Source organism: Plectropomus leopardus, chromosome 12, assembly GCF_008729295.1.
Source record: "Plectropomus leopardus isolate mb chromosome 12, YSFRI_Pleo_2.0, whole genome shotgun sequence".
Classification (NCBI taxonomy): Eukaryota; Metazoa; Chordata; class Actinopteri; order Perciformes; family Serranidae; genus Plectropomus; species Plectropomus leopardus.
The window spans coordinates 32,039,754-32,100,293 of NC_056474.1; the positions used below are offsets into that span (position 1 = coordinate 32,039,754).

The following is a 60,540-nucleotide window of genomic DNA, read 5'->3' on the forward strand; positions in this document are numbered from 1 at the left end:
CTTTCATAAATACATATTTGTTCATTAATTGTCAGATAAAGATAAAATACATCACCAGAAGAAATGTTCTTGCTGCCACAAACATTTATTATGATTGGGCTACTTTCCTATCTGCCTGGGTCCTTGTTTGATGTATGGCTTCTGCACTCGATAACATTATACTTGGAGCACAAGTTTCTTGTGTTTTAGTTGAACTCTGTTAATGACTCTATCCCCTTAGGGTATTAGAGTTGATTTCTAAAAGTTAAAAAATGCCAAGGAACAGCAACATTTGAAAGACATCAGGTAATGTGTGGCGATTAGCAAAGTATGGTGATAAAAATATATTGCAATATAATGTGAATTATTGCCTTTTTTCAAGCGCATATTATGTCCCCAAAAGAAAAACTTTCACAGTCATTTTTAATGCAACAAAATGTTTCAAGTGGACTAAAAAAACAACTGATATTTTTCCAGAGGGCTACCAAAAGTTTATTTGAATTTGTAATATCTTTAATTTATGTTATTCAAAAAAAATGTCATGTAAATGTAATGATACCATATTTCCACGCAAAAAAATTGCGATACTGTGCTGTATTGATTTCCCCCAAACCTAGAATTTGATAGAAAACTGTTTGAGTAAAAATTGAAATTTTCAAAGTTTCCTAACAATTTTACAGAATTAAACACCAAACAGATAAATCCCTGCAATTCATTATGTCTTAGTCCTCAGGAGTAAATATGGATCTTATTTGGTTTACACTGACCGAGGCAGAGCTGGGGAAATTATTTTTCCAAATAACAGAGCCACAGGGAGGGCAATTAGGACTAGCATCTGTCTGGAATAATTAATATATCTTTTCAGTTTTACTGAACATTCAAATAGTTTATCAATTGCTGTTATTGAGTTAAACCTCTATAGGGCATTTCAGTTTATTTCTGAAAGTAAAGAAATGCCCCACAACAGCAACATTTGAAAGACATTAAAGAGGTCACTTGCACTGCAGTAAGATGTGAATTTAATATAAAAAAATTGGATTTTCTAAGATTCTAAGATTCTTAACAAAGATACAGAATTATATGCCCCAAAGTAAAGTCCCTGCAAATTAATTACTTCTTCTTCCTCTGGAGTAAATATGAATCTTCTGGTGTATCAACTGACCAAGGAAAAGCTGGGGAGATTAATTTAATAAAAATAGAAGTGAATTTGATAACAATTAATTTAAATAACAGAGCCAGTGCAAGGCCAATTGGGACTAGCATCTGTGTGGAATAATTCATATATCTCAATTCAGTTTTATTAAAAATTCAAATAATAGTTTTTGCCTCTTTAGTTAAAGCAACCAGAGACCTTTAGGTGATGCATAGCTTAAATTTATGGCTTTGACTTTATATGATGACTGTACAATGATAAAGTCCAGTTAAAGGGCTGAGCTAAACCATGTTTTTTTTTTTTTTTACTGGTGCCAAGATAACGAATTCATTATTTTTTAAGCACAAAGACACCCGAGAAATGATCACAGATTTTAGAAGGATGTCCTCTTTGTCTCCTGTAATTATGAATGACACAATTACTGAAAGTGTACATGAACATAAGTGGGCACTGCTATTGATAGCAAGCGGACATGCTAACAGAAATGCTAGGTTTGCAAAGGCTAAACGTCTCTACTTTTCAAAGAAACACAGAAGTTTTTATGTGGACTGATCAATATTCATTATGTTTTACAAGACCTTCATTGACAGTATTATGGTGTTTTTGTATACAATGTATACAGTACATCATTTGTCCCGCGCAGCATTTAGCTGCCTAACAAGTTCTAATCACAGGTCTAGAATTGTACTTTTATATTAACTTAAATTGACTTAAATGAACTTAATATGCTCTTCAAATGTCTAGTGATTATGCTTTTTGATGTTTTTTGCATGTTTTCAATCAGTCAGTCAGACTTTATTTGTATAGCACTTTACATACAAGCAGATTGTAACACAAAGAGCTTCACACAGTGTTACAAAGGGTACTGTCTACAGCCTAATGGGTTACATGTGCTACATTCCTACATAATACAGGGTTCCTGCAGCTAAAGGCAGGATCCCTGGATTTAAGACTGTTTCAAGACTCTTTTAAAATGCCACTTGGATTCAAGTACAAGACAAATTTTCTAATAACCAAAATTGACTATATCATTTTGCCCAATTATCTATGTCAAATGTTGAAAATACAACCTTTTTTTGTTACCCTTAAGTGGGAAATACCTGGTGTTTTTGGACGGTTTTCTGGGCGATTTTGTGGCTCTCAATCTTCATGTGAGATTCTATTGCTTGGATTCCCATCATGAGGAGTTTTAAAAAAGGAATTTGTTAAATTATGTCACAACAAAAAAAAGTTACTAATTACTTCAAGATTTTACAATACAATGTCAGAAAAAAATAATAATTTATCAAATTGCACTTCCCATGTGTGAGCATTTTTTAGAAATTGGAAAGATTAATTTAAGTCAATTTAATAGGCCGACCAATTGAGGCCTTATTTTTAGATGAATGAATTAAATGCTTTTTAAGACTTTTTAATGATCCATGGGGACCCATTAGAAGAGACAGATTAATGAGATAAGAAACCTTAATATCAAAAATTCTGATCTCCTCTCAGATAGCTGTATGATATTGTATGGCCATGCTGTCAACATGTGACAGACAGGAGGTGAAAGTGGGGGTGGTCCACATTACACATACTGGGTGGCTGAAGGCAAACTGGTGTCTCTTTCTACATGAGCTTTAAATTTTTCAGAAAATCAAAACCAACAACGAAGAAATTAACATTGTGGCGTCTTGAACACATTGCATACATCCTCTATGAGCACAACGCAATCATCCTTTGATGTCAATAAACAAAACCCAGTGTGCTGTAGCTACTGACTCAAACTGGATACATGTTCTCCGGGGTTCTTGGCTTTTTAACAAGGTTCGTTTTGCAGCTAGAACAAGATAGACATTAACTATACATTAACATTTGATTCAGTCCACCTTTTACAAATGATATTCGGAGCCCGTGCACAGATTTCATGTAAAAAATCTGTGAGGCTCGGCTAATGCTAACTAGCTGCCACAGAAGCTAGCTATTCTTCGTAACGCTAACATAAGAGGCGAAATAAACTCAACATACAGCAAGTCTGAAGCTGACAGGAGACAAAGACTATACAGGTGTGCCAAACAGCTAATTTATGTCCATTTAATTTTTTACAGCTAACGACACAAAAGGCTAATATCTAAAATATTGCGAGGGAGTCGTGAATGTAATTCGTCCCTGTGACAGAGGGAAAAACAACAACAGAGAGCGAGCCGACGCACCAACCTCCTGAGGGGACCTATGTGCTTTTTCTACCTTATTTTCCACATTTAAACAGCTGCAAACTCATATGTGAACGGCCATTGATACACAAACGCAGACATGAATACGATATGTTGCTAGCTTGCACAAAATACGATTGTTTCAGTAATGTACTTACATTTTCAGCTGTGGGTACGAGCCGATCCAGCCAGCGCGTTTAGGCGAAGGCAATATGGCGGATGTAGAAGAAAGAAGCGATGTAGTCTGGGAAATTGAGGCGCTATGACAGAGGGGCCAGAGGTCCTGAGGCAAACTTCACCCAACAAAGAGGAGTGGATGTGCAGCATGCACTGTTGGGGAGTAACCAGTTACATGTGACCATACCTCCATCATAAATAATTACATTTCTGTACGATCACAGCAAATGTTAGTGTAGAGCTGATGCATCAAACAAACAACACGGAGGGAGCTATCAACAAAACAAACAGCTAATTTATCAAGAAAATGCAAACAGGTACATGTAGCCTTCATATAACTTGTTGGGGTAATCAAATTACAAAATAAATGTAATTGTAGTAAGTTACAGTTACTCAGAAAAATATGCCATTAAATTACAGTTAATAGTCAAAATGTGTGAGATTACTATGATAGAGGATAAGAAAAAAGATTTAGGGAATAAAGTCATAATATTTTGAGAATAAAGTCTTAATTTTAAGAATTAAGTTGTAATTTTGAGAATAAAGTTGTGATATTTTGAGAGAAAAAAGAAAAAGTAATATTATGAGAATAAAGTTGTAGTTTTACAAGAAAAAAATCATAATCTTACCAGAAAAAAATTCATAATTTCATGAGAATAAAGTCATAATATACAACTTTATTTCTCATAAAAGTACAACTAGAAGTCTCGAAAGAAATGTTTTTACTCATTGTGGCCCTAAAACTCTTGTCGTTGTTTACAAAGGGGTTACATAATGAAAAAATATATACATTTTCAGTAAAAAGTTTATACCAAATATCAAATTTAGATTTTCAAAACTTAGGCCTGCCCTATGATGACTGAAGGTAGAATGTTAATGACAAAATCCTGAAAAACAGCCTATGTCATGCATAGACGAGCACAGAATTTAATGTTTCTGTTTTTTGTTTGTTATGACAGGATCTGGTTAATGAAAACTGATTCTTTTTGGTGACATTTTAAATGAGACATACAGTGAAGTGAGTTGGATGAAACATCACTATTTCCAACACATTCTCATCCCAGATCATTACATGTTGCTGTTTTGTAGTGGACTTCTGCATCTAAACATCACCTTCAGGTATCCACCTGCATCTTCTTTTTACGTTCTTGGATGTCGCTAATGTGATGTTGAAACAAGCACAAGCACACTGCAACCAATGCCAGGACACAACAAATGTGCATGCTGGCACGGATGGTTAGGATTAGGGGAAGGAGGCACATGGTAAAGTGTATAAAAAACATCACATACAGACATAAAAGACAGGAAATAAAATCCAGACTCCTGCATGAAAGTCAGGGGCTTGTTGGAACCATCCACCTCCCCTCTTGCCCACCCATAGGTACCCTTGTGCCCCCTATATTACATCATTATCAGCAGCATTTCAACCTGAACCCATCTTGCCATGTTTCATGCGGGTGCGACAGGTTCTGTCCGGCCACATCCTCAAGTGACACCACTCATGCACAAATCATGTGGATGTAGCAGGTGCCATCTGTCTGGCCGCTTCCTCACTTGATGCCATCCAACGTTTCATGCACATGCGAAAGGTGCTTTTGGTGGCAAACTTACACCAAAAGCACTGTTAAAGTGGCGCTATTTTAGCACTTTCTGGAATTTTAAGAGTTTCCTTGGATTTAGGACACTCCTACAATTTTGGGAACTTTCTAAGATTTTAGCAGGTTTCACGGATTTTTAGGACTTTAGGATTTTAGGATATTCATAGGTTTTTAGGATGACTCTAGGATTTTAGCATGCTTCAAGCATTCTAGAAAGTTGCTACGATTTTTAGGACATTTCTAGAATGGCTTAACTAGGACTGCTGTTGGAGGGTGTGGGGGATCCTCCACTGGCACTTTTTTCGATTTCACAATATGAATCACTTCATTTTTTATTGTGAATTGGAAAAGGCGGCAGGTTTGGCCTGTTGGCCTTAAGTTGAGTATGGCCCAGCGTATTCAAAACAAAAATAATTTTATTTCACTTGCCCTCCCCAAAGCAAAATCGAAAAACATAGGCTAATTTTCTCTCCAGTGCTTAAAAGAATAGTTGAGGTGCCTTCCCCGTTTTGCCCCACCCTCTACCCTCTCATAAATAAGGAACAGTCCCTAAGACAACTTGAAAATCTGTGCAAAACAACTTCAACACACATGGATTTCCAAACACCACCCCCAAAACAAGCAGCCGAAACACACATCATGTGTATGTCAAACTGAGCCAAGAGTGGGAGTGCAGTGTGTGTGCGCGTGCGTATGTGTGTGAGCGCGAGCGAGAGCAGGAGGCGTAGCTACATCAAAAGGGGGTCGAAGTGGGAGGAGGAAGGAGGGCAGAAGGAGAGGAGTAAGGAGGGGAGCGGAGGTAAGGGGAGGGGAAGTGTAGTCGGTCCATGACATGAATGAACCATGTTCGGTAACGGAGGCTTAGCTCTCCTGGTTTGCTCCTTTCTCCTCCTACACCTCCCGGTTCTCCCGCTAACGAACAACTGGCCCGTTAAGGTAAATAGCACTTTAGCTGTTTGTTCACCTCTCAGAGCTGTGTCCATTTGTGAAAAGCTTGAACGCTGTGAAGGGGGACTGGGGAGTTTGCTCCAGTGGAGAGGAGTTCCACACAAGTCTGTCACTGTGATTCTGGGTTGCTTATCGTCAACGGCACTGTCTACTTTTCACCGTAAATTAATTCTTGGAGCCATTTTCAGTTCGGCTAACACATAATTCACTCAACGTGTCTGAATGAAATTTCAGTCTCTAGAGTAGTTCGGGCTTAAGCATAGTGCAATAGTGTTTGTGAAGGTAAGCTAACTGTTTCCAAATGCGGGAATGTCACTGTTCCCTTCGGCGAACCTCCGAGAAAAGTTTTCTTGGGATGCTCGCGTGCATATGTTGCTTCATGGAAGCAACGGTACCGACTTGTAAAACGGCCATCTCGCCTGTGTTTACATTCGACTATAAACAAGGCAGCAGTGAAATGGCATAAATTGTATAAATTGTAAATGGAGTTCGGTGTGCCCCAGATGAGTGTGACTATACAGTCTATGAGTGTGACCTGTTCTTCTGTGTGGATTGTCTAACATATTTTCTGAGGGGGGCTCCATGTTTGAACTGTCATATTGCTTCCCCCTATTCAACTTGCCTGTTTGTTTATGGTGGAGCTAAAAACAGCAGTTTTGTTGAACTTTACCACTTCATCTATTTGAGTGGAAGCAATGCATGCGGCTATGCATGTTTTACAAGTTAGGCAGAGGATTTGCCAGTGTTTTAAGAAAGTAGGATAAAGTCAGGTAAAATGGGACTCTTTCTGGTAGATTTCCAATAAGACTACCTTAAACTCTGAATACTACCTTAAATGTTACTTTTCCAGGGTTCATACAAGGTACTTAAGGTGGTTCTGAATTCAACAGTCAAGAATTTAAGTCCTCGAATACCTTGAAAATTAGACATTTTTAACTTGGCCGTTGAAAAGGTACTTGAATTTGTTTTGTTTGTTTGTTTATTAAGATCCCAATGAACTTCTGTATTAAACAGTGGCTACTCTTCCTGGAATCTTGTGTATTTTCACAGTATTTCATAAACTAGATTGTGCTTCAGTAACATTTATACTGAATGTACGGCTGAACACATTACAGCACTAATATGATACACAAGAATCAACACAAACTCAAAGACCATCAATAGATGAGACAATAAAGTACCTGGGAAATTGGATAGATAGCTCAAAATCTATTTCATATCTCCAAGATCATCAAATGTACATATATATAGTGTTTTACACTATTCCTTTTATGAATAAATACATTATTTTGTATTACTGTCAGAAATTTAAAAAATGGTAATGAAGTCCATGCTACCATTTTTCAATGATGCATTGTCCTCTGTATTAAACTAGTTATATGGAGAGGCAACAGAAAACGACTCTGCTGAATGTGTCTACTAATGATGTCTGTCTGAAAAAAAATGGAAGTTGACTATGAAGTATTTCTTGAGTTTTAGTTGTGATGATATTTCTTTTAATACTCATAAAAGAATAAAGCCTACTTTTCACACTTGACCAGACAAAGATATTCGTTAAACCCAGTGTAGAGGATAACTAAATGATAACTTTTTTTTAATAAAACGTATTAGATAATTGTGTAAACTAGAAAGCAAAGAACGGCGGTGACTGCAATTATTTGCCAATGCCCTTTTAGCAAAAAAACCCCCAAAAAACAATGGTAGACACGAGTAAATAGTCAGCACCAGGATGTTTCATGAGCTGGCAGAGTTTTAAGCTGTAATTCGGCAGTTGATAAGCAGCAGTCAATTAATAATATATAGATTTTAGGTCTTGGCATATTTGGTCATTTACAAATTTGCACTTTTTTGCAGCAGCAGCAGATGGTTGTAGAGAAAACAATTTCATCCTTTGAAATAATAATAAAAAAAAGAGTGCTTGAAAAAGTACTTGAATATCCTTGAATTTGACTCGCCCTTGTCTGTATAAACCCTGCTTTTAGAGCTCGTCATAGAGCTCTGGTATATTTCTATGAAGACAATATATTGCCAGGTAAAATAATATAGAAACTCAAAACTGCAAACATATTGACAACCCTGACCTCACTCTGATAACATGGTCAGGTAAAATGGGACAGCTAAAAAGGTAAAATGGGACAATCATGTTTGTTAGTTTTTTAAATGGTCAAATCCATTTGTCAGTCAAGTCATTAATTCATTAAGTCATTCATGTAACATGTGGCTATTCATAAAAAAAGATTATCCTACTTTTCTACCATTCTTTCCCTGTTCTCTCGCTACCTGTTTCCTTGGTGCCATATTGTATGTGCATGTGCCTGATGTGTGTAGCAGTAATGGCTAATTCCAGACTATAAGGGCAGGCATGAGCTCACTGTATCTTCTCACATTTTTTTAAATACTAAAAAGCTGGTTATATGACAAGATGGTACAGAGTCACACAAGTCGTGATTTTATGGCATCTGGTAACCTAAGAACATGCTCGTTTCACTTCAGAAAAATGTCCCATTTTAGCTCCATTTTTTTGATCTATTTCATCTGAATGCATCAAGCAGGCCACTCACTCAAAAGCCTTTCCCGTAAAAGGTCTGTTGCAAAATATTTTGATTATAAATATATTTATTAATATTTTATTATTATTTAGCTGCAGCACTCTACTCTTACTACCAAAATGAGAAAGTCAGTATGTCACATCCATGCAAGTTCTCATTTTTGATTCTTTCCCCTGCCCATACTAATAGTCTTAAACCAATCAAGATAATTATTTTATTAAACAACATTTGTAGTAACAACTCAGTAATGTACGGTGATTGGCTACTAATATTTTAAGAGCCCAAGGTGTAAAACCTTATTTGTTATATTACCTGACTCACATTACCTGACTCTCATCCCATACTTCATTACAGTGCTTAAATATTTAAAAAATGAGTTTTTAGATTTCTTTTAACTTTCACTTTTACTCCACTACATTTCCTAAAAAATGTATACTCCACTATTTCCCCTAAGCATCTTAATTGCTTTCTACACAATAGGGAAGGAAGGAGTGAGGGATGGATGCACTTCTAAAATGTTGGAATGGGCGGGAAGGAAAAGATGGATTTTGTTCTTTGTTCTTTCTTTCCTGATGTGAAAAAAACCCCACTTGCTTTTCTTCAAGTGTAAAGTAGGCTTCATTTTTAGGTGGTGTAGGTCTACTTCTTACAGAGAAAAAAACTTAATAGTTCTCAAAATTCTGACCACTGGTTTAATTCACCTTAAAATTTAATTTCTTCCTAAACCACATTTAAGTAAAATGACAGTAAAGTTACCTTGTACCTTGTACATTTACTTCCAATACTTAATCCTTTGAAACCTGTATCGACATAAGTTTTCTTGTGCAGCATTCAGACACCTTTCACAAGCATTTGAAACAGAGAATATTGGTACGAATTCTTCCAAAAACATGGAGACAAAGGTTATGTGCATCAACAGCAATAGTGAAAACAGACGCATGTCATATTACAATAACTATAGGTGTGAAATTATCAAATGCACTCTATGATCATATTGTGGGTCTGTGATGATATTGATAAGAGTCTCATGCATATATTGATACGGAGGTGTCCAGAGGCATGATCACAGCATCGGCGCAACCAGGACCAAGAGCACAATCAGAGCGAGCGAGGGGTACAGAATCTGTGCAGCAACATCACGAGCACAACCAAAGGCAGGGTCACAGTGCCAGCACAGATATCACCACGATCAGGCACAGCCAGGGTTGCAGCCAGGATTCGGGAAAGCTAGGAAACAAGGAAGCAGGAATGCTCCGGAGAGGCAATGGGATTAGTGTTGTGCAGTTCAACAGACCCAAGGTGGTGAACAGTAAAAAGGATAAGCACTCGATGAGGATCCTAGAGTCACTGATTAACAGTTATGACTTAAATATGAATGCCAGAGAGCAGTAATAGAAAAGAAAGAAAGAGAGCGGAAGCAGAGCCAGAGTGGCAGGTCTGAACGGACTCAAAACCACCCCCACCGGATCGGGCCGTAAGCTCTGCCACCTCTCCCCCCTCTCCCCCCTCCCCATCACACGGACGGGGATTTCAACTGAGCACAAGAAACACACTAAAAAAACTAGGGTCACTAATCAGTTATTATGGCTTAAACATAAAGCAGAGAGCAGTGTTAGTCCCCACTGCTCTCTGACCCCCATAGAAAGTCCCCCGGCAGGTTAAATCTATGTCAGCCTAACTATAGGCTGGTCCAGGCAACCTGTGGAAACGGTGTCTGCCTCCCTAACTGAAACTGGAAGATGGTTCCATAAGAGTGGAGCATGGTAGCTGAAGGCTCTGGTTCCTATCCTGCATTTGGAAACTATGGTACCCACAAGTAATCCTGCATTTTCAGAGCGCAGTGTTGGTAAGGAACTATGAGCTGTGACAGATAGGATGGAGCCTGACCATTTAGAGCTTTGTAAGTAAGGAGGAGGATTTTAAATTCAATCCTGGATTCTTCAGGGAGCCAGTGCAGAGAAGCTAAAACAGGAGAAATATGGTCCCTTTTCTTGGTTCCTGTTAGAACATGTGCAGCAGCGTTCTGCACCAGTTGGAGCAACCTAAGTGATTTGTTGGGGCAACCGAATAATAGGGAATTACTCAAGTGTGGCTTTCAGGTACTTCATCCACTACTGGTAAATGTTCATATAACACCCTAAAGGGGTCTTTATGTGTGTTACTCATATTCAGAAAAAGGAAAACAATCTTGAAGAATCTAACAATCTGTATTCTTGTCTTGTAAGTTAAACATTTCAGTAATATTGTCACTAAATTACATCTAATATTAATATACTGAGATGCTGCTCATTGCAATGTAAGGGGAAGAGCAGCTAACATTGTTTTCAGTCATAGTTTTGGTTCTCATACAGTGCTTCACTATTTTGTGGATTTAACCCCCCCCCGCAATATTTTCAACTACACCTCTCTTTGTTGCCTTTTTGTTTTTTGTGGCCAAGTATAAAAGTGGTTCAGTCATTCAGTCTGTCAAATGAACATTGACCATCTCAATTACCCAGCAATTGCAGGAAAAACAACAATTCCACCTAAAGAAAACTCCAACTCCAAAGTCAGTGTATAACATATAGCAGATGGCAATTGGCATGTCCCCATTTTTGAGAAGTAGGCTGAAGTCGGACATGGAAACTAAGCAAGGGGGGAGGGTATTGTAGCATAGTATCACAATATTTTGGCAATATCTTATCAATACACAGATGCAAAGTATTGATTTTTCATTATTACATCAATTATTTATGTCACAAATACAAATTGAAGTTTTGGCTGCCAACTACAATATCAAAATCAATTACTTTTTCAGTCCATTAGATACAATTTACTGCAATTAAAGTGGCTGAAGTGAGATAAACTGACTGAAAACTTTATATATTACAACAAACTCTTACGTTAGGGGAATGATTTGCAGAAGAAAAAGGCTAGTAAATTGCAATATATCACAATACATGTTACTGCGATACTCAGCATATCGCAACACATTTAAAATCGCAATACTCCGCATATTGCAACATATTTAAAATCGCAGTACTCAGCATATCACAACATAATTAAAATCACAATACTCAGCATATCGCAACATATTTAAAACTGCAATACTTAGCCTATCGTAACACATTTAAAATTGCAATAATGTTGTATCGTTAATAATACCGTATTGGAAATCACTGACATGGAGGTAAAGCAGTAAAAATACTCTTAATGTAGCATCCACTTAAACTGATACTGATTTTTTTAGGTGAGGTTTTACTGTCTAAAGATAAGAAACCCATACAAGCACACGTCAAAAGATCTTATTCATTTAGTGTTGGAAAGTAAGCATCACTTACTCACCATTTGGCCACATTCATTACTGTGGCCTAAATGACCAGCAAGCTGACTGACAAACTAAATGACTGATCTTCTGTCTGACCGAAAGGCTTACAGTGTGACTGTTTAACTGAGTAACTATCCTATCACTATCTAACCTATCAGTGTGTCTTGGGGTCTCGATGATGACTCAATGATTAAAACTCTAAACAGATGCATTACCAAAGGATGTGCAAACAGTTGTTGGCAGCACTCGCAGTTCTTTTTCTAAACCATGACCACACATGAATGAACTGAACATTAATGCCCAAGAGATAGCTGATAAAATGCCCCATATTTGTCTGGTTATCATTCCGTCCATTCATTTTTGCCACTGAAAGAAAAAATGCATCCTGTAAAGTGAGCTTAAAAGAGGCCTGGCTTTTGGATGTGAAACGAAGCTGTGTGGATAAGTTGACTACACATAAAATCACATAAAGCTGATGGCAGCAGTAGAAAAGAAAAGTTGTGTAGTGCACACAACAACTGGCATGACATCTTAAATGCTTTTTTTTGGCAGAGCATTGAAAGACGTTGTCTTCCAACAGTGCCAAACCAGTCTTTGCACATTATTACACACAAACGGAACGCACCATAGCCACAGTGAGGTCATTTTTTCTATTTAAAGCTTTAAATTTATTGTGTTAACATGTCTTAGTTTGAAACAACAGTCATTAATTTCCTATCAAGATGATGAAGAGATGAACAGCTTAATTTGACTGCATGTACACTTCATGCAGGTATTGGCTGTGTGCACCGAACAGAGTTTTCGAGATGTAGGCCTCATAAGGGCTAGATAATAATGTTTTCTCACAAAGAAAGTATGCTCATATTCAAACGTGTTCATATTTGTGAAAAATATATATATATTTTATTCAAGACCTTTTAAATTCAACATTCACTAGGTCACAGAACAAAATAAAGCTCACCCAAACATCTTGTTGGTTACTCCTACTAGTAATGTAGTCGGTAAGTCCACTGTTCCAACAATCACCAGCCCCTGTATGGTCCAAATACAGTAAATCCTTAAAGTCCATGTAAAGTGAATTCAGAGATTTTTCTCAAAACACATTATAAATGTTGGAAACTGATTGTTGAAAACATCTTACAAAGACACTTTACTATATAGTACTGAATTGTGGAGTAGTTTTTTGGGTTGGCCTAAAACCATAGCTCAACAATGCATTGGAGCTATACTTATCATAACCCCGCCTCTGACAATGTAGCAGTATAAAAATGGGAAGCATCATTAGCATAGTCGCACAATTGGGCGTGGCCTCCGCTCCTCCAGCGGACACGCCCACAGCATTTCAGATCAGCGAATACTGTGCATTTTTCATGATTTTGAAACCTTCTTTTACATACTTGGTGATTTTTTTGGCCATTCAAATTTGGTCAGGTGTTTAATAACATATTTCTGTGATGTGACAAACTCAGAACACATTTTAACAATCACTTTACACAGACTTTAATTCACCAAGTTATATGTAAAAAACATGTCATTATTCCCCACGCTCTCTCTGCCTGCTGGCCGCCTGCTGTTTACAGTCCCGTAACTGCTCCCTCCACCACTGGGTGTTGCGGTGTCTTTCAGCTCAGCTGCCTGTTCCACCAGTAGAGACCAGAGATTGAGCTCTGGTGGTTCATGCTGTGCACTACATACAGTGAGTTTAATAGAAAGAGCAGCACCTGTATTTATGACACTATTGAAAAACACACCTTAGGCATTTCTGAATATGGTTTACCATAACACAGTTATATTGCCCAATCCTAAACCCGCTCTTTTTTTAATTCAAGGGATGACATTCTTAGCCTTTGTATTCACAACTTTACATCTGGACAGTCAAGGTGGACTCCGTGTTGGAGCCTGATTGATTTTACAGGACAATAATGATACTGATATTTGAAATGAGAAATCTGATAACAAAATTTAAGCTAACATTGATTTTCAAAAACTTGAAATCTAAACCTTAAATTTAGCTATTAAAGAATAGTGATAGGCAGAGCCTAGTTACATTTTATAATTGAAAAATGGTATAGTCACTGCTACCTTGTGGCACACTATGTCACAGTGACACTATTTCTAAGTTACCCAAAACATATATGATATTTGGCATTTCTGTATATATAGGGATATAGATGTATCTATGATGGGCTAATATTTGCTTATATTATCAACCATGCTGATATTTACGTATCTTCAACTTGATCCTGCTGCTGGTTTTAAAGGGTTGGTTTAGATTTTTTTAAGTGGGGTTGTACTCAGCTGTAGCAAGTGTATTACATTAGTTTAGATTCTCCTAAGTAACAAAGTAACACAATCTAACAGATTGAAGCAGCAGTAGACCAGCAGCCCCAGTGTGTGAGGTAAAATTACTGTTTTCTCAGTGGAGTCTGGTGGCTATTATGAGACCATAGATGGGGAACTGCGGCCATTAATTACTTCCCTATAAAACTGGGCTGACTGATTGAAGGTTAAAGTGGTGAAAATGCTGTCAATACAGCATATGCTTAAAATGTCATTGATTCTTTTTAGGTGGAACTCCTTTTAGGTGTCCAAAATGCATTTTGTTGCTGACCCCACCACGCAGCAGTGCATTGCATAGTTTCTGTGTTGGCCTGCTTCTACAAACTTGGGGTGTGCCAGCTGACATCTACTGTGTGTAATACACTGAATATGGATAAGTAGCCCATACAACCTCATTTCAGAAAATCCAAACAATCCCTTTAAACTAAAATTCTGTGTTTGAACTTTCCAACAGTCATTCATCAACAATATTATAAATGGTAGTGTTTAGGTTGAGTTCTATCATAGCTGTAAACATACAGGACAGGCTGTCCAACAGTGTAGGTCACCACGGTTACTTATTCCAACATTTGAGGGCTGTAATGAAATGACAATGAAAGAAATATGGTAACATTACAGGTTATCTTGCAAGAGTTTTCATACTACATCACCACATCCTTATTATCCCAAAGTTTTACTCAGGAAGAGGTGCAATCATGCTGTTTGTGGATAGACCTGATGTTTCCAATCCAGCAAACACTTTGCACATGTAATCTTCAGTAGGGTTGAGTCGTTGTGGAAACTTTCAAACTGGTTTATACTGGTTTACACTGGTTTGCCAAATTTTAGCAGGTGTCTCACTTGACTCAACAGCCGCTCCTGAGTGGAACATAATGAATGAATGGATGAATGGTAAAATGAATGACTGAATGAATCTTTATTTTGAACATATGGAAAAAAAAACCTAAAACAAAACCCAAATAAAAGCTAACAAGCCTTATGGCCAAGTGCAATGTACAAAAACAAAAAGGTGAAAAAGAAGGCCTATACAAAACCTATACATCAGTCTCAATAACTCAATAAACAAATACTCAAGCCACTTAAACTTTAATATCACATGTTGGAAAAGGAGGAGGAAGAAGTACATCCTTCTTTATTCTTTTATTTATTCTTTATTCTTACCCATATATATATATATATATATATATATATATATATAATATATATATATATATATATATATATATATACACACACATTGACACGGTGTTCCAGCATAAAGCAGTTGTATAACTATCACGTAGCATTGTGTAACATTGGAACTCTCTGTCAACAATGAGTCTGTCAAATATGCACCTCTGTTACTTCATGTAAACAAACCATGTAGCTATCAGCTGTGCGCTGGAGATCCGATTGGAGTCATTAAGAGTTGGGGGATTGGCATACATGCTGTCTTACTAAGTTTGTAACGTTACTTTTTAAATCAGAAAACACATGTTTTATATTGTGATATGTACTGGAAGTGACATACAGTAACATTAGCTTAGCTTGTTTTTAGCAATGGTCTTTTACCTGAGCAGAAATTCTCATCTTCCTTGTGATCTCCCTCTAGCCAGCTGACACTGTGTTTAGGTTTTTGTCGTGAAATTAGGTTTTGTATAAATAATTCCTCATTTATACTTCATGAATCAGACATCCTCATCCACTGCGGCGCTTTCAAATCGACTAATAGATATTTATAGTAACACAGTACAGTGTTCAACAAAAGTTAAGCTCAGAACAGTTCCTGCAGTCAGTAAGGACATCTGTTTCATTGGCTTTGAATCCAAAATGCTGTCATATTGGTGCAGCTTTAGTCTTTAGTCTTAGCTTTAGTCTTTATTAGACTAACTCTATCATGTCCCCTCTCATCACCCCAAAAGTGAACAAACTCAGCATGCACCCCCCCTGCTGAAATTTGGTCTCTTCATGTTACTGGCGCCAGCCGCCTCGGCTCGGAAGCAAATTAGACGCAACATATTGGACACTAGTGGCTCCAGTCCTTTTATAAACATTATATATATTTCTAATGTAATTTGTGTTGGATTTAGCACTGTGTGCTACTTTTAAAACTCCCAAAGCATGTCATAATGATAAAATGCACTGGCATTGTCACAATGTGTCATCCCACCAAACAGAAAGTTATCTTTTTTAATGTGTGTTCCATCGCCATCCTAAAAACACTGATTGCCATCACATTGATAGCAAGCATCTTATACTTTTTTATGCTCACAGGTCATGTACATAGCCAAATACATACACACACACACACACGCTCAGAGGTAGAGTGGGTCATCCTCTAATCAGAAGGTCAGCAGTACGATCCCTGGCTCCTCTGGGCAACATTTCAAAGTACCCTTGAGCAAGATATTGAACCTCAAATTGCTCCTGATGCTGGGTCATCGGAGTGTGAGTGTGTGTGAATGATTACTGAGTAGCAGGTGGCACCTTGTACGTAGCCTCGGCCACCATTGTGTGAATGTGTGTGTGAATGGGTGAATGTGACAGTGTAAGCACTGTGAAAGCACTTTGAGTGGTCATTAAGACTAGAAAAACCTATACAAGTACAATCCATTTACCATTTACACACACACACACACACACACACACATTTAGAAGATGTGTTTGGTGTGTGTTTATGTGTTGAATTAGAGGCTAATCCGACAGAGTAAGGATGTATGTGGGCTTGTTTAGACAACACAGTAGTAGGACTTTGAGCCTTGATGTGTCTGTGTTTATGTGTGTTTGACAGCTGAGGGATTAAAAAATACTACCTAATTGAGACTTGACTTGAAGTAAATCATAACCCTCTGGCAAACCTAATCTCCACTTCAAGGACCATGTAGTGCAAATTTGTCAACTTAAAATTTTACATTAGCATTAATTTTACAAACACTTCAGGTACTTCCTAATACACCTGGATGTTTAAATATGTGTCAATACTAATTTTTCAGTGTCTGTTTGAGACAGGATATGTCTAATTTTGGAATGTTACGCAAGTGAAAGAAAGCAGTCCTTGAAGTTTGTTTTTTATGGGCGGCAAAAGATAGATCTTGATCGAATAAAACTACGAGGATCCTTACAGTTGTGCTAGAGGCCAAGGCAGTGCCATCTAGAGAAATTATGTCCTTAGAAAAGGAGTTTCTGAGGTATTTTGGGCCAGGAACAATAACTTTTAATATCAAGAAATTGCGGCTTATCTAGGCTTTTATTTCCTTAAGACATGCTTGTAGTCTAAGTAACTGATCAGTTTCAACTGGTTTCATAGAAAGATATAATTGCGTATCGTCAGCATTAACAATGGCAATTTACAGAGTGATTTCTAATTATGTTGCCTAGGGGAAACATAGATTAAGTGAAAAGGATTGGTCCAAGCACAGAACCTTGTGGCACTCCGAAGCAGACCTTAGTATGCACGGAGGATTGATCATTAATATGAACAAACTGGGAACGATCATAACAAAATGATACATGTATATGTTTCAACAGTGCTCCTAATGAACGGTCCAGCTATCAAAATAGAAAATCTATTTGTGGCTACAGATGTTTTAATTGTGGTAGGCTGCCATAAATAAATGAATGAGAGAGAAACTGTGCTTTTGTTTGTAATACTAAGTCGTTACAGGGATCAAATAGTACACATAGTAATTTTTGTAAGTTTATCAAAGTGTAACTTTCCCTTTTTTAGCATGCTAAAACTAAATACAAACACAGAGTGTCCTTGCTTTTCTGCAAAGTTGTACTTAGCTAAAAAAAAATCAATTTTACCTGACGTGCAGGTTCAGTAGAAAACAGAATGTTGAGCTGAACTCATATCGAGCTAATCACAATAGTGTAGTGGTTGACACTTTTGGATGGTTAGGCAAGGTTATGTTCGTGTCCTGTCACTGTTTCCAGCAGATTTAATGAGGGACCAAAGGTGTTTCTTACCAAGACATTGCTGCTTTTCCCGCTGGGGTTATCCCGCAAACCAAGTATTATAAACCAAAGTGTGATTTGAACTACCTGGTTTTGTGCCTTAAATTTACCACATCTACAGTGCTGTTGAAACCTAAAGTTTTACATATCCACTACATGATAGCATGCAAGTGTAACAAATGCATGCAACAAATGTCTGGATAAAGGTACAATCTCAACACTTTTCTCTGCAAATTGGGTTGATTTTTTTTTTTTTTTTAGCATCATTTTTGGGGGCTTTTTACCTTTATGCAATAGGACAGGTTTAGTGTGAAAAGGGGAGAAAGAGGGGATGACATGCAGCAAAGAGGCTGCGGCAAGGATGTAGCCTTTGTTAATGCGGCGCTGCTCTACCAGGTGAGCTACTGGGTGCCCTGATCTGCTTGATTTTTTAGATACCCACATACATTGTATTATATACAGCATGATATTGCCATCTATCTGTGTTTGTGTGTGTTTGTGTGTGTGTGTGTGTGTGTGTGTGTGTGTGTGTGTGTGTGTGTGTGTGTGTGTGTGCTGTGTGTCTGCCAGGACAGAAGTGAAGGGAGGGTGGACATTCATCTACAATCACGCTCTTCTGGAGCTCACAATGCCCAACAGACAAGCAACAAGGTATAATCACACTCACATACTTTTAAATCTATTTCAGTGTCTCACTTTTGAAATGTGTAATGTAGGCCTAACTGTGTCATTTGTGTGTGACTGTAATATGAGACTCTTCATCCTTGCAGGTAGGGACAAATTTATGACCCTATGTCAAGGTCTGACAGACGTGTGTCAGTAAAATTTCCTTCTGAGCAACATACAACCTCCAAGCACCACCAATTAACTGCTTCTGTTTAGGCTGTAGATGGTTAACATTAGGGGATAAACACACACCTACTACACCTTAGAACATTCTCTTGTCTGACTTGTGAAGGCTGGTTCATGTTCATGAGTCTGATTATTCTCCCAAACTGCAGTTTGGTGTGTCACAGCTCTCCTGAATAGATATTGTTAACGGATGGTTTTTTCTGACTTTTGTATATTTTGTCCCAGGAGGATGTGTTTCAGTGGTGGGGGGAGTGGTCCAGTTGGTCCTCTTGTTCCAGGAGCTGTGGAGGAGGAGTGAAGAGCCAGGAGAGACACTGTCTCATACAGCGGTACAGTGTTTAAATGACTAAAAGGTTGCATATATATAGAGTGAGATATGTTCTGCTACCCTTCTCTCTGAATAATTTGGTTTTAACACAGAGGGCCATGAGTTAAAATGGTTGCAGGTACACTTGAATGTGACCGACTAATTAAAGCAGGTGTGGCCACTTGATCCAGGCGCAGCTTGGAGGCAATATTATTATAAGTAGTAAGACGAAAGAATCAGGTGGAGATGGGAAAATTACAGTAATGGTTAGTCACATGAGCTTCACCCCCTCTAAAAGCAGCAGGAATAGAGCAGGAGGTGTGCAGCTGAGGTGTCCAAGAAACAGAACACTGGAAAGTCCCAAAATGCACATACTGTATATCAGAATCAGAAATACTTTATTGATCACCAAGGGGAAAGTGCAGTTAGTTACAGCCGCTCTGATGCCAGCATAGAGAATTATAGCAAGTAGAAATAAGCATCAACACCAGTATAAGAATAAAAATATATAAGAATAGAAAATATAAAAAAGAAATACAGTAAGAAATGTAAATGTAAACCTTTACATCTAGCATGTAATTAAATATGCTCAGTATGTAAGTGTGTAAACTAAAATGTAAAGTACAATCAGCTCAAATCTGTAAAAATGTCATATAGTAAGGATAATGTGCTGTGTGTGCGTGTGTGTGTGTGTAATTAAAAACTGTTAACTGTTCATATGCTACAGTGCTGTGTAACAACTAGTATGTAAGTTAAAAATATAAAAACATGAATATGTGTGCAAAGCTACAATAATAACAATATATTCATAAGAAAGAATAGCAATAAGAATATATCCAGCTCTGCTGCTGCCTCCATCAGCTGCTGTGGAAGGTAAGGAGGAGACAGATGTTTTTAGATTGCTAAACTATGTTTTGCTGTTTCCATGCTGGTGTTGTGGGACTGTACTTTATTTATCAGAGGAGTAGGGCGGCTGTGGTGTGACTTTTTTAAAAATCTAAATTAGATATAAAATATTACCTTTTCATGTTTTATGTCTCTCACCTGAGCCAAAATCCCTCATCTGTGCTTTCATTTTTTTAAATGCCTGGCCTGTTTTTGCAGCACCCCATCTCCCCTCATAAGTAACAAACAGTCCTTATCCCTAACCACTGAGGAAGGCCGGCGCTGTGACAAGGAGCATGCACAGAACGCCAAGTCCAGTTAAAGTCTGACTGAAGTATTTACATGACAGAATAGCTTGACTTCCAATCGCATTATCTGGGTGTGTTAGTCCAATATCAAGTAATGCAATTTAGTTCATTTTCAGTCAGACTAACATGTTTACATTTATTAAAAAGTCCAGTTTTAGTCAGACAAACACACTAATTCCACTTTCTCTAACATCATGTAAATGTACTGAATCGTTTTTTTGGTGGCTGAAATAAGTGGTTAACACTAGCTCAAAAGACTTTAAAATGTTGTTCTATAATATGAAATACATTATTAAATACCCCACTGTGAACTTTGAAGCTTTTATGTGTCTTAAAAAGGGTGGTCTCTAAAATGTGGCTAAATGGGACTATAGGCTGTCATTATGCTGAGCCACTCTAAACACGGCTTTAAAGTAGTGGTGGCAATGCAGCCAAAGTGTAGTTCGTTGATAGCCTAAAGTTAGCTCTTTACTTCTAGCGATTGCATTAAGGCTTCAAAAATCCTAAAAGTAATGTTGCACAGGGCAGCTGTGTGACGTGTGCAAAAACTATGAATATGGTAAATTGACAGAGCCATCAACTCTCGCATTGACCATGAGACACACGCAACTAGCACTTTTCACACATTTCACACCACAGGAAAAAAGTAAATAACAGATAACTTCTGACAGCAGCGCAGCACTCGCACACTGTAGGAGTGAGTGAATTACTATTGTTATGGGGCTGCTCGAATTGCTCAGGTGTCTTTTTGGAAGTTAAAAAAAACATACCTTAATGCAGCCAGAGATGCATCAGTTTCATCATTTACATTATACAAATTTTCTTTGGATTGCTTTATGAGAAGGTTTAGAAGGTTGAAGAAGGTAGATTTATTAGTGATTTTTTAAACAAAGTTTAAAAAACAAAATTACATTTTTCTTTGATCCTGCTACATCTTTGGAGGTGAAGCATGAGTTGATTAAGTTGATGGATTGAGTTGATTTGGGCATGTTGCTGCTGATGGCATTATTCAATTCCTGCAGTGCATTTTCTGAATTTGCATCAGAGTCTTGTGTCCTTATGACTCCCAAAAAGGTCCATCCATCCAGCACATCAGCTTGATCTGAACAGCTCCTGGTCCAAGTCAGGTCAGCCTCGCCCTGATAACAGCTCTCCTCCCTCCCCTAATCTGGCACTTTCAGTTTTGTTTCTCCCTTCTGGTCTGACTGGCTGCTCAGCGTATGCCATTTGTGGGGATCCTCTCGTGGTCTGCTGTATTCAGCCCAAACCCCACACAACTTTTTCTGTTGTTGATTTAAGTACCTCTCTATTGTAGAAAAGTTGTGCTTCAGCAGAAGGGGCCATGGTGTAGAAAAAATAGAAAAATATTGCAATATATAGCAAAAATATAGCAAGGATTTTAGGAGCTACAGGCTGCTACCCCTCTTTAGCTGATGACTTGTGAATCAGTTGTGTTCATATAGATCATGTTTAATCTGTTTGGGCTTTTAAACCTATTCCAATCAGATTAGTAGGCTCCATTTAAACTTGCCCACTTGTGATAATAGATGGTCTAAGCGGGTAGAAATGCATCACAATTTCATGTTAAAATGAGCAAAATGGCACTGTGCAGTCCTTTTTGAATAAACAGAATGTCTGCTGCACCATTACACCCACCTCAGAGCAAGTGGGTTCATCTGGAGCCAGGAAATTAGCAAACAGGCGTGAGTGGACTACCAGCTGACTGCATCGCAGTTGAGTTTGTTAAACTGCTGTCTTTGTGCTGTAAGAAAAATAAGTCTTCAGAGTGAAAGACACATTTTGAAGAATTATCAGCTTGGGTGTGTGGCAATTTCTTCAAGCCCTGTGCACACAGTGTTTGTGTACACAGAAAGTAAACATATGTAAAGCAATGCACACAGCAGTAACCCTGGTGGAAGAGTGAGTAGAAGCATGGCCATATACAAAGGGAAGTGAGGTAGAGCGTTGATAGAATGTGTGTGTTTGTAGCCATCTTGGTACCTTTGACCTCCCCCTGTCAGACTTGCGGAAATTTCTGTCAACCAAGATTAACGCCACTCTGCCCTCACTGTTGGCCTTCTGTCTCTCGCTTTCTTCCCCTTCCTCCCCCTTTCTTTCTCCTGTCTTTGTTCCTCCCCCTCCCATTTTCTCCTCTCGTGTCTGCCCCTTCTACTCCTCTTTCCTCTCCACTTCATCTTTCCACACTCCTCTCTTCTTCCTCCCTTACCCTATACACCCATCTCTCCTTTTTGCCTCCCCTCCTGCTTTTTTCTGTCTTCTCTTCCTTTCCTGTCCCACCCTCATCACCTTCTACCAATTAGATGTGACACTCTCACATAGTGACCTCCCGCTCACCTCTTCCTGCTGTCTCTCCTACTTTACCGTCTAAACAGTGTAGGAGGATGGGCTGAAGAAAGAGAGACACAGATAGATAGACGGAGGAGGTGTGTGTGGGGGGTGCAGTTAACATAATGAAAGACAGATGCATTACCTCCATGCTGGACTCCTGTAGGTCCTCCCCAATACACACAAACTCACAGAATTAGGATCATGTTAACCATAAACTACAGCACCCTTAGAGAGACTGTGTTGCAAACACATGTTACTTGTTGCGAAATTTTGCAAACTTGTGAAGTTCTGAGAGCCTTGATTGTGTTTTCATCAGCTGGTTTAAAGTAAATAAAGAGGTTCTTTCTGCGTTATTGTCAAAAAACACATTCAAATAACTGGTTATTAAGGATATGTTGATCACATGTTTCTTCTGAAGACATGATTGTTTGAATTGTTGGTAATCACAAAACCACAATAGAAAACTAAACACAGGAGCAATAGCAGGAATGACATTTATACCTCACAATGTCTACTTTATTTTACTATTCTGCAGGTCTGTAGTACCCCACCTACACTATCCTATCCACTACCTTTTAATTTTTGACACATTTTGACTTTTCTATCCAGCTGTAAGATATATGTGACCTTAAACCTCTTTTGACCACTGGCAAGAAGCAAAGGGAGGGATCTAAAGCCACATTAACATTGGCTGTTCAAGGCGGGAATATCCAGCCGGTATGCTGCCTTGTTGCTCTGTATATAAAGTCCAATCGTAGAAAGGGGGGGCAGAGTAGTCTTGCCTCTGAACCGGGAATGGGGATAGTAGCACTGCAATGAGGTCTGTGTAAAACATAAAACTGGAAAGACATGACCATAGGTGGGGAGTTGTGGCGTTTTTATCTCGTATTATGTTGGCAACCATATTAGCTAGTAGTAGTTAGCAGCTTATTCAAACAAGAGCAGCAGTCATATATGTCAGCATAGTGGGAAAACAGTGAGATTCAGGAGCTCCTTACCCTCTGAGAAGAGGGCAAGATCAACCGTCATACAACAGAGAAAATAAATGATTGAAATGTATTTCATTTGTTATTGTTTAGAAAGCACTGCTGATACATATGTTATATGTCACACTAGAGGCAGATGCTGTTGTGTTACGTGTCACATAGTCTCTTTTGATTGTGGGATGCCGTGGTGCGTTGTATAATCACACACTGGAGCCGAATGATGCTGCCGTTGATTGCTTCTGTGTAAAAATGCAGGGTTGTTAGAAAAAGGGACTTTGCTTTGGCCCTATAGCACCATCTGTAAAAGTGACTTTAGTGAGTGACCAAGGTGACACCAGGCAACCAGCCCCAACATTAAAAGCATATTTCATGCATAATTTTAAGCTTTAAAAAATTTTAAAATGGGGGTCTATGGGTATTGCCTTGCTTTTTGAGCCAGTCTTAAGTGGACATTAGAGGAACTGTTTTTGTTCTTCTGAGCTGGCTTCATTATTTTTTCCACACAAATAAAAACAAACTAAAAATATAAAATAAAAAATCAACAGCAGGGGTCATATTTTAGCATAATGTTGCTCCAAGGTTTATACAGGATAAACAATGGTCCTTTCTGGGAGGAAGAGCAGCTCAGTCTTGTCAAGCTTTAGCTTCAGGTAGTGCAGACATCCACTGAGAGGCGTCTGCCAGACATACAGAGACTCATGGTGCCACCTGGGTTTCAGACCAGGGAAAAGACAGAAATAGTTAAGTGCTATCTGCATAGCTGTAATAAGGAAATCCATGTAAGTGAAAAAAAAACCCAAACCAAGTGACTTGGTGTAAAATGAAAAGAGGAGGGGATCCAGAACAAAGCTCTGAGGGACCCTAATAGTGAGGCTGTAAGGTTTAAGCTACCCTCTAAGTGTAGTCTTTTAGGAAGTATGTGAATAGGAAGACGGAAGAGCCCAGGCCTCCCAGTTCTTGGAGGATGGAGCAGGGAAGTTGTATTATGCTGTGGGCTCCTTTGGAAATACTGTATTTACCATATTTACAAGTTACAAGCATCCGAATGACCCTTCAAAGTCATAATTATGAGTAGAAAATTGTGAAGTTTCAGTGATACTTCAGTTGTAGAGTTATAAAGATTGCTTGACGATTCAGGGCAGCAGAAATGGCAGAAGGCATGGAAACAGTGTCAACTATTGACAGTGAAAAATTAGATATTCCGTTATTTTGTTCCTAGTAGCTGTCGTTTACTTTAAGTAGGTGCACATTTTAGCATATGCATCTATTAGCTGTAGCAAGCAAGCAAACTTTTAACTATAAAGCATGCCATGAGAGTATAATAACAACAACAATGATAACACAACTTGCTGACTTGACGTCATAAATGCATAAACATGGCGGGCAAAAGTCAATGTTTGGTTAATGGTAAGAAACTTGATTTTATTACGTCATGTATTAAGTATCAAGTTTTGATCACATTTAATGTTTAATATGGTATTCATGTTAACCACTGTCTGTGTAGAGTGACTTAAATTAAATATAAAAAAATGTACAAAAATATAATATATAAAATATTTAAACATAAAATAAAATATAAAGATATAAATAAACTGGAAAAACCTACCAAATTGCTGTTTAAACACTTGTAACATTAAATGCAACCCATCTTCTCTGTAACCTCCATGTTGTTCCCACCTTACCTCAAAGCACATGAACACAACAAAGTCAGAAGAGGGACTTCCCAACTCGGAAACAACAACCTTCCGACATCTCATGAATGTAGCATTAGAACTGATGCTGTAAACCAAGATGGCACCTTTTCAGTTCAATAAGAATTGATAGATAGTTGTACAGTCTGATGGCTCTGTGGATAAAGGATTTCCTGAAGTCCTCAGTTCTGCAGCACACTGACATGAGACGCTCACTGTGGCAGCTTTTCTGTCCAGCCAGGATGCCATGCAGTGGATGGCTGTTATTGTACAGGATGCTCTGCACATTGCTCCTTGAGCATCTCTCCACAGCAGTTCCCACAGAGTCCAGACTCCTGCCAAGCACTGAACTAGCTTTTTTAATCAGCTTGTCCAGCTGCTTCCTGCCTCTGTCCATCATGCTGCCACCCCCTTGGAGTCCCCGTGCTGCTCAGGACCATCCAAGATACACAGTTCTCAAGCCTGATGAACTGTAGTCGTCCCATCAGGTTGTCTAAGTCCCAGGTGGTGAGGTGCTCAACTGGCACATAAGCCCAAACGTTTCTTCTTCTTCCGGGTTCCCTCTAGGTGATGTGGCCCACTGAATATATGCATTGGAGTGCTGCCTATGGCCCAGTGTTCTTGATAAAGTGCTGCTGCTTAGCCCTACAAAAGAAGTCATTTCATACATGAGAAGTTAATACAACTAAAAGTGAATTATCTTTGCTTGTGCATGTGATTGTTCTAATAAAGCTGATGTGAACAGGATTAAAATACGCTTTTGGCCTTTTGGCCTAATATTTTGCCACGCTGAGACAGTCATCAGGTTTCCATTACAGATTTCTATCAGGCCACTACACTAGCTGCATTATTTCCAATCCATGGTGATGTAGGCATGTTATGCGGGTGATAATGGAGAGGCAAGCCCCTTATACATGGGAGCAGCCATGTATGAAGTGCTTTTTAAAGTTGTGAAACGTTGAAGAAGGTGGAATATAGGTCTGAAATGGAAAAAAGAATTGAACAAGTCATGATAACGAACTTTGTGTTAGTTAAGTTGTCAGTATACGAAATGTGAGAAAGTAATGGGGATAACATGAGTCAGCATTAGTCAGCATGGAGCACTTTGAATTTATTGTGTGAAGTGTATATAAGTACTGTTTGCTCATAGTGACAGCTGCTCTAGGTACTCATTACAGAAACAAACTCGCTTTTCATTATGAGCACTAAATGTCAGTGAATCACTACAAACTAGTATTTATTCCACAAAGAAACAGTAATGGGGGAGATGTCATGTAAGCTGTGTGTGGGCATGACAGACTGCACACCAAAGAAAAGGTTTCAGAGAGAGAGAGATGGTAGTAGATGGTAACATTTTCACCTTGGTTTCAAACATGTCCAAACACCCACTAAACCTTGGCTTTTTAACTAGCAGCCAACTTTTAAAATTAAAAGTCTGCATGTTATCTCTAGATTGGCTTGATAGTGCACTGAGGTCACTCTACCTGGTTGGCACTGTGTGTCTACCAAAACGTTTTTATTCCTGGCACAGATCTCGACATTAACGCTTGCCCAGGGCAAGTAAACTCTGTGTTCAGGCAAGTGGAATGCCTTGAGTGAATGCTTTTCCACCTGAACAACGTGAGTCCATCTCACCACTAAGTGTTGAACAGGACTGATTAGAAAACCTTGACACACTGGACTCCATAGAACTTAGCTGGGGTTAAAATTGTCATACACAATGTAACATTATTAACATAAATATCTCTGTAACTTTTCATGCGAGAGATAGACTTACTATTTACCAGTAGCTAACATTAGCCATCCTGCTGCTCCAACAAGGGCCCTGGTGTAATTGTAACCCTTTCAGAAGCTTTGTAATCCAACCTTGAACTGCAGTGTCCTTTTGGAGACTTAGTAAAATAAATCCAACACTGAATGTGCACAGGGATTGTTTATCAGTTTTTTAATTAAAAATGAGGGTTAAAACATGTTCGACTTTGGGTACAATGCTGCACTTGACACTGTAACCAGCTGCCCAGTGGAGTAAGGGCGGGGCAAAGACAGGAAAGACCAGCCATCAAAGTGGAAAAAAACAGCAACAGCTGTGTTATTCAGCTGGGAAAAGAAACACTTTGGTGGACACACGGCTTTATGTATGTATTTGCAGCTTGATAAAGCTTCTTGTAAACCTCACGTTACTCACAGATCCCACATGTTAACAGACATCATTATGGCTGTGATTTGGTCATAGGCACGAGGCCGCAGTCCGAGTGCTGAAGATAATCACAGTTGTGATGATATACGTACAGCACAACATCATGACCTTGAGTGTGATATTGCTGTTATACAACAGTTCAATAAGTGACAACAGATTATGATTTGTTTGTTTATTTAATTTTTTTTTTTTTGGGCGGGGGCTCTGCCATTACAAATAGTTCCGCAACCACTGGAAGTGACAGCTGTTGCCTAGCAACACATCCAAATTTTCCAGCACACTAGCTTGCTACTCTGTATAAGCTCGGTCTACATGTTATGGGCAGACCAGCTGCAGTCTACAGTATCATGTACATGTATGTGTGTTTCCATTGAAATAAAAGTCGGTTGAGGGCTTTTGCACCAGGCAGAATATTGCTCAGGTATTTTTTTAAGCAATGCTACCCGTCAGACAGGATTTCCTTGCTCTTCAAACACTGATACAATCTACAGTAACGTTAGATTACTACCAACCCTTAATGTATGCCTAATTAATGGTTTACAACAACTTTAAAGTGTAGTAATACCTGTGACATTGTACTGTATATTGGCAATCATGGAATGCGTCTCGAACAATCAAATTGCTTGGTTGGAACTAACTGTTGTATATTATACTGTATATGCATCTTGTGTGTTGTCCATGTCATACAGTATATTGACCATACTGGGTTCTGTATATTATATTGTATCCTGTCTCTGTCACAGGCTGTCCACCACCCAGAACGTTAACAGCTCATATTGTGTTGGCTCTCCTAAACAGTACCAGCTCTGTCCAAACCAGGTATGATGCTATGCTGATTTTAAAACTGTACAGATTCATTCTCTGTGAAGTCTTAACTGTAGAACATAAGAGGTAATGGATGAAATTTGTTAAAAAGAACTAGCAAACTCTTAAAGCTGCAGATGTCCTTTTCCATATGCGTTTTGTTGTGTTTTTCAGCCCTGTCCCAGCCCCAGTGTGAGCTTCAAACAGCACCAGTGTTCTCAATTCAATTCCAAAGCCTTTGGGAGAAGATACTACCAGTGGATACCTCTTTACCCAGGTATAATATCTATTTACATGTCTTTCTTCCGGTCTTTTCCAGCACTTTGCCTTGGTATGGCCTCTCTCTGTCCTCTTCCAGCTGTCCACCATTCACAACTTTGATGCTATTCTTTCTTGAATAATTAAAGTAAATAGTTTAAAAAGTTTCAATGGGACATCTTCTGATAATTGTTAAATTTCACCGCTTCCTGCTATATAATTTCCTGTGTAGCTGATTACATCAGCATCTCCAATAAGCCATGTGACCTGCAGTGCACAACCATCAGTGGTGAGCGGCAGCTGCTAGTTCCTGCCCACGATGGGACATTCTGCCGCGATGCCAAATACCATGGAGTCTGTATAGAAGGGATATGTCAGGTAATCCAACCAGAAAAAAGACTGGCTTTTTCTCTCTAAGAATTACTATTATGTATTGAATGTAATCAATGTATTTTATATTTATCAAGCATAACAAATGTTTCTAGTTGATGAGAAAAAATTCAGTGAAAGGTTGAGTGAAGTAACCTACAAGTCTGAGACATCTTGAATGTCTCTTGTCCTGCAGCCTGTAGGTTGTGACGGGGAGCTGTACAGCAGTAAGACAGTAGACAGATGTGGAGTGTGTGGAGGCAATGGGACATCTTGCCAGCGCATCTCTGGATCATACAGGAAGGCACTCACACAGTTAGGTAACACACACACAAACACACATGTAGACAGATATGCATATAAATATGTAACATGCAGCATGATAATTTAGGTCAAGTTATCTGGTGTTGAATTTGGTGACACTGACACAGCAGTAGTAAACATGCTGGATCCACATTCCAGTTCCTAATTGTCTTATAAGTCAACTGCTTTTTTTGTAAAAAATTATGAATTCATTGCTGAATGCCATGGTATAGGAACCTGGATCTGGTGATTTGCCTGTCTTACATCTTAAGTCTTGTCTTTGTCAAAGAAATACACCATAAACATTTTAGTCTAGTCCATTAAAGACCAAGAATGAGCCTTTTACTCAAACTTTAATGAAAATAGTGGTTTCATGTAGGATTTAATTTCATCCAGTTGATTTTAGAATAGAATAGAAAATATCTTTGTGGTACACCAGGGTGGAAATTTGTCTTTGGCCCACTAGACACAGTAGACTGCATACTGAAGAGCAGACAAGCAGTTAGTAAAACAAACATATAGACAAGGTCATCAAAAACACTTAACACATGAAATCAGTTTATATCATTGTCTGACTTAAAACTCCTCAGTCACTTTGTTAAGAATATTTATTGCAACTGGTGCTGATAATTATTCTCAAAATCACTGGGTGTATGAATGCAGCTTTGCAGAGAGGGTTTCTAGTCTGGTATTATTCATTAAGCAACATTTGTTTTTGCCCTGAATTGTAGTGTCATATTAGACTGTGTTATATTTGTAAGTGTTTGTATATGCGGCGTGGAGTCCTTCAAAATAAGCAAAACCTGACTGTCAAATAATAGTATAATAATAATAACTTTATTTATATAGCACATTTAAAAACACAGTTTACAAAGTGCTTTGACAAACAAGGCAAAGCCGAGGCTGTAAGCCCCAGAAATTAAAACAATTTAAGTAATGGAATAATCCCGTGAAAGGGCAGACAAGAGTGAGCTCAGAATTAAGTCAGAGTTCGAAGCAGGGACATATTAGAAAAATACAGTAACAATAATAATAAAAGTGATAATAATAACAATAACTATTAATAATAAATAGAGTTAAAGGACACAATAAAAGATAAAAGATGAATTAACTGAATTACAAGACAACATCACATAAAGGCAAGTCTATAAAAATGGGTTTTAAGAAGTGATTTAAAATCTGCCAGCCTTATCTCCTCAGGCAGGTCATTCCACAGCTGAGGAACCCTAATGTCAAAAGCATGGTCACCTTTAGTTATAAGCCTCGACTGTGGAACGACCAGAATGCCCCCACCTGAGGATCTAAGGCTGCGGCATGGCTCATACGGGGTTAACATTTCTATAATATAGCTTAGGGCCAGACCCAGACGAGCATTAAAAGGAATCAGTAATATCTTAAAATCAATTCTAAAATGAATAGGGAGCCAATGCAGGGAAGACAGAATTGGGGTGATGTGTGTCGTCTATTAAATCCAGTGAGAAGCCTACCTGCTGCATTTTGGACAAGTTGGAGGCAGGATAGGGATTGCTCAATTATGCCAGAGAGGAGGGAGTTACAATAATCAAGCCTCGAGAAGATGAAGGTGTGGATAACTTTTTCCAGGTCAGACCGTGAAAGTATATGTTTAATTCTTGAGATTGTTTTTAGTTGGAGAAAGCAGGATCGAACAGTTTTATTGATGTGAGTAAAAGGTTAAATTCAAATCATATATTACCCGTAAATTTCTTGCAGTGGACTTTAGGTTAGTGGACAGGGGATCAAGGGAACTCAGGATGGGACTGGTACAGTTTGGGGGCGAGAACAGTATTACTAATGGTTCAGTATGATTGAGTTGAAGGTAATTTTGAGACATCCAACAGTTAACTTCAGCAAGACAGTCAGAGACAGCAGCTAGGCTTCTAAGGTCACCAGGTATGGTGGGAGGTATATCTGTGTGTCGTCTGCATAGCAATGAAAAGATAGATCGTGTTGTTAAATAATTTTGCCAAGTAGAAGCATATAACTAGAAAATAAAAATGGGCCTAAAATTGAACCTTGCGGTACATCACAGGTAATTTTGGATGTGGAGGATGAAAAATTACCTATGGTGACTGAGAAGGTTTTAAAGGTGAGAATAACAACTAAGTGCAGTGTCCTTAATGCCTACCCAGGATTCAAGACGATTTATTAAAATGACATGATCTGTTGTTTCAAAGGCTGCACTTAGGTCTAAAAGAATTAAAATAGCGCTCTCCCCTCTATCTCTTCGTGGGGATAAGATCAAGACTGCAGGTAATTGGTTTCATGTGGGAGATGATTTCTGATAGATAGCCCAAGGAGATGGGATGAAAATAGCTAAAATAATTAAAAATGTCCCTACTGGCAGGTAAAATACAGTCAGGGGATGTAATTTGTGTGGGAATTATATTGTGCATGCTTTATCATGGATAGCGTGTTTAATACTCCAAAATTAATCAAACTGAGGGTAACATACCAATTTCCAATTCCAACTTTTAGTTCAGCTTAACCCCAAATGCAAGCACAGTTGTTGTTAGATACTAGTAATACGTTATGTTACATTACTTCCAGTTGTAACGTAAGTGAGTGAGTGTCTCACAAACTACTGGACCAATCAGCACACCAATCCAGTTTTTGACTCCCAGTTAAATACAACCGCTGACTGTAAAATGAATAATGAGCAAGCATTACACTAAGATTTTGTTGGCCTTAGTATGCTGGTTGTGTCCCAACAGAAACATGTGTTTAGGAGATGTTACTGTCTACATTTTGTAACACTGTTTTTCTTGACTGTTTTTCCTCATGATTAGTGTTTAAAGTGGGCGTTTTTCTCATCAGGCTATGTGTTCATCACCAACATCCCTGCTGGAGCATCAGACATTCAGATCATAGAGAGACATAAGACTGAGAACATCCTGGGTGAGAACCTACTATTTCTTTGTGGTCAATAATAGAAGAGTATGAAATCAACAGATTTCAATCAGCATTCAAAGAAAACACCACTGTGACAGTGGTTTGAGGATATATTACGAGGTTGTAATATAAAATTATTTATATTTAAATTAGGGCTGTCAGCGTTAATTTTTCAAGGTACAAGGTATATTTATTTGTCATTTTTCTTAAATGTGGTTTAAGAAGAAATTGGTAATCGTGATGCAATTAAGGGTAATAATTAAGACGCAAATTATTTTTATCCCATTAATCACGAGCTGACATTCCCATTCTTGAGAGGCTGTAATAGGCTGAGTATTAAAGCTACACTGATGATACTGGAATCATATGAAACTAGAAACTAACTAATAAATCTAGTGATACCAACCATGTTATGCTTGCTTTTCAGTAAGGTGGCGGAATAATACACCAAAGTTAGGAAAAACGGCATGGCCATTTGACAGGGGTCCCTTGACCTCTGGCCTCCAGATATCTGACTGAAAATGGGCTCTGTTGGTACCCATGACTCTCCCCTTTACAGACATGCCCACTTCATGCTAGTCCCATGCAGATTTTTCTGTCATTTGATTGATAATCAAGACAATCTGGTAAGAATTGCTTTACTTTGTCAATATAGACTCTATAACTGTTTTGTAATTCAAAATAATGGATAACATGTTATTAAAAGATGTGATTAATCATGATCAACTAGAGAAATTATGCACTTATTCATGATAAAATAAATAGTTTGACAGCCCTAATTTGAATATATCCATGTGTGATAAGCGAGGCTGAACGTGATCTGAACTCTCAAAAGATAATTTTTATTTGGACACAAGAACCAGTAATTGTATTGTGAGTATCACTTTGTCAAAAATGACTAATCTTTCTGTGGGTTTTTGAGTCCTGACCCAGTTTTGAATATCACTGTCTTAGTCCCTCCCCCTGATGTCTCCCCTCCTATCTAGCCCTGTCAGATGAAGCTGGGCATTTCTTCTTCAACGGAAACACTGTGTTTGACAATCCTCAAAACTTCCGTGTGGCAGGAACAGTGTTTAAATACCGACGCCCGAGCAATATATTCTCTGATGGGCTGGAGTACATCATTGCCCAGGGACCAACACTTCAGGGTCTCAATGTTATGGTAGTACACACACACACACACACACACACACACACACACACACACACACACAGAGGACACACAAGTAGATGTGTCTCATTTAAAGAATGGGGTAATTTCCAGTATGAAGTGATTAACCTGTGATATTCTCTTCGGACATAAAGTACTACAACCTGAACGGGAAGCTTCCCCACATCGCCTACGAGTACACCATCCCCAACACATCTCATGACATCACTGCTGCGGAGGGCATCACCACAGGCCCTGCCCACTCCCATCTTAACCTCACCTATAATGAGGTAAACGAGCACGTGAGAGGGGATGAACTTAGAGCTGATGACCAATCAGATGTCCAGCTGCAGGAGGAAGAGGAGGAAAGGGAACAGGAGGAAGTAGTGTGGGAGATCAGGACACCCAGCCCTCCACCGCCAGCTGCCATGTTGGTCTACAGACCTGCTGATGTCACAAGTCACGTATTCAGCCACAATGATGTGGAGGAGCAGGGACCTCCTGTCCCATCTGGTTACAGTGAGTCTGAACTTGATCAATCTGTCTACTTAGAATTAAGGTGCTTACTTTTTAAAAACTCGATAGCACATTTGCACATAGAGGCTGTCAATAGGCCATAGTTCAGTCATAGTTTAAAAAACGGAGGAATTTATAACCAAAAACAGTGGTATAAAATATCCAGGTCCAGGCACTCAGGCTGGTTTGAAAAGCGTTAAAGGCCTTTAATTCATGGGGCTAGAAATGTTGAAAATACACAGACGCGTATCGGCTTGTGCCCTCTTCAAGATGTCACTCGCTCATACAGAGAGAGTGATTACAGCTGCACTCACCACAAATGTGCACTGCTGACACCAACTTTAAAATGTTGCATTCAAGGCAATCACACAATATTAACATTAGCAATGTATTTAAACAATAAGAAAAAAAACAAAAACAATAACTATATATTAAGTATGGAAAAGATGAGCAGTCAGTTTAAATAAATCACATCATACCAAAATAATTCAACAATAGGGAAAATAACTAATAATGTGTAAAGACCTTAAAAAACACGAAAGTTTAAAGTCTTAAGTAAGGTCAGGGTTTCTGGTACTTTAATGGCATGGATCCAGTGAACCTCTCTTTGAGAGATGCAACACTTTTAAAGTTGTTTATTGACAAGCTGACAAATAATTCAATAATTCAATAAATCATAGTGTAAAAATTGTTATATTATGGGGTCACTGTTTTGAACTGACCTCAAACTATTTTTCTTAATTATAATTTCTTGTCGTATGGTTAGTATACTGCACGGAACAATTTATTAGTCTAGCTCAAATGCACATCTGGCTAGTGACAGTGGAAAGCTGGTGTCTTTGTCCATCTCTCAGACCTGAAAGCTCTCAGTCTTGTGGTCTTATCTGTCTATCGTTAATGTACTGTATCTATCTGTTTCTCTGTTCATTAAGGAAGTTCATCCAACTCGATTGACGAGCCATCCACTGATGATGACAACACTCTAGTGCTCCCTCTCCCTGGTAAGAATATTTGAATGCCAGAATACCTTTAGGATAATAAAACATAGACCTAGGCCATGGCAATTTGTTGATATTGTGATATCGGACTTAGATTATGGATATAGGAGTAGTGAAAGTATTGTCTTTTTACCTGTGCTTTTAATGTGTCTGCTTGACAGCTGTCAGGGGAATCAGACCAGCAAGTTCAAGAGAAATACTGAACTGGAGATCAGTTCAAATGTATCATTAGAATAATATGAAATATTATGCTCTTATACAAAGAGAAAATTGATGACAGTGGAGTTTTTTTCACTAATTATATATTATATACCAATTATATATATATGCTTCTGTTTTAGAGTAGTGCAGTATTGTAAGCACCACCATGAAGTGGTGTTGAATACTTTCCAATATGTAAAATCCTGCTCACAATCCTGCTCGAGAGATTGGCAAGGATTAGAATGGAAAGACTACAAAGTTGCTACACCTTATTCAAATACAGCCCTCTTTACACAGAGATTCAGAGACTCCACAAAATTCCTCCTTTATGTGTATTTTGCATTTTTACACCGAACCAAAGAATGACAGCATAATGCCACTTCACTGTGTGATGTTAGACAGCATGCTGGTATCACCAAACCGAAAGAGGCATGATAGGCCTGACATTAAACACAACAGCGTTGGCCTGTAGTGTGACATTTAACATATGCAATGGCATTACTTTCTAAACAATAACAATGGAATAACATAGCAATAACAATCATTACTGTCTCTGTCATATTGTGGGGGCTGATCTTGTCCTCTGCTTGGAGGGTAGAGAGCTCTGAATCTCACTCTGTATGTTTACATGCAAAGTTTAGTGGAGCTACGGCAGCTCGGTAAGGTCATTAAATAGGACTACTGTCCTTGTCCCAGTATACAAGCACCAGGGGTGAATCCATTTATTGATGGAAGTATGTCCACCATGCTATGACAAGTAGAGATATGCCTCCTTTCCGCTAGCAGCTATAGACCTATATTATTTATACACTCTAAGATACATACCCAATCACAATCACAACCGTTCATTTTCAGTAACATCAGGGTAGAAAACCGCTGCGTCCGGTACATATAATCAAACAGTGGTGAGCAAGCTTTGCCTTCATTGATTAGTTTAAAGCCACCTAAAAAAAAGAATACCAATTAGAGTGTATGCTACGCTATATTAAGGATATTTTTAGCGCTTTACCTTGCTGTCAGACAGCAGTCACTGACAGGGATTTGAAGCTGTTATATCAAAAACAGCAGACTCCATTCAATTTACTCCACTGAACAGCGGAGCTGCTGCTCTACAGCTGCCTCCATCAGCTGCTATGAGAGGTAAAGAGGAGACAATATTCAAATGCACTTCAATAGTCATATACACTTACACTGATAATAATTTCTTTTAGGTGGCTAAAATCTGTCTTGCTGCAGCCCCGTCCATGGCATGACATCAATTAGCTTCTGTGCCGGTTTTGTAGGACTGTACTTTATTTATCAGGGGAGGGGGGTGGCTGGAATATTACTTTTTTATTTAAGATAAAATGCTACCTTTTACAGTTTAATTTCCCTCACCTAAGCCAAAATTAAGAAAACAAGTCCCTCCTCATTGCTTATTTTTTAATGCTTGGCCCGTTTTGCAGAACCACTTAGTAACAAACAGTGCCTTTCTGTAAACACCAAGGGAGGCCAGAATGGTTACAAGGAGCACGCACAGAACACCTAGTACAGTTAAAGTCTGACTGACCTGTTTACATGACAAAATAGCTGGACTTTAATCATATTTTCTGGGTGTGTTAGTATGACTTAGTATGACTTCAAAGTCAGACTAATGTGTTTACATGTATTTTAAAAGTCCAGTTTTAGTAGCACTAACACAATAATTCAAGTAATTAATAATAATAATTAGTAATAATTCATGTAAATGTACTGATTGTTTTTACAATTTGCAGACATTTATGACTGCTGTTCTTTGCTTTTAATGTCTCGCATGGTGGGTCAAGCACGGCAGCATGCCGGCATGATATTTCCGCAGGGTAAGGGTAGACAGGAAGGGTAAAAAGGGCAGACTGAACAGGCCCTCTTACCTCCAGTGTTCTGTTGTGCAGCTGCCCCTTGACTTCTTCTCAGAGAAGAGGCCATAAAACTAAATTTCAAAAGAGAAAAAATAAGATTAGTTTATTTTAACAACCATTAAACAGACAATTCATAGTTTTCCATTTTTAATAAGTCAATTTAGCTTCATCTCATGAATAATAGCCATCATTATTTCATCATCATGTTTTTGACTTGTATGTATGTATCAGTTAATCTCAGGATGTTTGCATCCATTCACAGGTAGTCAGAGTGTTCACTCTGCAGCCCTGCCAGAAGACGCCCCCTACCTGCTACTAGAGGACCTACACTACAACCAGACACACTCAAACACACACTCTCTCACACAATCAAACACTCACTCTGGTATAAACACACTCACTGATCGACATTCAGCTGCAGGAACACATGTGAAAACGCCGTCTGCCACAGACACAGAAATACACACACACCCACAGCTGGAAATACACTCAGACATGCTCACAGCTACTGACACACACTCTGTTACACATACAGAAACTGGCACACACTCACACACACACACTGGCATCTTGGTACAGCTGCAACAGGTGCCTGCAGTGCAGGCTGCCAACACAGAGAGGTATGAGGCAACAACTGTGGAAGACATCCAGTCTTCACTTGAAGAGCGCTGTCATGCTGAACGATGTGATTAACTACATATGTATGCCATACATTGTTACAAAATGTATCATATTACACTCTCATAATCCTGACCATAATTAATTTACTCTTTGCTAAGAGCATATGGTTGGAATTACTTCACATGACTTGTGAAGATATATTTCATGTTATAAATCATCAGTCCTGTGATCTTTTCTCAAAGCGTGCGTGCAGGCCTAGTTGTTTCCCACATTTTTAATATAACTTCATTAAGTTAAGTTTTCCCCAGGCAGCATAATAATTGTTACATTACTGGGGTTTTGTGAAATGAACAGCAACATATCGGGTTTCATAAATGTGCCTGCCTGTCTCTGTCTCTGTCTCTGTGTAGTAATGACTTTGATGTGGGTCTGGAGCCAGACATTAGTCTGGCAGACATGTATCGCTGGAAGGTTTCTGCTTATGCTCCTTGCAGTTCAACCTGTACAACAGGTAAACACATTCACAACATGCATGTACACCAGTTTGATAACACCCACATTTATTCATTTCTTTCAGATAATACATCCTATGATAATTGTTCTGTCATGGCTTTAGAAATTGTTAATGTGTGATTGGCCGATAGGTGTCATATTGCATATCAGGACACCTGCGGCAGAAATCCACAGTTGAAACAATGTTCTAACTCAGTGTGCAAGGTATACTAAACTGCAGGCAATCACACAAACACCTCACACTGAAAGTTCTCCAGTTAAACTATACCTGCATTTTATCCTTTTTGTACCCAGATTGAGGAAATGTTTTTATGTTATATATTATATGTTTTTTTCTTGCAGCCAATCATTGAAAGAGTTCTTTGATTTAACATGACTTGTGGTCAGCCTAGCACTGCAGCAGCTACAACCTGTACAGTCTGTGGAGGGGTGAAGTTGGGCATGGTGTATTTGTCAGAGTTTGCACTTCAGCTTGCTGAGATGCCATCAGAATATTTTAGAGTATGGCTATATTACATACTTGTAGCATCTGATAAAAAGTACATGAAGAAAATGTGGAAGGATTATTTCAAATGAAGTACTCTATTGGTATTGGTATTACTTTAAGGGCACTGGTATCATCGTTTTTTAAACGATACCCAGCCTTCGTCTGCACTCTGTTCTTTCTGTTAAATTTGTGTGTATTGACAGGTATCACCACAAGCTACGCCCTGTGTGTCCGCTATGATGGGAGCGAGGTGGATGACACTTACTGTGACTCTCTGGCCAGACCTGAGCCCACACATGAGTTCTGCACTGGGAAGGAATGTCCTCCAAGGTACCGCCCTGACTGACAGACTGGCTGGCTGGTTTTCTGGCTCAATGACTGTCTGAATGAATAACTGGCTGGCTGAATGACTGGCTGAATGAATAACTGGCTGACTGAATGACTGGCTTACCAGCTGGCTGACCCTTGTTTTGTGTGAGAGATCAGAAAAGCAAATACATTTCAGTTAACTTCTAAATTAAAGATACAGTTTGTGTGTATCTTTAAATCTACTACAGTCATAAGATCTTTAACAGACCTGTTTTTGTTAAACTGTTAAATACTGTAGTCTTGAAAAAACAGCATGAATCAAAGTGCAAATCAAAGTTTGGGTTTGTTTGTTTGTTGTAAAATATATCTTTTTTGTGTCATCATCTCTTTTTCTTGCAAAATTAGTATTTATTAGTATTTTTGCGTAGAATGTCAACATTTTTGTCACTGGAGATTGCAAGTGGCAGACACTGTGGAGTGCAAGAATGCACACTGAATATTTTCAACTCCATGCCCACCATGGATCTGACCCCAGGATAGTAAGATTTAGGATTTAAAATGCAACATTAAACAACATACTGTAAACCAAATGTCACAGGCTTTCTCCACATTATGGCTCTGTAATGTCCTCAAAGAATTCATTCTAGGGTAGAAATCCAAAACAAAGCAGAAGAAAAGAAAAAGAAAATGTCCCTGATATTGTATTAAATGTGAAACCTCACCAGCTGAATCATTCTGCCCCTCTGTCCTCAGATGGGAGACCAGTGGATGGAGTGAGTGCTCTCGGACCTGTGGTGAGGGCATTCAGTACCGTACAGTGCGCTGCTGGAAGATGCTGTCACCCGGTCTGGACTCCTCTGTCTACGATTCACTGTGTCTGTCACATGACTTTCACAAACCAGCCAATAGGAAGGTGTGCCTTGGCCAGAGCTGCGGGCCCCAGTGGGAGGTGTCTGAGTGGTCAGAGGTAAAACAGCATGCCACTTTGCAGTGTCTCTGCTGTGCAGTGGTCTGGCTAACACTGGTGAAATTCTGGTTTCACAATCATCTTTATTAGCCACATGCACATGTCCTCCATATGAAATTTAAAAATAAATTCTTGTGCACAAATGTATGATCTTAAGATTTTTACTTTTCACTTTGACATAGTGGCATACTTAATGTGCATTTCTGACAAGTCACCTTATCACAGGGCAACATGTCACATGATGTGGGATGAATTGTCGCAACTGTTTTTTAGCACCCTCAGATGTGTATAACACTGGTTATATCTGTGTCTATATCTGTTATATCTCCCCTGTGTGTACAAATACAAGGAATTTGACTTTATGACTTTTTTGATTTATTTGTAATGCTGTTACTGTACTTACACAGAAATAGCCATTACATTTAAGATCACTGGAATTGTGTATGATATATTTTAATGTGACAAACAAATAGATTGATTTAAGAACAAAGCTGATAAATAAAGGCAAAAAATAGACAGACTATTATGTGCGCCACTATGATAATATATATTATTATTTTTAGTATTTATTTTAGTATTTTGTTTGATGGTTTGATATCTAAAATTATTGTGGTCAAAGCAGCAAAAAAAGTAACAAACAAACTTATTTATTGCTGAAATCATTTCAGTAGATTTGAAACTACACTGAACTGAAATCAAAGCTAGGAGGCATCCTCACCTCAGCCACTGTCTGTTGGTGTTCAGGAGCAGCACTGCTGGCTCTCCATAGCTGCTACACACCACCTCACGGTGGCTGTATGTGAGGCTGGAACACAAACTTCAACCAGTGTGACTTTGAAACAGAGCGACATGAAAAAACACAGACACTGAAAAGAAAAAATAAGTAAAATCGTAATATAAGAAACACTAAAGAAACTGTGTTCTGCTTGTTGGTTAGTTATCTCTGACTCACGTATTCTTCATATATTAGCATCATAAACATGCCTGTAAATAATGCTTTTGCTGAGTTGGTGCATTTAACCCTTAGGGACCGTTTGGTGCATTTTATGCACTTTTCATTCATTCATTCATTTGATCATTTTGGCTGTGTTCATGCATATGTTGTAAACTTTGGCAAAATTGTGTACTTTGGTTTCATCTGTGAATTTCCAGCTCAGCTCCTAAATATAAGTCTAAAATACACTGTGGAAACTAAATTGTTACATTCAGAAAATTCAAAATGCTCCATTGAAACCCATTTAAACTGACATTTTTAATCACACAGCCATGGAAGCATAAAAACATGCATTGTATTAGAATAGTATAGTATACAGCATAGCACAGTATAGCATACTTGGCATATGGAGAAAATACATGCTATTTCCACTAGGTGCACTGTCTCAATCAATGTTGCTGCTAATCACTGATATATTGCAGGCAGTCATCATCAAAAAAATCTACTTAGCATGAAGTATATTGGAAATAATTCTTTGTGTGTGTGTGTGTGTGTGTGTGTGTGTGTGTGTGTGTGTACGTTTCATCTAAAAAGATAGTGGCATCATGAAAATACCAGGCATTTATGATTGGGACTGATGTTGATTAAAGAATTAACTCAGCGAAAGTAGAGGATAAATATTTATGTATGATATTTTTTAAAGCTAGATTTTAAACATTTTTGTGTTCAGAGCGATATGAGTGTGTGTGTATGATAGTGGGCCTTAAGGGTTAATAAGAAGCAGCTGCTGAATATTTCCTCAGATTGTTGTAACACTAATTCAAACAACACAGAGACACTTTAATCACCACCAGCCGATAAGCTAATTTCTTTCTTTCTTCTTGCACTACCATATACATTTGCACTACTATAACTTTGCCTTGTCTATTTTTAATGTGTCATTGTTTGAATTGTACAGTTTTATTTATCTCTTTTTAAATATATATATATATATTTATGTCTACTCTCTGTCACAGAGAGTTGAGAGTAACGTAATTTCAATCCTCTGTTTGTCTTGTACATACTGCAGATTTGACAATAAAGCTGACTTTGACTTTGACTTTGAAATGGAAACAAAAAAATAAATCTTTAATTAAAATGATTCAGTTCTAAAAATGTACAATTTTTCAGTACTGATCTTTGAACATGTTCGTGTACATAATGTATGTGTGTGTCACTATGTGTTTTTGTGTGTGTTAGTGCTCGGCACGCTGTGGCTCTCGGGGTGTCCGCTCTCGGGAGGTGCGTTGCTCCATGGAAATGAGACTATGTAACAAGTCTTCTCAGCCAATAGAGAGCCAGGAATGTGAGGGCCCGCCCTGTGACAGAAGATGGACAGTTTCTGACTGGGGACCTGTAAGTGTGACAACACACACACACACACACGCAAACACACACACATCAGTACAGGCATTGTAACACTTGTCATTCAGTATTCAGCTGACAGAATAAAAATTCTGTGTGTTTCTGTGTGTGTGTTCCAGTGCTCCGGTTTGTGTGGAGAGGGAAGGATGGCACGCGCAGTAACATGTCGATCATCAGGGGGGTTAGTGATGTCAGAGGAGCAGTGCGACCAATCCCTGCGCCCACTGGCCATCTATCCCTGTGGAGACAGGGATTGCGCCCCCCACTGGGTGGAACAGGAATGGCAGCAGGTAACCATTTACAGAACCAGTGCATATAGGTATGGGACACTATTAGAGCTCTGTGGTAGAGAGGTATTTTGGGGATGTGTGGATTTAAGATGTCCTGTGTGTGTGTTTGTTGTGTTTGTATGTGTCAGTGTAACGCTACTTGTGGGCGCGGCGTGCGGCAGCGTCAGGTGGTCTGTGCAGGGCTGGAAGGTGGTGTGTTCAAAGAGTTTCCAGACAGCAGCTGTGACCGAAGCAACAAACCAGAGACCAGCTCCTCCTGCTTCCAGAGACCCTGCTCCAAATGGTTCACCACATCCTGGTCTCAGGTAACTCTCTGTCTGTCTGCCTATCTGTCTGCCCCTCCATCCACATGTCTACCTTTTTGTTTAATCTTGGAATTTTCTCAACTCCTTCAATAAGTCTAAAATACACTGTGGAAACAGAATTCTCACATTCATACTGCTAAGTGCAAACAGTTCACATTTATTCTGGGTTTTTGCCTTAGTATTTGTCATTTGAACTATTTTCTACCTGATGACATACATTTTATCATATTTGGCATATGGAAAAAAATACATGCTATTTCCAGGTGCTCTGTCTCTATCAATGTTATTCCAAATCATTGACATATCACAGGCTGTGATAATTAAAACAAAAAATCTACTTTGTAGTAAATTGACAAGTTTTCACTGACATGAATGTAAACTGAAGTTTTTGGTCTTATTTTCGGTACTTATTTATAAACAAGAAAAAAAAAATAGCGGGATAATAATAATGATAATAATAAGAAGAAGAACTTTTAAAAACAGTTTACTGTGTTTTGACAAACAAAGCAAAGTAGAAATGGGATACGGACACTGATACAACAGAAAACCAAACAGTCCAATTGAACAGCGAGATGATACTAGGGTAAGGTAAAAAATAAAACCAGAGGACAAATAATGCAAGATGAATGACACATAATGTCGATATAAAATCATACAAAAGAAGACCAAAAACAGCAACAGAAGCAATAAAAGCTATAAAACCACAAATAAAAGAAAATTAAACAAATAAAAATAGATTAAAAAAGGTAAAATAAATGAAAAGAAATAAAAGAAAAAGTTGACATCACATAAAAGCAAGTCAATAAACATGGGTATTTAGAAGTGAAGTGATTTATAAGAAGTCACTGATTCTGCAGCCTTATCTCCTCAGACAGGTCCCTCCTAAGCCAAGGGGTCCTGATGGCAAAAACACAGTCACCTTTAGTTTTAAACCTCAACTCTCGAACGGCCAGAAGGAGCCGAGCCCAGGATTAAGACTGCAAACTGGTTCATAAGGACTCAACATTTGTGTTCTGTAGCTCGGGGTGATCATTTTAAAATGATCAGTAAAATCTTAAAATCAATTCTGAAACAAACAACGGGCCAGTGGAGAGGAGCCAGGATTGGGGTGATGTGATGCCATCTGTTAAAACCAGTAAAAAAAATAATATAAAATCATTTACTTAATGAAAAAAAATACAAACATAGGTAGCACTGGGCGGAGATGCTTGATACTACAATGTCATTCAACTGTCTTCAAAGGCGTGTGGACTGAACAGCCAAAGTGGATACAAGCATGTTTTCTGAGGACTGGCTGTTTGTACTCAGATGTCAAATATGGTCTGAAAAAGTCTGTACTTTTGATTCTACAGAATTATAGAATTTTGCATTGAAAAATGTGTAGATCTGATCATTAGTTATATGTTGAGAAAAATGTAAAGTCCTGTCCTATCCCACCCCCTCAGTGCAGTAAGACCTGCGGGAGTGGCGTTCAGGTTCGAGAGGTGAAGTGTTACCAGGGGGAGGAGCTGGTAACCAGGGGCCACAGCTGCGACTCTGCCCTCAAACCTGAAGCCAGACAGAGCTGTGAAATCCAAAGCTGTCCGACACAAGCACCAGGTACAAAAACAAACTCACTGCAGGTGATGCAACCTGTCAGCAAGCTCTTTGCTCCATCAGCGGAGGAGAACTGAACTCCCTGATGCAGCACTGTGAGAGTGTTTTTATTCAGCAGAACTTTTCTCCTTTCAAAGCATACTTTAGACTTTGTGTCTCCTGTGTGTCAGCAGCATCAGTCGTGGTAGAAGACTCCTGCCAGGACAAAGCAACAGCCAACTGTGCCCTGGTCCTAAAGGTGAAACTATGCTCCCACTGGTACTACAGGAAGGCCTGCTGCCAGTCCTGTAAAGCACCAAGACCCTGAAGTCTTCACTGTAACCTCTCACCTCCAAACACTAACCACTGGTACCAAAGGTCACATTACATTCACATTGGTGCTACACGAAAGCCTGCTGCTAGCAATGTAAGGCCTTACCACAGTCATTTAACCTCCTGTCACTGATGTCAAAGGTCAACCTGTGGTCACATGTCAACGTTATACCTGGTTTCCTCACACCCACAATTGCCTTTGCAAGTAAATCTGTATCATCACTGCTAAAGATTACCAATCACAATTACCGCTAGCGCTCCCTTAAAGAGTCCCCATTAAAATAGGTCTGCAGACAAACAACAGTTCCTGCTCAGTATGTGGAAGTTAATGACACGGCGTGCAAGGCTTTAGCCTGCCCCATCTGACATCTGACAGAGGCCCTGAATGTTTACCCAGCGTGCAACCACATCTACTCACTGAGTACGTCCTCCCCGGACAATGTGAAGCTTTAGGACTCATTGGGGTTTTATTTCATCTGTTTCCTTCACTGCAAATCAGAGGGAGAAACCACTGTTTGCGTCTTTATCTTTATACCAATACTTTGCTCTGTCACCCTCAACAGTTTAATGCCTGGGCCACATCGCCTGCGTGAGCAGCAGGGAACCTGTGTTTTTTTTTTTTTTTTGTCCATGTTGACAGGTCAGAGCAGCCACACTGCCTGCGTGAGCAGCGCTGCTCAGCTGCATCTCAGCTGCTGCTCAGCTGCAGCATATCTAGAGAAATGGAGGCTCACTGTTTTTTTTTTTGTTGTTTTTTCCACGTGACGCACATAGTTTTCAGGAAAAATAGACTGTGACCATGGTGTTTTGATAAGTATATTGACTCTATACCACCTGAGATCGTCAATGTCTTTATCTGTCACAGACATGAGGAAATAAAAATATATCTGTGTTACTCAAAGATTTCTGTTTCTGTTTCAAAATAAAAGTCCTCTGACAATATTTCCGTCGAGAGAATCCCTGCAGTTGTTGACACAAAGCATTTTACTGTAAAAAATTTGTAGGAACGCGTTGTTGACAATGCAGAAGCTTGCTCTGCTTTGTGAATGTGCTTTTTAATTGTGGAAATACAGACATTATAACAACAGGCAGCTCTGCAGGGGAGCAGCAGCAACAACGCTGCCAATGTCAACACCACAAGTGCGCAAGCTGCAAAACTTCAGGGAGTTTGCCATCACACACTGCTCACGCATTCTGTGTGTCCCGGGCATAAGAGATAAAATCCTTTTAAAGACTCTTCATTCCTCCCTGTGTCCATCACTGCAAGAAACTGCATCCCATTTAAACAGTGATGTTTGATGTCTGCAATCTCACCAGTTGCTCACTTCTTCAGCTTCAATGTTCTGCTAAAGAGGCTGCATCCAAAGCACATGAAAGCCCTGAAGCAGCTTTGTTGTAACCATGGCAACAATTGGGGACCAACTGAACCAGGAACAAGCTGCGACTGAGCCCCCCTAACCTTCTGCTTCATCCTGCTACACAGTTTTCTCAGGTTGAACCACTGGGGCTGATTTGTAACTGCTTTTTTTCTGACACTTCAAAACATGTTTTAACACAATATCCTACAGACACAACACAGAGAGTGCCCCAGGAATGAGTCCTAAAATCCAGAAATGAGTCAGCATTTCAGCACCTCTAGTTCCCTCATCTCAAAGTGAGTGTGTTTGTTAAATGTGTTTTTGGTTAGAAGCCTGACATAAGTGGTTAACACAAGCTGAAAAGACTTTCATGTTCTGCTCTACAACATAAAATGTGTCAGTAAATATTCCACTGTAAACTCTGAAGCTTTATGTGTCTTTAAAAAAGGTGCTTGCTAACAAGTGGCTGATAGAGACTACAGAACCTCATCATGCCAAATACAGTTTACATCTTTGTTGTGATGGCAACATTAATGCTACCGTAGTTCCTTTATAGCCTAATGTTGTTTTTTTACTTCTGGCAATTGCATTAAGGCTTTAAAAAATCCTGAAAGTGGTGTTTATTTGTAAGGATTATCATGCTGAACAGAACATGTAAGTATCATAAATGTTTAAATGCACAGAGCTTATTTTCTGCAATAATTCAAAATCCAATGAAAAATCCCATAGGCTTTTTAACAGGGGAACCATGGTGACACTGACTTGCATGTTGGCCTACAGAGAATCATCATCCCTTGAGGCTCTCTATGGAACAGAGTTACTGTCACCTTTTTCAAAACAGTACCGAAAGCACTTGTTTTTCCTCCAGTCACCAGCTGATCCATGACACAGCTTCTTTTGCAGCACTTCCTTACACACCTCCCTTTGGACCAAAAAAATCACACCTACACCTGCAAACACACTTTGAAGTGAAAAAAAGACATGATACAAAAATGATACATATTTGATGAAAGAAAAAGTCAGTGCAAGTACTGCAAAAAATAGCATGTGCAGATGTATATAATGGTTATGTTCCTGTAGATGCCTCAAATATGACAGTTCAACAAGGAGTTAAATCCAAGGAAAACAAAGAAAGGTCATGAGCCAGTAGGCAAGTTTCCTTACAATTTAGTACAAAACTTAAGCGATATTTTAATAATGTGGATAAAACACAATAATGAGATGACTGTGTTTCCACTGACTGATGTTCTGCAACTTCTCTTCTGGTGATAACATTCCTAGGAGCAATAAATAACCGTCATTATTTCCAATCCAAGGCCACGTAGACGTGTTATAGAGCCATGTTGGAAAGACAAGCCCCCTATACTTGGGAGCGTCCACGTATGAGGGATTTTTGGGAGGCGATAGCCCACAATTTCACAGAGGAATTGTGCATTTAAAACTTTCTGATGACGTCCCCAACTTCTGAAGAGTTATGTGATGCAATATCAGCTCTTGTAGCTCCTGCTGCATCACACAGGAGCCAATTCCTACCAACAAGAACATAGCCATAGCATCATGTGACCTAGAAAAGACAAAAAAGGGTTTCCATTGCAGTTTTGCCAAATAATACTTTTTCAAAACAACTGAAATACCACCTCATAGCGTGTTATAGCATGATGTGATCGCCATATTGACTCCAGTAGGAGTGAGACCAAGCTCTGACCCATGAGCCATTACATTCCCTCGGTTAAATCAAAGCACATCACTGCAGACCTGAGATCAAAAGCAGGACTGTAGTCCTGAACCAAAATGGCTGCCAGTGAAAACTCTCCCCTGTCTGATCCAGTGTGTTCGTGCTGCTGCTGGGAGAGGAGCAGAAACCAAGCAGCTGATCACAGTTTCAGTGAAGCACTCGAGTTTCAGTGGTTGCCAGCTAAAGACTGGTAACTGAAGCTGGGCTTGTACAGGAAGCAAACAGAGGAGATGTAAGGTTCTGAGCCATATGAATGAAGCAGAGGAACTGTGGTTACTAATTAAGCTATCATCTGAAACATGATCTGTTTCCTCCGCTGTGGTTACCATGTGAGAGTGTCATAATTGACCACTGTGTTGTTTACAACTCTCTCCCCCTCAACATGCACAATTAACATTGTCATGGTTACAGGAAACGCTATCCCACTGGATGACTCCTTGGTGAAACCACATCACACACATGGATAAACACCAGTTACTCATCTGAACAGGTCTTGACGAGGCACTGTGAGTCCCACACCCAGCCCGTAAGAGGACCTCCAGCTCATTTAATTTCATTTAGTCATTCTGACCTGAGTCAGATATTATTCAGCTGTCACTTTATTAGCTAGAAAGGACCCCTGACCAACCTGAGTGTGTGTGTGTTTGTGGCCGTGTGTGCAGGAAGAGACCAGCAGCTCCAGAGACAAGGTGAGTACTTCCACTTGGACTAACAGACCAGCTCATGTTCAAATGTCTGCAGAGGACCTAAAGAAAAAAAAAAGGAAAAAAGGCAATGACCAACTTGCCAAGGAATGTCTGAAAAATGGGGAAAAAAATAAAAGTTAACAAGAAAATTAATTGAAAATTAGATGTTGGGAGAATATTAGATATCCAAAACAGGAAAAATGTCTAGAAAACTGTTTTTATAACTAAAAAATCAACCAAATCACATATTTATGTTACAGGGGATTTTTTTTTTTTTTTTTTTGCACTTCCTTGCTGTAATTTTTTTTAAATTTTCTTTCTTTATGTTTCTTATTTTCAATACATTTTTTGATAGTGTTTTACTTATTTCTTACTATTTTGGGGGGATGATTTCTTGTTAAGTTGCTCATCGCATTCGTCTCACGTTTATAAAAGAAATCAAACCAGGTTTGATCAGGTTTCAAAGGGTTAATGATGTTTGTAAATGGCTACTATAGGTGTATCAACATTTTGGTGATAATCTGACGAAAAGAACAAGTGAAGGTAATGTGAAGTAAATCCAGTACAGCAACGGCCAGAGTGTTCATCATCAACGTTCTTCATTGCTCCACTCCGCCCTTTCTGAACCACTGAGGAATCCAGTGATAGGATTCCTCAGTGGTTTCAGAAGGGGTTAAATAACGTTTCAAAGTTAGGCTATAAGGCAAAGGCATGGCACATGGGTCCCTTGACCACTGACCTCAGGATGTCTTAATGACAATGGGTTCTATGGGTGCCCATGAGTCTCCCCTTTACAGACATGCCCACTTTATGCTCATCCCATGTGGTTTCTTGCTGTCATTTGATTCAAGCAAGAAAACCCACTGCGTCTATGAAGTTAAATAAACTTTGTTTTCTGTCTGTTTCAGATGCCTCTCAAAACCCTGATGCCATTTTTAGCAGTGGTGTGTGTGTGCTGTGTGGAGGAGTGTGCGTGTTTCCCTAACGGCTCTGTGGCATTCTCCTGTGGCAGCCTGACGCCTGTGCACCCGCCCTTCAGCCCCACCACCAGCAGCCCACCCTTCATGCTGTCTGCGTCCAGCGCTGCCTACAGGCCTGCTGATGTCATCACAGGTACATGAGTGCAGCTGCACCGCTTAGCAGCTACAGTCCATGTTACAGCAGTGCACCGGAGCACTGCTTTATGTGAAGCCAGCATTTTATATTTAACATTTCAAGTTTGTTACATTCTGTGCATGTTTTCCTCTAGTCATAGTGAGGGTGAGGTGAAGACCTCACCCCTTTCCACCAAATAAGCTCTGCCATGAGGAAGACTTTGCTGCTCGCAGTAGTGTTTTCTTTGTCTCTGAGGAATAAATCACCAGTGAGACAGCTATTGGTGGTTAAACAGAAAGAAAAAAATCAAAATAACAACTCATGTAATGTTTTAATACTGACATATGTTAGTATACCATCATTTTTCGACCATACCACCTGTGCTAGTTTATTTTTCAACATACAGTATGTATTCTAGATATTTACCATTACACTCCTTTGATTTGACTATGATTTCTTTCCCCAGATTTACAGTGGAATAACATTAAATATATGATGTTAAAACAACTGTGAATATTCATCCTTTTAAATCAAAATTTATTGTCTTAGCATCACCAAATTTAACATAAAAGGACAATTTAACCATTTGGTAAAACATAGTTTTAGACAGTAAAATATCAAACTCACCAGATAACTTCATCCTACACACGCACACACACACACACACACACATATATGCTCATTTATTTATTTTTTTGACATATTTTCTCTCCCCTTCCCCCCTTCCAATTTTCCTCTCTCCCTTTCTTCCTCTCTGTATTATCCCCCCCTCCTCTCACCCCTTTTGCCTCCTCCAGTTATACTTTGTACTCCCCTCTAATCCTCCCTGACCTCCCATCCCAGGGGTGGTATTGTGCAACAGGTCAGAGGTCAAAGGTCGTGTTTAGAGGAACTTACTCTGATCTCACACATTTCTGTTACCAAGGAGCTTTATTGGACACGTTGAACAAACATTTTAATGATTTTTTTTTTTTTCTTAAATGCCCTCTTACTCTCCCTGCTCCTCCTCTTTCACCCATGTTACCTCTCTGTGCCTCTGGTCCATTCCTGCTGCAGTCAGTCTGTGTAATATGAACATATCTGCCTCTCTGACTGTCTCCTCGCAGTGACGCTGGAGGTGATGCAGAACAGCTCCACAGAGTTCCAGGGTTTTATGTTACAGGCCAGGAGCGGACAGGGACAAGGTAAGAACACTCTCATGTCTGGACCCTCTTTAGTGGAACACAGCACCTTAAAGGTCCAGTGTGTGGGGTTTAGTGACATCTAGTGGTGAGGGTGCAGAACTGAATCTTCTTCAGTGTGCCAATCAGACTTTGGTTTGTCCACTCTTAGCTACTGTAGAGACAATAGGACTCACTCCCATAGATGTATAAGTATACCTTTACTAAGATGGTGCCTTCAGTTCAAGTCAATTCAATTTTATTTATAGAGCCCATTATCACAAATCACCGTTTGCCTGAGGGCTTTACAGCATACGACATCCCTCTGCCTTTAGACCCTCACATCACCTAAGGAAAAACTCCCAAAAAAGATACAGTGTTACGGGGGGGCGGGGGGGATTCAGGAAGAGCGGCAGAGGATGATGAGGGATCCCTCTTCCAGGACGGACAGATGTGCAATAGATGTCGTAAATAACAATGGAATTATAATTATGACAAAAAGGAAAGATCAGAGATCGGACTCTGATCAGAGTTGATCAGAGTCCATGTGTATATTGATAGTGGAGGCGTGGCTTATAATAATGGCAGTAGACGGTTGCGTCAAGCACGAACACAGGCGTAGCTTCAGACAGGACTACAGTAGTGGCAAAACCAAGCCAGAGCGAGCCAGGAGTAAAGTATCAGTGCAGCCATAGCACAAGGACAATCAAAGGCAGGGTCACAGCACCAGCACAGCTATCACCATGATCAGGCGCAGCCAAGATTGCAGCCAGGATCCGGGAAAACTAGTAAACAAGGAAGCACAAATGCTCCGGAAAGGCAACAGAATTAGCGTAATGCAGTAAACACACATGAGCATTTCCAGATGGAGGGAGCAAGAGAAGGAAAAAGGAGCTCAGTGTATCATAGAAAGTCCCCTGGCAGTTCAAGGTGTGCTGACAACAGATGTCTCTTTTACAGTGGTGGTCTATGGTCAAAATGCTTTTTAGGCTGCAGGGTTTAGAGATCTACAAGTACTGTGATGTTAGTATTTTGGCGACTGTGGTTCAGGTTGTAGAAGGCGTCACCCTTTGATTGGATAGTTCGATTCCCATCTACTCCACTCTGCATGTCAAAGTTTTCTAAAAAGTATTCTAAAATACTGAACCCCAATTTACTCCTAATGGCTGCTCCATCAATGTGTGTGTAAATGTATAAAAACTAAGTAGCAGGTGGCACGTTGTATGGTAGCCTTTGCCACCAGTGTGTTAATGTGGCATGTAGTGTAAAGCACTATCCATCCATTAATTGAAACCGCCACAGCTTTTTTTTAGTTTTCTCTGTTGGTGCCTCATACTTTTACCAACATGTACGTCACCTGAAAACAGTGTCATCTATTTACAGTTACAGCAAGTAAAAACAGTTTTTAATGTTAATGTTTTTTATGTTAATGTTTTTCTTTGTCGGGAAATACAGGTGAAGACACATTGTGAGAAGCTTGATTTATTTATTGCCTTAACTATTTTTGGAATGTTTTTGTGCCACAGTAGCTGTGCTTAATCAAGTCAGAATCCAAAATACTTTATCGATCCCCACCCGGGACATATGTTTTGCTACAGTCGTTGTGCAGTAAAGCATAGAGAACTGTAAAAAAGTAGAAAATAAGTAAAATATAAAGTTTTAATTTAAAAAGTGCATTATACTTAATTTTTTTGTATGTATAAAGCCTTCAGTTGTGTGTTTTCTGTTTACAGCTGTGCAGTGGCCTGTAGGAAAGTTCACTAACATCAATACCACCCTATTCTCTGCACTCAGCTGCAACAACATGGAGGTACGTGTGAATGTTTTATGCCAACTGTTTCTGACTAAACCTGGCAGCATGCTAACAGACTGTAAAAAGCAGAGCAAAACCTCTAATGGCTTAGAGTTCTGTTTCAGTTAGTGCTAATGTTTGGCTACATGTTGAACCAGAGCATCACTTGAGTTTATTGAGGCACATGTGAGGATGCTAAAACTCAGTGGTCGGACATATTGGCTAGATCCTAAATATGAGGTCCTGTACACTTTCATCCTTTACCTCATGTTGTAACTTGTCACATCTTATTGCAAATTGTGACACAGCTGTATTTGCACCAGTTGCTACGTTCATTATTTTTATGCAGTCTTTGGTTGAACCCTATGTTACACAGTTGGACCTAAAACCTCATTCCCACTTCAGGGAGGACACAGCCTCTGTACATGTGGCACCCTCTCTATCCACTGAGCCACCAGGCACCCCACATTTGGCTTTTTAATGGTCAAATTATTCAGCAGTAGCCACTAGTATTTTTTGCCTCCGTCTCTGATCAGCTACGAAAAATATTTCTTCTCATGTATCTCACTTTTCCCTGAGTAACTTGGAAAATAGTGAGTCAAAGTAAATGGTTTTGTATTTTTACCTGTGTGTGTGTGTGTGTGTGTGTGTGGGTGTGTGGGTGTGTGTGTGTGTGTGTGTGTGTGTGTGTGTGTTCATGTTCTTGTGCAGAACTCGACTGTCAGTCAGGCTTCAGGAGTTAAGAGGAAGAAAGTAGAGTTGACCTGGGAGGCGCCTAGCAACAGTGACTATGGAGATATCTACTTCAGGTAGAGAAGGTTGCACTCACACCTGCCTTCTGGCTGGTGGGGTTGTAGCATGTAGTGGCATCTAGTGTTTAGTTTGCAGATTGCAACCAACCTGTCTGTGGTTAACACAAGCTGAAGAGAATTTCATCTTTTGCTCTACAACATAAAATATGTAAGTAAGGCTGTACCCAATTCAGAATTATGCCAATTGTATTGGACAGTTCGTTTTGTTTTTCATACAAAGTTAGAAAGTTTGACTGGGGCTCCATGTCGTTCAGGGTGACAGCAGCATTCATGTAATATCATAAACTAGCACACAGTGCTACTGATAGGTCATAAATGTGCAGCAATATCTTTTTGCTGACACTTAATATCAACAAAAGCCAGAGACTTATCTGTTTTAGTTGCTGTGAGCTGCATATTCACCATTCTGTAGCAGATGGTCTCTCCTCTCTCCTCCTCTGAGCTGCTGCCAGCATGTCTGCCGCTGCTTGTACCAAAGAGTAGTATGAAAGTCAAGAGCACTCACTTTGCAGCAAAATCTAGGGACCAAAATGTCCTCAGAAGTACACTGCACAGAATGTGCACTGATGTGTTGAATCTCTGACTTGTATGGGGCAGCCCTAGTAAATACCTCATGGATTTTTAAGTGTCTTAAAAAGGTGGTTGCTAACAAGTGGCTAAATGAGACTACAGAACGTCTTCACACCGAACACAACTTTACAGCCTTGATGTGGTGGCAACGTTGGAGTCATGCATTTGCCGGGCAGATTGTAGCCCAATATTGACTTTTTACTTCTGGCAATTTTATTTAGGCTTAAAAAATCCTAAAAGTGGTGTTAATTTTTGAAGATTATCTTGCTGAACAATATGTGTAAGTTTCTTAAACATTTTTTTGCCACCAAGCTTTTTTCTGTATGACTTAAAATCTAATGAAAAAGTCCTATAGGCTTTTTTAAGTGGAACCAGGGCGATGCTAGCTTCCGTGTCAACCTACACGGCAATGCCGGGGCGTTTCCATTATTGCTGTGCATCTCTCCCCCTCTCCCCCTCTCTCTTTCTCTTTCCTTTTTTTGCCATGATTGTATTTCATTTGTTATTTACGACATCTATTGCACGTCTGTCCATCCTGGAAGAGGGATCCCTCATCATCCTCTGCCGCTCTTCCTGAATTTTCTTTCTTTCTTTTTTCCCCCGTTACAGGGGTTCCTTTTCGGGAGTTGGGTGATGTGAGGGTCTGAGGGCAGAGGGATATCGTACGCTGTAAAGCCCTCTGAGGCAAACCGTGTTTTGTGAAAATGGGTTTTCGAAATAAAATTGACTTGACTTGACTTGACTTGATAATTTTGTTGACACATTCATTCGTCTTCATGTCTCTGATCTGGCAGTGCCTCTGTGGTCCAGGACTACACCACATTCTGGGTGCAACTCAGCAGCCGCACTCTGACACTGGACAGCAGTGGAAACTCTGCAGCTGGAGTGAGTACTATGACTGATTAGGCACATTTTTATTACAGATTGAGAGATATTTTTAAATTGTGGATAAAACACAATTATGACATGATATGATATGATATGATATGCTGCATCATGAGGGAGCCAGTTCCTAATGACAAGCACATAGCCATAGCATCATGTGACCTAGAAAAGACAAAAAAAGTGTTTCCATTGCAGTTTTGGGATATATATGGTGTTTTCCAACCACCTGAAAAACCACCTCACACGAGCGTAAAAACTTTTTTTTCCCATAAATGGAGGTTGTTGTTTTTTTAATTTAAATGTTTCCATTAAGCATATTTTATTTTCAGATTTTAATTTGTGCAATTTGAGGGTTAATGGAAACCCGCCTACAGACAGACAAACTGACTGATGGGGCTGCACTGGGATGCTGACATGTTTCTTTGTCTCTCTACAGGTCTTTTCCTCCTCAGTGCTGCTCTTCATCAATCTGCTGAGTCTGTCTGCCTACTGCTGAGACGGACGCACGCGCTCTCGCACACACACACACACACACACACACACACACACACACACACGCATACACGCACGCACGCACACAAAAATATAACAGCTCCACCTACAGTAAGGAGATCACATGGACACAGGGGGCAGAAACAGGAGATGTACCCAGATGCAGGTGGTTTCCTGACAACCTCTCCAATCCAGCTCAGAGGCCAGGAAGCAGACTCAGGGGGAGAGCGCAGAGAGGGAGGCCACAAAACTTAAAATATATCTCTCTGTTGGGAATATAATCCTGAAAAAATCACCAAGGAACCTGATTTCTGGTGCACTGTTTCATTCTTTAGTGAAAGTTGTTCAGACAGTGTTGTACTTGCTAGCCTGGATTTGAATATTAGCCCTCTGTATCCATAAAGCAGGAGATTTACTCACCACACCACAAAGAAGGAATGGCTTTCCCACACCTTCTGACGACTGAGGTAATGATGTCACGTGCAAATCTGGGGTTCTTTTTTGTGTGTGCTTAAAACACTTACCACAGTCAAAATATTAGAGGTACAATTCTGAAAATAAAATAACACAATTCTGCTGACTTCAGGCGTATTGTCAAATATTTTGGTGACATTTGGTTAAAAAATTGATAAAAACAGAAAATGTTGTGCATACAGTACAAATGACAAAATATGGATTATTACTGTGGCCTTACTGTTACACTAATAGCAATGCCATTTGAAACATGTGATATCTAGTGTCCAAAGAATGGAGGGTGTTTTAGTAGCATTTGAAAAAAAAATACTAGTGAAGATATAGATGTCAACTGATTTAGCATATTCATGAAAATAAAGAGTAACAGACCTCTGAATTGACCATAGGCTGCTGTGAGGCAAAATGACTTCAGCTGTAGGAGATTGTGGTGATTTATTATGTCTTTCTGAAGTTTGGAAAGTGAAATGTCTACAAATTTAGATTTATTGTAATAAGTCACGCCCATGTTGTGCAGTCACTACCAAATTTTTTGCCTCGATTGCATCATGACTGTAGATGGTGCATCCATGTGGTTAATCATGAAACATAAACTTTTTGCATTGGTGGCGCCCTCTAGTGGCACAATATCCCAAGACTGCTCAGGGAAGCTCAAATTAAAAAAATACAAACGTGCACTAAGTCTGGTTACAATTTCCTGCACCATTTTTGATTAATGAGTATTTACGTAAAATTGAACTTTAAAGACAAATGTTTAAAAATACATAACTTAAAGCAGATCAATATATGGACATTTCTTTGATAATTTTAGATCAGCAATGTCTGTAGATGATCCTGCCAAAGTTTTGGGACAATTGGCCAGACAGTCTGGGTATAGTTTTCAAAGTATGATCTTGAGAGAATAGAGAAAAAGCTGCAAAATTTGACATTTTAAAAGCCTGTTAGAGCAAAGGTGCAGATGAATTGAGAGATTAATATGGTGAAAGAATTTTGGTTTTAAGCCAGGATGTTTTTGAGATAATTGCCAAAATGTAGACTGTAGCAGTACCACCTTGAGGTCACTGAGTGTCATCTTTTGTGCCTGAGTAGTGGGTGGAATTTGCATTTCCAGTGTCTCTTTTGTCCTCCATATGTCCTTGTCCATCCATCATCCAGGCTCCATGATGGTTGGTGTTATCACTGATGTAGTGATGAGCTCAGGGGGTAGCATGATTTCCTGTCACTGTGTCTATGTGTGACCAGTTAATACTTGATAGATCATCCTGTTACATCTCAGTTTCTTCATACATTGACAAACCACGTCATCACCTGCAGTTAGGGCTGCCACTTTCAGGGTGGAAAAATAAGGGAGACCTTGTGGTCCCATGCCAGAGGGACACAAATCAAGAGAGGGGTCTAAAGGGTCCTCACCCAGGAGATTTTGAGTGTCAGCACTTCATTTCCTGCATTCTGATGAATTCTCATGCACCACATAGAGATTTTTATGCATGAATTTTGAAGTGCCTGGCTACTCTTAACATGAATGAAAAGGATAAAGAGAAAATGAGAGTAAATAGTTAGCACTTTTTGAGAAAACCATGAAATTTCTAATATAGTTTGTCAGGAACCAGACAGACAAACTTGGACCCACAGAGCAGTCCAAACACGAACGAGTGTGAGTGAGTAGGTTTATTCCAAAACAGGGTCAGTACACAAAAGGCAGTCAGAACAGGCAACAGTACAAAAACACGAGGCGACAGGGAAATCCAATAAACAGTCTAAAGTAAAAAAAAACATAGAGCAGAGAATCAGGCTACGGTACAAAATCGCGAGGCAAAAAAGGGGAACAAAGGACTAACTGGTCAAACACAAGGAAACAGACACAGAGAGAACGCTAGAAAGTTGCATTCAGAAAGAGGCAGACAATCTGACAAAGACACACTGGGGAAGACAGGTATAAATAGGGAGGGGGAGACAACAAAACACAGGTGAAGACTATGAACAATCACACACACACAGGGAGTCAAGAAACCTCAAATGAAACATGAACAGGAAGTAGGGGAAAACCAGACACCAAAATGGTATCTCTCTCTCCTAATTTCACCTAAAGCCAAAGAAACTCATTTTGAAATGATAAATGATATTTACCCCTGTAATGAGTTTCTAAGACAAAGATTTAATATCGAGAGAAGTTTGTGAGTCCGAAATTGAAATTCTAGAACATCTGTTTTTTATTTGTAAATATACAAGATCTTCTTGGGGATCATTTCAAAACTGGATATCTGAAAAGGACTCAAAACTGAATTATGAGCTCATTAAATTTGGTGTTTTAATGGAGAACAAAAAGGGAAAATATGTATAACACTATATTTATTTTGGCCAAACAATTTATTCACAGATGTCGATTTATGAAAATCAGACCAATATTTCTTGTCTTTATAAATAAGAATTTCAAAAAAGCACTGAAATATATTAGAACTAAATAAGCCTTGCACATAAATAGTTTGATTCCTATCTTATTTCCTGACTAGATCTCTGACTATATTTATTTTCTCCTTTTAAAAAAAAATATTCTTTTGATACTTGTGTGTTTTTGTTGTTATTTATTTTATGAAATGATGTTTAGTCTGTAATTTTACTAGATAATCCTATTCATGAATGTAAAAGCCAGTTTTTGGTTACGAATAAAGTTTAAAGGAGGAAAATAAAACAAAAAAAACAGACACCAAAATAAAACAGGAAGTGACATACAACACAGACTAGGAAGTGGAGGAAAACCAGATACCAAAATAAAACAGGAAGTGACATACAACACAGACTAGGAAGTGGGGGAAAACCAGATACCAAAATAAAACAGGAAGTGACATACAACACAGTCTAAGACCTGACATAGTTAGGCCATTCCATAATGTTTATATTCAGATGTGGAGGGAACTCAGAATTGACCTCTGGGGACTGTGAGAGGTCAAATCCAAGATGGCCGCTAGTCCTCACCATCTGATGTTCAAACATGTTGAATTTTAGAACCAACAGTGCAGAAAAACCGTTGAGATGTCATTTCCAACTAAAGTGGGGATGCCCCAAGAAAAAACATTAATGTCATTCCATTTTGACACTATAGGGATAATAATACCTAAGGATTAACAGAACCGACCCCTGGTGCTAGTCTATTTTTTGAAATAATGATGATCATTTTTAATGTACTTTCTAGCCAGCTGTCCACTCAAAGAGCCTTTACACTACATGCCATATTCACCCATTCACACACATATTCATACACAGGTGGCTGAGGCTAGGCTCAGTGTCAACGGTGTGAAGGGGGTACAGATGAAAAAGGAAAGGGGGGGGGGGGATTCACAGCAATAATGGTAACAATAGCATATCATATAATAATAGTAATAGGTGTAAAATTACTCAATGCACTCCACGACAGGATGTGATGTTACATGCAAATATTGTGGGTGTTGATAAGAGTCTCATGCGTGTATTGATAGTGAAGGCGTGATGCATAATAATAGCAGCAGAAGGTCACGTTAAGGAGGATCATGACATCGGCGCAACCAGGACCCACAACACAGGCATAGCTTCAGACAGTACCACAGCAGTGGTAAAACCAAGACCACCATCAAGTCAAACTGGAGGTACAGCATTAATGCAGCCACAGCAAAACATGATAAAAATGTCATAGTATAGTATGATGTTCAAAAACTGAAAAAAAAAAATTAGTATAGTATGTCCTTTTAAAACTGATTAAAAAGGCATGGTATATAGTATGACTTTTAAAAAAATGGCCAGAGATCAGTGAAAACTAACATGTCTTTGAGGTCATCAGGTGGGAACCTCCTTTCATTAGTGTTTCACCTAGTTAGTCCCACAATAGCTCCTGGCATCCCAGAGCCACTCCCCTAGTGCCAGCTCTCACTGCTCCTAAGCAACCCAACTGCTACATACATCTTGCCTTACCTCTCACATGGCTTAGCACAGACTAAACAACATTGCCACCTTCCACAGACCCAGGGTCCGTTTTTGCAAGTGACAATGCTGATACTGCCAGATACAAGGATAAACTAAGCTATTACATGGCTATTACAGATACAAGACTAAGCTTAAGCTAACACATGGCAAGCTACTACATGGCTATCACAGATACAAGGCTAAGCTAAGCTAACACACAGCTATCACAGATACAAATCCATTGACTGGATTTAACTGCCTCATCTGACATTTCACTCACTGTCTTCCTCAAACTCTGTCCCCGCACTCCCAGTAGCCCCAGGAGAGAGATAGCTGATCCAGCTACAAATCCCCTACATCTCACTTCAACTGGGCGAACCCTAGCTTTCCATCCTTTCTGCTCAGCTTTTGCCTGTAAGTCTGTGTACCTCAGTTTCTTCCTTTCATAGGCTTCTTCCACTGAAGCTTCCCAAGGGACTGTAAGCTCAATGAAATTAATGATCCGTTGACTCACCGACCACAGCACTATGTCAGGCCTCAAATTAGTACAGACTATTTCCTGAGGAATAACGAGCTTTCCTCCTAAATCTACTTGCATTTCCCAGTCACAAGTTCCTTCCCTGCCTCCTCCCTAACTTACTGCCTCTATGTTTCTTGACCTCACTTACAAACT

At 39.2% G+C, this 60,540-nt stretch overlaps 2 protein-coding genes and 1 long non-coding RNA gene across 5 annotated transcripts in view; 2 read left to right on the top strand and 1 right to left on the bottom strand.

Annotated features, from left to right (window-relative positions):
* Window positions 1–3,535, bottom strand: part of rnf2 (ring finger protein 2) — a 12,943-nt gene extending 9,408 nt beyond the window's left edge. The window contains exon 1 of the mRNA XM_042497888.1: window positions 3,483–3,535. The gene's annotated coding sequence lies outside the window, so the exon portion shown is untranslated. The remainder of the gene's footprint in view (window positions 1–3,482) is intronic.
* Window positions 3,536–5,933: 2,398 nt separating this feature from the next.
* Window positions 5,934–45,535, top strand: si:ch211-267e7.3 (ADAMTS-like protein 2). 3 transcript variants are annotated; one of them, XM_042497944.1, is made up of 20 exons: window positions 5,934–6,035; window positions 18,750–18,830; window positions 19,257–19,360; window positions 28,498–28,573; window positions 28,733–28,835; window positions 29,049–29,194; window positions 29,382–29,505; window positions 32,324–32,404; window positions 33,385–33,560; window positions 33,704–34,067; window positions 34,997–35,065; window positions 37,403–37,760; window positions 38,172–38,272; window positions 38,965–39,091; window positions 39,824–40,037; window positions 42,211–42,366; window positions 42,495–42,665; window positions 42,794–42,970; window positions 44,416–44,569; window positions 44,737–45,535. In XM_042497944.1, exons 1-20 carry the CDS (start codon window positions 5,943–5,945, stop codon window positions 44,871–44,873), a joined length of 3,012 nt encoding a protein of 1,003 aa, XP_042353878.1. In that variant the 5' UTR covers window positions 5,934–5,942; the 3' UTR covers window positions 44,874–45,535. The 3 variants fall into 3 exon arrangements, with proteins under 3 accessions (XP_042353878.1, XP_042353879.1, XP_042353880.1); XM_042497945.1 differs by having other exon boundaries at window positions 44,740–45,535; XM_042497946.1 differs by lacking the exon at window positions 18,750–18,830.
* A 7,909-nt stretch (window positions 45,536–53,444) lies between these two features.
* LOC121951004 lies at window positions 53,445–55,878 on the top strand. Its single transcript, XR_006106373.1, has 3 exons — window positions 53,445–53,513; window positions 54,881–54,971; window positions 55,408–55,878. It is a non-coding gene; the product is annotated as an uncharacterized LOC121951004 (long non-coding RNA).
* The last annotated feature ends 4,662 nt before the right edge of the window (window positions 55,879–60,540 follow it).

Bases quoted from the DNA above. Each gene is read 5' to 3' on its own strand.
- si:ch211-267e7.3 (XM_042497944.1), top strand. From the start codon at position 5,943: ATGTTCGGTAACGGAGGCTTAGCTCTCCTGGTTTGCTCCTTTCTCCTC. The intron at 29,195-29,381 runs GTAATCCAACCA...CTTGTCCTGCAG, and splicing joins GTATAGAAGGGATATGTCAG to CCTGTAGGTTGTGACGGGGA. The intron at 42,666-42,793 runs GTAACCATTTAC...TGTATGTGTCAG, and splicing joins TGGAACAGGAATGGCAGCAG to TGTAACGCTACTTGTGGGCG.